The 70,600-nt window shown below is 32.5% G+C and overlaps 8 protein-coding genes and 1 pseudogene across 15 annotated transcripts in view; all 9 read left to right on the top strand.

Annotated features, from left to right (window-relative positions):
- The window catches only part of LOC114412687 (60S ribosomal protein L35a-1), a 2,066-nt gene extending 377 nt beyond the window's left edge, over window positions 1–1,689 (top strand). The window contains exons 2-5 of the mRNA XM_028376682.1: window positions 190–225; window positions 381–609; window positions 690–732; window positions 1,472–1,689. Of these exons, the coding sequence (XP_028232483.1) occupies window positions 190–225; window positions 381–609; window positions 690–731 (307 nt within the window). The 3' untranslated portion in view covers window position 732; window positions 1,472–1,689. The remainder of the gene's footprint in view (window positions 1–189; window positions 226–380; window positions 610–689; window positions 733–1,471) is intronic.
- Window positions 1,690–7,664: 5,975 nt separating this feature from the next.
- LOC114411336 lies at window positions 7,665–8,606 on the top strand. The gene has a single exon (XM_028375045.1). The coding sequence runs from the start codon at window positions 7,665–7,667 to the stop codon at window positions 8,604–8,606; it is 942 nt and encodes a 313-aa protein (XP_028230846.1).
- A 7,602-nt stretch (window positions 8,607–16,208) lies between these two features.
- On the top strand, window positions 16,209–21,446 carry LOC114411529. The gene is made up of 4 exons (XM_028375178.1): window positions 16,209–16,476; window positions 18,824–18,898; window positions 19,545–19,685; window positions 20,834–21,446. Exons 1-4 carry the CDS (start codon window positions 16,270–16,272, stop codon window positions 21,011–21,013), a joined length of 603 nt encoding a protein of 200 aa, XP_028230979.1. The 5' UTR covers window positions 16,209–16,269; the 3' UTR covers window positions 21,014–21,446.
- A 4,127-nt stretch (window positions 21,447–25,573) lies between these two features.
- Window positions 25,574–30,358, top strand: LOC114412686 (SAL1 phosphatase-like). Of its 2 annotated transcripts, none has more exons than XM_028376681.1 (8): window positions 25,574–25,816; window positions 26,099–26,174; window positions 27,335–27,408; window positions 27,502–27,707; window positions 28,547–28,757; window positions 28,847–28,945; window positions 29,065–29,218; window positions 29,902–30,358. In XM_028376681.1, exons 1-8 carry the CDS (start codon window positions 25,619–25,621, stop codon window positions 30,063–30,065), a joined length of 1,182 nt encoding a protein of 393 aa, XP_028232482.1. In that variant the 5' UTR covers window positions 25,574–25,618; the 3' UTR covers window positions 30,066–30,358. The 2 variants fall into 2 exon arrangements, with proteins under 2 accessions (XP_028232482.1, XP_028232481.1); XM_028376680.1 differs by having other exon boundaries at window positions 28,847–28,948.
- Window positions 30,359–32,409: 2,051 nt separating this feature from the next.
- LOC114412685 (UDP-N-acetylglucosamine diphosphorylase 1-like) lies at window positions 32,410–41,443 on the top strand. 2 transcript variants are annotated; one of them, XM_028376678.1, is made up of 15 exons: window positions 32,410–32,785; window positions 32,968–33,022; window positions 33,150–33,301; window positions 35,510–35,549; window positions 36,782–36,874; window positions 36,948–37,060; window positions 37,145–37,219; window positions 38,186–38,225; window positions 38,363–38,445; window positions 38,545–38,622; window positions 38,980–39,123; window positions 39,903–39,970; window positions 40,399–40,513; window positions 40,728–40,884; window positions 41,077–41,443. In XM_028376678.1, exons 1-15 carry the CDS (start codon window positions 32,624–32,626, stop codon window positions 41,172–41,174), a joined length of 1,473 nt encoding a protein of 490 aa, XP_028232479.1. In that variant the 5' UTR covers window positions 32,410–32,623; the 3' UTR covers window positions 41,175–41,443. The 2 variants fall into 2 exon arrangements, with proteins under 2 accessions (XP_028232479.1, XP_028232480.1); XM_028376679.1 differs by lacking the exons at window positions 38,186–38,225; window positions 38,363–38,445.
- Window positions 41,444–43,305: 1,862 nt separating this feature from the next.
- Window positions 43,306–46,851, top strand: LOC114412684 (ATP-dependent zinc metalloprotease FTSH 2, chloroplastic-like). 2 transcript variants are annotated; one of them, XM_028376677.1, is made up of 5 exons: window positions 43,306–43,461; window positions 43,831–45,021; window positions 45,093–45,406; window positions 45,621–45,861; window positions 46,321–46,851. In XM_028376677.1, the coding sequence occupies exons 2-5, from the start codon at window positions 43,831–43,833 to the stop codon at window positions 46,660–46,662; spliced, it is 2,088 nt and encodes a 695-aa protein (XP_028232478.1). In that variant the 5' UTR covers window positions 43,306–43,461; the 3' UTR covers window positions 46,663–46,851. The 2 variants fall into 2 exon arrangements, with proteins under 2 accessions (XP_028232478.1, XP_028232477.1); XM_028376676.1 differs by lacking the exon at window positions 43,306–43,461 and having other exon boundaries at window positions 43,814–45,021.
- A 1,113-nt stretch (window positions 46,852–47,964) lies between these two features.
- LOC114412683 lies at window positions 47,965–50,106 on the top strand (annotated as a pseudogene).
- Window positions 50,107–51,521: 1,415 nt separating this feature from the next.
- Window positions 51,522–61,309, top strand: LOC114412682 (potassium transporter 10-like). Of its 5 annotated transcripts, none has more exons than XM_028376671.1 (10): window positions 51,522–51,807; window positions 51,989–52,063; window positions 52,189–52,503; window positions 53,222–53,462; window positions 54,032–54,277; window positions 55,920–55,970; window positions 56,098–56,358; window positions 56,472–56,639; window positions 57,528–57,782; window positions 60,097–61,309. In XM_028376671.1, the coding sequence occupies exons 3-10, from the start codon at window positions 52,378–52,380 to the stop codon at window positions 61,137–61,139; spliced, it is 2,391 nt and encodes a 796-aa protein (XP_028232472.1). In that variant the 5' UTR covers window positions 51,522–51,807; window positions 51,989–52,063; window positions 52,189–52,377; the 3' UTR covers window positions 61,140–61,309. The 5 variants fall into 5 exon arrangements, with proteins under 5 accessions (XP_028232472.1, XP_028232476.1, XP_028232471.1 ...); XM_028376675.1 differs by having other exon boundaries at window positions 51,522–51,823; window positions 53,237–53,462; XM_028376670.1 differs by having other exon boundaries at window positions 51,522–51,823.
- Window positions 61,310–67,248: 5,939 nt separating this feature from the next.
- Window positions 67,249–67,845, top strand: LOC114411528. The gene has a single exon (XM_028375177.1). The coding sequence runs from the start codon at window positions 67,250–67,252 to the stop codon at window positions 67,625–67,627; it is 378 nt and encodes a 125-aa protein (XP_028230978.1). The 5' UTR covers window position 67,249; the 3' UTR covers window positions 67,628–67,845.
- Window positions 67,846–70,600: the final 2,755 nt, after the last annotated feature.

The following is a 70,600-nucleotide window of genomic DNA, read 5'->3' as shown; positions in this document are numbered from 1 at the left end:
TGTATGATCTAGAGAAATTAATTTACTTTTCACTTACAGCAAAATAAAGTGGTTTCAATACTGGTTTTTTGTAGTTGTAGCATTTTAGATTTTAGGGTTTTAGGGAATATATTAATTTGGGTTTGGTTGATCTTATTTTATTTTTAGTTGAAATTAGGCTAACACTGTACTTTTTTGCCTTTGCTTCAGACTCTACGTGAGGGGTACAATCCTTGGATACAAAAGGTAAAAACTTCTTGTTGCCCTGCTAGTTTTATCAAGATTTTGCTTTCCCTTTTTTTATGTTTAGTTGTTTGTAAATGAAATGTCTGGTTTGAAGATGCTTAGTTGCATTAGTTTGGAAGGTGTCTGGTTTGTGATAAGCTGGTGGTGTTTTTCAGGTCCAAGTCAAACCAGTATCCAAATACATCCCTGATCCAAATTGAGGGAGTGAATGCCAAAGAAGAAGTAGCATGGTATGCTGGCAAGAAAATGGCCTATATCTACAAGGCTAAGGTGAAGAAGAATGGAAGCCATTACCGCTGCATATGGGGCAAGGTTACAAGGCCTCATGGTAACAGTGGTATTGTCCGTGCAAAATTCAAGTCGAACCTTCCACCCAAATCAATGGTAATAATTTGACATTGCTTGTATTATTATGTTGGTTTTCTTAATGGTATTTGACCTTTTTGAGTTTGGATGCATTCCAGGGAGCCCGAGTAAGAGTATTCATGTATCCAAGTAACATATGAGGTAATCCCTCCTTTGACTTTAATTAGTTTTGTTTATCTGTTCTATGTAATATTCTTTCGAAATCCTGTGTTTTTTTTCATGTGTTCTGTCTGTGGATGTACTGCATCTTGGATCTCCAAATGTCTATATAACATACATGTTGATTATCCATCTGTTGTACATCGATGCTTGACTTGTTCACTTGTTTTTTCCTTTTATAGATTTATTAACACTCTTATCTGTAACACCGTATGCCAATGTTGCTAGTTTAATAACAGATGTTATAAAACAATATTTTTTACTGTTACATGTTAGCCAAGAGAAGCAACAAATAATGGTAAATATAATATGCATCTTTGGTTTGTGTAACCGTCTATTTTTTGCTTTGAGAATAAATTAGGGCTGGTAAGAAATACTGTTTATTGTTTGCAATGCTACATGAAGCTTATGATTTACACTGTTTATGATAACTGTTTCATGTCCTCCATTGTTTCTTTGATAATGATTTTTTTTGGGTGAATTTTGAAAGGAGGCCTCTGGTTGATACAGTTGTACATTTTATGATGTTATTCATTAGCTATGAAAAATGTATTCCGGATTTAATAAAAAGAGTGAAAAGAAACTCTCCAATTTATCCTTGTGGTCAGATGCTTGTTTGTATGGTATCAGGATTTGTCCATGACCTTGATGTAACTAATTCTACTTATCTTCATGGATTTTGTGTACTTGCCCTAATTTTACATGGAAATTTTTGTTGCAGATTCAGGTGATAAAACGCTCAGTAGAAGTCCCAGCTGATTTGTAGGCACAAGGATTTTTGTTTCATTTTCTATAATTTTGTTGTCGTCTGTCAACTTTTGAGAATTTTTCTTACTGTTTAGACGTTCATGGGACAGAATGGTTTTCTCAGTTATCCTGGTTATTGTCTATGAAGATTATATATTCGTTACTATTAAGTGTGGATTTGGTTAGCTCGTATGTTTGCATTTTTTTAACCGATTATTACATTTGACAAAATACCCACCCGTATCCTTCGTAGTAGTGCGTGTTATATCAGAAATAGTTTTTTGAAGACATGTAATGTCAGATATCCAGCTGGTATGGTATAAATTAGAATTGAAAGGCATAAACTTATGTCTTCGGTATGTTTAAGTGGGATTACGAAATAGTGGTAGTTGATAATTGTATATACCACATTATCTTAAATGAATAATCAATATAAAATCGAATTGTAATTCTAGCAATGGTGTAGATATTCTATCTTATCAAAAGCAACGAAGATTCTGTCGGTAAATAAGTAAAATTGTTATTTATATTGTAATTTAATGGATCACTTAATAATTACTTTTTTGACTCCCGTTGAGGATTGCTGAAAGATCAACTGGGATTCCACCTTGCTTCTGCTCATTCTGCTTTAGTTGCTTGTAGAGAGGTGTGTCGTGATTCAGCTGTAAATATTTTTTTTGGTATTCATATTGCAAAATCCCGTGGATTTAACCAACTACATTTAGAGTCTGATTCCAAAGCAAGAGACATCTCTTTATTGAGGGTTGTTCTCCTATACACCTTGCTTTCCATTTCAATGGTGGTCTTTAACTGATACTGCTAGCAAGTTGAATCATGTCCTAAGAGAAGCAAACCAGCCTCCTGATCTGCTAGTTAAGCACAACTTATCCCTTTCAGTTGGTTGCAAGGCTTATATAATGTTTTGGTCCCTGTAAATGAACTAACGAGCTTATAAATGAAAAAATTAGAATGTTATAAGGATTAACATTAAATAAATACAAATTTATAGACTAAAAATGATTAAAATATTTTTTAAGGATCAAAATTAAAAAAAAAACATCAACAGGAATTAAAATTAAAAAAATAAACTTGTAGAGACCAAAAATAAAAAAGTATTAACTTATTATAACTAAAAATATATTAAGTCTTTATTCTTTTATTCCTGTAATTTTTTTTTCTCCAAAATAGTCATGTAACTTCCAAAGGTTTCATTTTTAATTTTAGCTAGTAAAGTTTATCAAGTCACTGCCAATTTGTTGTTATCAACCCATTCTACAGTAGTATCACATCATCGGTATTGTAGATGGACTAAAAATTAAAAAATTACAAGGACAAAACTATTTTTTTTTTCTTACATGGAGTAAAAGAAAAAGGTGGCAAATTTGCAAGCACAAACAAAATCAAGCGTTAAATATAATGTATAACTTTAATTAAAAATAATATAAAAAATTAATAACAAAAAATATTTGTAATAATCACACGTTTTCTCAACTGTCTTTACTTTGTTTTTTGTTTTTCATCGACCATTTGCAAATTGCACAAACATTCTAAACTTTCACTCACCATACACATTATTCATTCCCTCTCTAACAACACACTTGCAACACCCAAAAAAAAAAAAATACACACTTAGGTACAAAGTTAGGGGATTGTTCTTTCCAAAGATTGATGTAATTAACATTAGTTTTACTCACAATTGCTATTAAAATGAAGCAAATATGATGTTGCGGTTATAAATGTTTTGAAAATTAAAATGCAAGAAAATAATTACAACTATGTTTTTTATTTTTCAAAAAATATTATGAAGATGGTAAGAGTAATTAGGAATTAGATTCCTTTCTGGTCAACCTTTGCATTTAGCGTTGGTCCAACATAATTCAAAAGTGCTTTAAAAGTTTGAGTTGGACCTGATTAGGTACCTCAAATCCAATAATCACTTAACAAGAGAAAAAAAAAATTATAAATATAATACGTAACATGACGTGATAAGAAGAAAATAAGTAAATAAATAATAAAACATCAATAGATTATTTGTAAAGGAGAGATGTTGATGAATCACCATTTGCTATTAAGTTTGGCTTCAATTATTATTACGCATATGATACATATTTGGATTAAAGTTTACAAACATAAATTTAAATAAAAATATGTTGTTAATTTAAGTTTGATAAAAATAAGTTTACTCCAATGTGATTTACATTTAGATTTTTTTTTCAAAAGTATGTTGACAAAATCAAATTTGTTTAAATAATATCAACCAATAGTTCAATACTACTTTTACTTTATATTTTTATTGTAAATATAAAAATTAAAAATACTTTTTTTGCAACAACAACTCATGTCTATTAAAATCTCAAAAGTTACAAAGTACTAACAGCCATAAAAAAACAATTAACACCCCTAAAGTATTGCAATGAACCCAAAACCAATTATTTTCCCAGATAGAGTCACAGAAACCAACTTCTCAAGAAAATGGCATGAAATCAACAACAACAACAACAACAACAACAACGCCTTATCCCACTAGGTGGGGTCGGCTACATGGATCAACTTCCGCCATAATGTTCTATCAAGTACCATACTTCTATCCAAATCATTAAGTTCGAGATCCTTCTTGATAACCTCTCTTATAGTCTTTTTGGGTCTTCCTCTGCCTCGAATTGTTTGTCTTCTCTCCATTTGGTCTACTCTCCTCACTACAGAGTCTACCGATCTTCTCTCTATATGCCCAAGCCACCTAAGTCTATTTTCCACCATCTTCTCTACAGTAGGCGCTACTCCAACCCTCTCTCTAATAGCTCCGTTTCTAATTTTATCCTGTCGAGTCTTACCACACATCCACTACAACATCCTCATCTCCGCTACACCTACTTTAGTCTCATGTTGGCTCTTGACCGCCCAACATTCTGTTCCGTACAAAATCGCCGGTCTTACCGCAGTCCGATAAAACTTTCCCTTTAGCTTGATCGGTACCTTTGCATCACATAACACCCCCGATGCTTTTCTCCATTTCATCCATCCTGCTTGAATGTGATGATTCACATCCCCTTCAATTTCTCCATCATCCTGTATTACAGACCCAAGATATTTAAACCGTGTGACTTGAGGGATAATATGGTCTCCTATTTTTACCTCTGAGTTAGATATCCTCCTACTCTTGCTGAACTTACATTCCATATACTCCGATTTGCTTCTGCTTAGGCGAAAGCCATGTGTTTCTAGAGCTCGTCTCCAAGTTTCCAACCTCTCATTCAACTCCTCCCTCGACTCTCCAATGAGGACTATGTCATCTGCAAATAGCATGCATCTCGGCGCTATCTCTTGGATTTGTTCCGTGAGGACATCCAGAATTAAGGTAAAAAGGTAGGGGCTAAGGGTTGACCCTTGATGCAAACCAATTGTGATGGGAAAATCGTCTGACTCTCCACCCTGTGTCCTAACACTAGTCGATACCCTATCATACATATCTTGGATAGCTCGAATATATGCAACCCTAACCCCTTTCTTCTCTAGAGCTTTCCACAAAATCTCTCTAGGCACTCTATCATACGCTTTCTCCAAGTCAATAAAAATCAAGTGCAAGTCTTGTTGGTCCATGCGATATTGCTCCATCACCCGCCGTAATAAATAAATCGCTTCCATGGTCGACCTTCCCGGCATGAAACCAAATTGATTCTCAGTAACTTGAGTCTCTTTTCTTAATCTCCGTTCGATCACTCTTTCCCATAATTTCATGGTATGACTCATGAGCTTGATTCCCCTATAATTTGCACAATTTTGTATATCCCCCTTGTTCTTATAGATTGGCACTAACGTGCTTCTCCTCCATTCCTCCGGCATGCGTTTTGACCTCATAATTTCATTAAAGAGTTTGGTGAGCCACTCAAGACCTCTATCTCCAAGATTTTTCCACACTTCAATAGGTATGTTGTCTGGCCCCACCACCTTACTGTTACTCATTCTTTTCAACGCTTCCTTTACTTCCTGTTTCTGAATCCGACGATAATACTTATAGTTCCGGTCCTCTTCTCTTGTGTCTAGACTGCTAGAGTCGTATCCATATCCATCATTAAATAAGTTGTGGAAATACACCTTCCACCTTTCCTTGATATCTTTTTCATGCACTAAGACTTTGCCTTCTTCATCCTTAACACACTTTACGTGATCCAAATCTCTAGTCTTCCTCTCTCTACCCTTAGCAAGCCTATATATAGATCTTTCTCCGTCCCTGGTTCCTAGAGCTTGGTATAGTCCGTCAAAAGCTTGGGCTCTTGCCTCACTCACCGCCTTTTTGGTTTCATTTCTAGCTATCTTATACTTATCCCAAGTTTCAGAATTTCTACACCTAGACCACTCCTTGAAACACTCATTTTTTACTCTAACTTTGCTCTGAACACTTTCATTCCACCACCACGATTCTTTACCCCTAGGTCCAAAACCTCTAGATTCACCCAACGTCTCTTTAGCCACTTTAATAATCTCTTGGGACGTCTTGTTCCACATATCATTTGCACTTCCTTGTGATTGTCCACACCATCCCTCCCATATCTTTTGTTGGAAGATTCCTTGTTTCTCACCCTTCAAGTGCCACCATTTGATCCTTGGTGCTACCATAGGACTTCTTCTCTTTGCCCTATCTCTAATTCTTACATCCATAACCAAAACTCTATGTTGGGTAGTCAAGCTCTCTCCCGGGATAACTTTACAGTTCAAGCAATACTTCCTATCAGACTTCCTGATAAGGAAGAAATCTATCTGAGAACATGTCCCTCCACTTTTGTAAGTGATAAGATGTTCCTCTTTTTTCTTAAACCATGTATTGGCTATAGAAAGATCCAAAGCCTCCGAAAACTCCAAGATGGATTTACCCTCCCCATTCATCTCCCCTAGGCCAAAACCCCCATGCACCCCTTCAAAACCTCTATCCACGCTACCTACATGTCCATTGAGATCCCCTCCTAGGAAAACTTTCTCTCCTTGGGGTATATCCTGAAGTACCCCTTCTAGATCCTCCCAAAATTTTACCTTAAAGTGTTCTGCTAACCCAACCTGAGGTGCGTACCCACTAATAACATTAAAGGTGTCCTGTCCCACTACCAATTTTAAGGCTATGATACGATCTCCTACTCTTCTTACATCTACGACATCCTTCTTCCACTCCTTGTCCACAATAATCCCTACCCCATTTCTTGATCTGATTTTTCCTGTATACCACAGCTTAAATCCCGAGTTGTCTAATTCTTTCGCTTTTTCACCTGTCCACTTAGTTTCTTGTAGGCACATAAAATTGATCTTCCTCCTCACCATAACATCCACTATTTCCATAGATTTTCCAGTAAGTGTGCCTATATTCCATGTACCAAAGCGAATCCTCCTGTCATGAACTAGCTTCTTTACCCACACCCGTTCACGAAAATGTGGGAACCCTTGCTTACTTTTCACTACATCCGGGCGGCGATGCAGCGGCCCTTGCTCTTTTGACACTGTACTCGAGCCATACAGCGCGTTGCTTCCGGGCAACGACCTAACATTCACATTATTACGTAACTGATCCATGTCATAGAGATTCGACAAAGTTTTACGTTGGCTGTCAAAAGCCTAACACAACCCTCTCCTTTTATCCGGGCTTGGGACCGGCTAAGAATAGCAAAGCTAACCTAGGCAGGATTAAGAAAATGGCATGAAATCATAAACATAAAATAAAAACCATGATAATTGATTTCCAAATCACATCCCGCTATCTGACCATGATCATTATAAAATACATGAACTGTGAGAGTTTAATTCTGTTTTGTGTGGTGTAGATTTGTTTGTACTTTGAATATAAGAGAGAGTAACAAAATTTTAAAATTCTGTTATAAGTGCTAGCCTAAGTGTGAAGGGTTGTTACTTTGTTTTGCTTGTATAAAAGGACATACATACATTTTAATAAAGAGGATTATTCATTCTATCATTTTCTCAGTCTCTAATGCTATTTCTAGTGTGTAGGTGTGCAATTCTTTGCTTGAAAATAGTGAGTGATACACGAGTGAATGTGAGAGGGAGTGAATTGCATCTCTTGCAATTGAGTGAGGAACAGTGTGTGTTCCAACAATTGGTATCTAGAGCATTGGTTTCGATAGAAGGGGCAAGAATCGCTAAAGAAAGGTTCTTGGAGGTGTTCTTTGATGGCTGTAGTATTTGGCTCAATTCCTGCAAATCTACCAGTTCTCACAGGAAAGAACTATGAAAATTGGAAGATTCAGATCAGGGTGGTGATGCGATTCCAAGGGGTTTGGGAGTTCGTAGAAGAAGGTTATATACCTGTGGGAGAGAGAGCAAGAGATCAACAAAAGGATGTTGATAGAGAAAAAGAAAAGAAAGATTGCAAGGCACTTTTTATTTTGCACCAAAGTGTAGATGCTGCTAACTTTGAAAAGATAGCAATGGCTCAAACCTCCAAAGAAGCATGGGACATTCTACAAAAATCTCATGAAGGAGCCACAAAAACCAAGAAGATCAAGCTGCAAACTCTAAGGAGACAATATGAACTACTACAAATGGAAAAGAATGAATCAGTTGCTGAGTACATCACAAAAGTGCAGACAGTGGTGAATTCAATGAAGGGCTATGGAGAAAAGATAACTGTGCAATCAGTTGTAGAGAAGGTGCTTAGAACCATGCCACCTAAGTTCGACCATATTGTGGTAGCCATCGAGGAATCCAAAAATCTTGAAGAGCTTAGCCTAGAGGAATTGCAAGGATCTTTGGAATCTCATGAACAGAGAATGAATGAAAGGATAAATGAGAAGAAAAGTGAACAAGCCTTGCAAGCACGGTCTAATCCAAATAAGCATGGTGATAGATGGAAGAAAGAGAAAACTGAAGCAAAGAGCAATAAATGGAGGGGAAATGTGATAAGGACCACAAGAAAGGAGGGGGATCCAATTCCCAAAACTCTTCAAATAGAAAGAAGATCGACAAAAGAAGTATTCAATGCTTTAACTGTCAAAAGTTTGGGCATTTTGCCGATGAGTGTTATAGCAAACCCAATAACAAAAGAGAACCTAAAGGTGATGATGCAAAATTGGCTCAAGAAGAAGATGATGACACTGAACAGGTACTGCTAATGGTAACTACTCAAATTGAAGGGGCAAGTGATAATTGTTGGTACCTAGACACAGGTTGCTCCACTCATATGATAGGAAGAAGAGAGTGGTTTCTCAACCTTGATCAATCTGTGAAGAGCCAAGTCAAATTTGCTGATGATAGAATCTTGACTGCTGAAGGAATTGGGAAGGTCCTTATCAAAACAAAGGATGGAGGTCATTCTTGCATCACTGATGTACTTTTTGTACCACGTATGAAAAGTAATCTCCTCAGCTTAGGTCAATTATTAGAAAAGGGCTTTATGACTAAGCTTGAAAACAAGATGTTGAGAGTGTTTGACAGAAATCACAAGCTCATTTTGAAGTCCCCTCTTTCAAAAAATAGAACATTTAAAATTGAGATTGATGTGATAGAACAGAAGTGTTTTACCACTACAGTAAACAGTGAAGAGTGGTTATGGCATTACAGATTTGGCCATTTAAATTTTAGAGATTTGATTAAGCTAAACTCAAGAGAAATGGTGTTGGGTTTGCCTCAGATCAAGTCTCCTAGTGAAGTATGTGATGACTGTTTACAGTGTAAGCAATCAAGAAGCACTTTCAAACAAAATGTACCAATCAGGGCAAAGGAGAAACTTGAAGTGATTTACTCTGATGTGTGTGGCCATATGCAGACTGAATCTCTTGGTGGAAACAAATACTTCATATCCTTTATTGATGAGTTGACCAGGAAAGTATGGGTTTACCTAATAAGAAGGAAGAGTGATGTCTTTGAAGTCTTTGAGAAGTTCAAAAATATGGCAGAAAAGCAAAGTGGCTCATTGATCAAGATATTGAGAATAGATGGTGGTGGTGAATATGTTTCTGCAGAATTTCAAAAATTTTGTGATCAAAAAGGCATAATTCATGAAGTAACTCCTCCCTACACAACTCAACATAATGGAGCTGTAGAAAGAAAAAACATAACCATAATGAATATGGTAAGGAGCATGTTGAAAGGCAAGAGTCTGCCCAAGTACTTGTGGGGAGAGGCAGTGTCTACAGCTGTCTTCATCTTGAATAGGAGCCCTTCAAAGAGATTGGAAGGAATAACACCTGAAGAAGCTTGGAGTGGTGCTAAACCAAATGTGAGCCATTTCAGAATCTTTGGATCACTTTGTTTTAGGCATATCCCAAATTAGTTAAGAAGGAAGCTAGATGATAAAGGTGAACAAATGATCTTACTCAGATATCACTCAACTGGAGGCTATAAGCTGTTTGATCTGAAGAGTAAGCAGATAATAATCAGTAGGGATGTGGTATTTGATGAATCTAGAAGCTGGGACTGGGAGCAGAATACTGAAATGAAGGGACCTTCAATAATGATAAGGTCAGAAGAGGAAGAAACAAGTGAAGGGAATGGTAAAACCACTCAAAGAGAAGTGAGACCCCAGAGAAATGCACCCAAACCAACTAGATTTCAAGGTTTTGAAATGTTGTCTGATGTTGATGTAAGTGCAGATGGGAATCTTGTACATTTTGCTCTGTTTTCTGAAGCAGAACCAATAAATTTTGAAGATGCTATGACTGATCAGAGGTGGGTTGAAGCTATGACAGAAGAGCTTAAATCTATTGAGAAAAGTCAAGTGTGGGAGCTGGTATCTCAACCAAAATCGAAGAAGCCCATTGATGTGAAGTGGATCTATAAGATTAAGACAAATCCAGAAGGCAAGGTGGTCAAGTATAAAGCTAGACTTGTGGCTGAGAATTTTTACAGAAAGCTGGGATTGACTACAGAGAGGTGTTTGCACCAGTTGCTAGAATTGAGACAATTAGAACAGTAGTGGCAATTGATAGCCTAAAGAATTGGACAATGCACCAACTAGATGTGAAGTGTGCTTTCTTAAATGGTCCTCTTGATGAGGAGGTCTATGTGACTCAGCCACATGGATTCTCTATAGCTGGCCAAGAGTCAAAGGTTCTCAGGTTGAGAAAAGCTCTTTATGGACTTAAGCAAGCCCCAAGAGCTTGGAACAAGAAAATTGACAGTTTTATGATGAAGATTGGCTTTGATAAGTGTAGCTGTGAGTTTGGAGTCTATGTAAGATCCAAATCAGTAGGTAATATCATTATTGTATGCCTCTATGTGGATGATTTGTTGATCACTAGAGGTAATGAAGGTGAAATAGCAGAATTGAAAAGGGAATTGATGAGTGAGTTTGAAATGACTGATATGGGGGTTCTATCCTATTTCCTTGGACTTGAATTCAAGAAGACTGAGAGAGGAATTTTGATGCACCAGAGCAAGTATGCAACAGAAATATTGAAGAGATTCAACATGGTTGAATGTAATTCAGCAGCAACACCAACTGAGGCAGGTCTTGTACTTGAAAAGGAGGGCAAGGAAGACAAAGTCGATGCAACTGAGTTCAAACAGATTGTTGGTTCTCTCAGGTACTTGGGTCATTCAAGACCTGATTTGGAATTTGCTGTTGGACTGGTAAGTAGATATATGAAAGGACCCATAATTCCTCATCTCCTAGCTGCCAAGAGGATTCTAAGGTTCATAAAAGGGACCATCAATACTGGAATTTTATTTCCAAATAAAGACAATAGCAACTCAGAGGAATTGGTGGGATATACTGATGCGGATTGGGGAGGAGACAAAGATGACAAAAAGAGTACTACAGGTTACATATTCATGTATGGTGCAGCACCAATATCGTGGTGTTCTAAGAAGCAATCCATAGTGGCTCTATCAACATGTGAAGCTGAGTATGTTGCAGCTGCAATGAGTACTTGTCAAGCTGTCTGGTTGGACACATTATTACAAGAATTAAAAATCAAGGAGAGTGATGGAGTGAAGCTTTTTGTGGATAATAAGTCAGCTATAAGCCTGTCAAAGAATCCAACCTCTCATGGTAGAAGCAAACACATAGAAACAAGATTTCACTATCTTAGGGATCAAGTGAACAAAGAGAAATTGAAAGTGGAGTACTGTTGCACATTTGATCAACTTGCTGATATTTTAACCAAACCCCTCAAAGGGGAGAGGTTTAAAATGTTAAGGGAGAGAATTGGCTTGATGAACTTAGGAGATCAGAATTAAGGAAGGGTGTGAGAGTTTAATTCTGTTTTGTGTGATGTAAATTTGTTTGTACTTTGAATATAAGAGAGAGTAACAGAATTTTAAAATTCTGTTATAAGTGCTAGCCTAAGTGTGAAGGGTTGTTACTCTGTTTTTCTTGTATAAAAAGACATACATACATCTTAATAAAGAGGATTATTCATTCTATCATTTTCTCAGTCTCTAATGCTATTTCTAGTGTGTAGGTGTGCAATTCTTTGCTTGAAAACAGTGAGTGATACACGAGTGAATGTGAGAGGGAGTAAATTGCATCTCTTGCAATTGAGTGAGGAACAGTGTGTGTTCCAACATGAACTTGTGTCACCACACCAACATGAGAAAGGGTACGAAAACTGCAACTTATCTGAAGCCCATTTCCACGAAAAAAGCAGAATAGGTTGAAACATCTCAGCTGCATCTTGCTTTTTGTTTGAGAAGATAATTTGGTTTCTATTCTCCCACAGAACCCAAATAACAGCATACCAAACCGAACACCCCAGACATTTATATTTTTCCGATTGCATACCATCAAGCACCAAAATATTGTAGAAAGTGAGACCTTGTAAGAGTGCATGTACCCCCATCACTTCAAACAAAAACGCCACATGCAAAAATGTGATCCTTAGATTCCACTCCATTTCTACACATAGCACATTCAAATTTTGCTTTGAGGGAATACGGACAAAGCTCTGCACCTTTAGGGGAACCCCTTCTGCCAAATCCACTTATAAATTCCATCATGTTGTACTAATCAAGTAAGTAGAGATACATCTCACACCCATCTGTCCCACCCTAAACCAATTTTCAAACTTCATTAACTTTTGTTATAATTATTACCACCTTGTGCATTAGTTTAAAAAATGTTTTCCATCTGAGTCTCCTGTCCTATACTTCTTTATTATAAGACATAATTAATAAATATTTTTATCCCTTATTATAAGATTTTATTTTATTTCTCGTGTATTAATTATTTTTTAACTAAAATATCCTCAATTATCTTTTTCTCTCTTCTATGGAGATTGAAGAAAATCAATAAGTTCCTAATTAAATAAAAGATAAATTTAGAAAATTATTATAATTATAAACTTATTTAATGTTAATAACTAAATTAATTAACTTTCTTAGTAAATTATAAATTAGTCAACTATATTTTATAGTCAAGGATGAAGAAGGTAATAGTATGATTTTACAAAATGCCAGCGGTATTATGATGAATTTGAAAATTAAAAAATAAAATAGAGTGACACACCGTCCAAAATTAGTAGACAGCAACACTGGGTGTTTGCAGTCATTCAATAAATAGAATATATCTCATTTTAGAGTTTCATCGAATTTAAAGAATAAAAATAGTTGACACGGTCGAAGCATTTGATAGTGTACGTGTCTTCTCTAAAGAATTTTTTTTTCATATACAGTGTATATAGAAAGAAAAAAAATGGAGCAGGAATAGGCCATACATGTTGCGTACGATTATTATAGATACATACGAATAGAAAGAGATTTAATAAGAGAGGTTCAGTACACTACTATTGATGTATACATAATAATCCACGTACTCGTGGGTTTATATAGTCTCGTGTAATATCAAGAGTTTTTGTTTATAAATATAAGTTTAGCCGTACGTTTAGGGATTGCCTTATCTAAAAGTTAAATGCAATAAAATAAATTAAAATGATAGTGTAGTGATCATACGTATTACATTCTAAAGAAGATTGTCGAAATACTTCAGTGTTATTAGTTGAGTTATCTCCAATTTACATAATATTGAGAATTTTTTAGGTTTAGAAACTAAAAAAAGTACTTTTATCTTTATCAGTTGAATTACCTTCATAAGGTCGCATAATATCAAGAATTTTAATGTGGGACATGCAAATGCGGTTTCAGCATCGTCCTAGTCATCTCTGATTATTTTTTTTTACCCAAAGTCTGAGATTTCTCTTCTCTCCTTGTTCCATGCACTGAGATCAATAATTGATTTGTTTGAGAGACTTTCAGTCCAGTTTTATTCCGCGGCATGCTATGCAATTACTAACATCATATATATCGAAATAAGTTATACTTAATCATCATTTTGTTAAAAATGTTGTTTCAAATGAGTTTGTATATATACACTGGGTTCTTGATTTTTATGGTAATTGTTGCATAAGGTAATGAATTTGTGTCCGACATATATTTATGGACCATGACAGTATAATAATAATAATAATAATTTTTAGTTGATGCGACACAAAAAGTACATTATTTTTAGTGGCAACGATTCAACTTCAATTAAGTTTTTAAGTAGAGATTCGGACCCCCCCCCCCCCCCCCCCCCTACACAAATAATGTCAAGAATATAACTTTTATGATTTTAACAATAAATTGAAATAACAAGTTAAATAAATAATTGAAAATCAAATCAAATTCTTTTTATATCGCAAATCAAATATTTTTAACAACCTGTCTCCATTATTTTGAATGATTGACTGCAAAGTTATTGTAGAATGAAACGTCCTTTATATCAATAATGTGAAGTTCTGACGCATTGAAGAAAACAAATATATATAATTTGACCACCATGATTGATTCGACGGTACAAATCATATTTTGTTAGACATACGATAATCACGTAGAGCAATGCTAGTTAAAATTTTTGTTATGTATAAAAGTTTCGCATTCTTCAAGACTCAATGTAGATAATGTCGGTATATTTATACATGTACGTAATTTGTTCGTATATTACTAAATTCTCAAGTAAAAAAACTCTTAACAACAACTCTAATATTGTAAGCTATATATTTAAAGAGGAATTCTAATAATGCTCTTTTTCAAATATTTATTTTATTGACTTAAATTTTTTAAAATTATTAATTTTGATGAATCTTATATCTAAATCAAGATACATAATTATTAAATGATAAGTGTGATTCATTAAAATTAATAATTTTTAATAAAATAAAAAGTTAAAAAGAAAGTGTGTTAAAAATATGGTTAACATTTCTCATATTTAAAAATAAGCAACTGCATATTTTACGATTAATAATGTTGTTAAAATGGAAGAGAGAGGAGGATTGCATATACGAGAGAAGTTTACTTATATAAAGAACTATTTATTAAGTGAAAGAGTTTATGTAACTCTTTTTGGATTCCACTAATAAAGTTGACCTGGTATCAAGTAGTACAATATATATACCTTGGTTTCGAAGTCCACTAATAAAGAATGAGAAAAGGTAAGGCTTCATTTTTTTTTTAAAACCATCCAAAAGGTGCTGAATCTAATTTTATTTATCCATAATTTTATCGCCTGGCGATTTTTTTAATACATTAAGGTAGTTGGTTAAGGTTATTTACTAAATAACTCTAATTAAGATTTTAAATTCTAAAATAATATTAATTAAAAAAGATTAAACTCTGGCTACTTTTTTTAATTAAAAAAATCTAACAACTTTCTAAGGTGAAGATAGGTAGTTTTTGTGTCTTAGATAAAAAAAATATACTGAATTGTATAATTATTTTGTTTTCAGAATAAAAAATCTTAATATAAATCACTTCACTTCGAAACATTGATTTTAATCTTACACTGATTTAAATTTATATTAAATTTCAGTAAAAAATGATTTAAAATATTACTCATGAAAGACGTGTGAGGTAGAGCATGAGACAGAAAACCAAACATACAAAAAATAATAAATTGCTTTGGAAAGCACTCATAACATGCATGGATTTGTAGGTAAGATATGCATAACCTTGTATTTTCACGTTAATTTCGTTAAAGACATAGAAGCTTCCACGATTTGCACTTCTACTTTGACATGGATAAACACATTGTATAATTGAAATCAAACATTGTACATAGAGTGTGTTTGATTTTATGGTGGAAATAACAATAACTAATTTTAACTGCTCTTGAACTTGATTTTATAACAAGAATTGAAACGACAATCAACGAAGAGCTAAAAGAACTAATTAAAATAATTAAAAAAAACTTGCCTCAGTTTGACTAGAAGTAATAAAACCTAAAAAGTAACTTTTACGTTATTTCAACCCAACATAGTCCTAATTTTTATTCCAATCTTTTTTTTAAGACAAAAACATCCCAACATAAATAATTTTTCTTGAAAATCAATTTTATTACAAAACAATTTTATAATGGTTCATCTAAAACACATTCAAATTAAAATGAAAGGCTGAAAATTAGGTAGATATCACCGGATTCAATTCATGCAAAAGTATAATATAATATTTAATTTATCGGTTCTTAAAAGTCTCATCTAATTTCTTGTTGTGATCCCATTTGTCAATTTTGTTGATGCTAGTGAGAACCTATTTAAAATTTTAAATTGGCAAGTAATTAAGCCACACACAGTGAAGGATGGTAGGAATATATATATATATATATATATATATATATATATATATATATATATATATATATATTATGTTGTACTCCAAAAGAGACATGGCACAAATTTAAAATTACTATCCTTGACTGAATTAAAACAACATGTATATAGAGGATTGGTAATTGATGGGTAGTGTTAAGTGTTAAGAGTTGAGAGTGGCTGAGCAGAGAGAGAGAGGGTTTGGGATCAAAGATCAATGAATTGCAGTGAGGCAGCATCAGGAGGAGACATGAGTGTGAAACCTGCTGCATGGCTTGAGAGGCTTATGGCTGAGACATTCTTTGGTGGTTGTGGGGTCCATCAGAATCACAAGAAGAACGAGAAGAACGTCTTTTGCTTGCACTGTTGCCTTAGCATCTGCCCCCACTGCCTCCCTTCTCACCGCTCCCATTCCCTTCTCCAGGTATATCACTATTCCACCCATTCCTCCTATATATTCAATTCATATACTACTCCACTTTTATAAGTATACATACCCACATCTATATATATAAAGTATTCATTCTTCTACCTTTTCTTTGATACCTTTCTTTTGTCTGCCTTTCATTCAGCTAATTGCATTCTTTCCATATATTTTCACATATTATGATCATGTAATGATATTTGCAAATTCATGGACTAATTTAAAAATTTGTTGGTCACCCTCTTCCTTGTCATTTTTCTACTCATTAGCTGGTTGATTTGCATGTGTTGGTTATTTTCAACTTATCATCATGATTTTGGGCCCATCTGAATCAATTTTTGTAAGTATCCAAACATGCTATACATTCGTCGATTCATCTATATTTGATATTTTCCTTGGATCTTAAATGGTCGATCCCTCAAAATTCTCATTCTGCGATTTTCTTTGAGATTATGTTTTCTTGACATGCAACTTTGGAGGATTTGTCACAGCTTCAAAATTTCTAATAGAATTTAAAAGTAATTTTGTACCAAATGGTTATATAATATTAATGATTTCCAGCGTTTTTGGATATCCTCTTATAGGCAAGTTCGACATCAATTTTTAGGGTGTGTAATTCGGAAACCAGTTTACTATAAGGGAGAATCAACACTTTCCAGTTTCCAAAACATGAAATTAGAAAGCAAGATTTTGTCTCATTGAAATATACATTTAGCCTATATATTCTAATTGTTAATCAAACACACACTACATCTTACCAGAGATATTAGTTCTATTTTATACATTTTTAACCATTGCACGTGATTAATCATGTTGCTAATGCTAACTTATTTCCAATTAATTAAACATGAGCTTGATCTCGATGTCTTTTGTTTTTCCACGAGAAAAGCAAGTGCTGTTACGTTAAAATTTTATTTTCCATGAATGAGGCTGAGTGCGAACAGGAATATAATGTTTCATTTTTATTTTCTTTTTTAAAAAGGAGTTACCAAATTGAAATTCTCGGTTCAACTTCTTTTATTAATTACTAGCGGGAGATACATATTTTAAATAAAAATAAAAGAAAAAGGAAAAACGATTTAAAAGTTAAACAATAAAAAATAATTAACTAGTTAGTAGTTATCAAAGGAGAATAGTAGAAGTTTAAAAACTGAAAAAATATAAAATTATCTAAAATTTGTGGATATTTCTTTTATTAATAGTATAGATTAATTCTGTCTGCAAGACTTGTTATGTTATGTTAAAGAATTTTTTTTACCCATAGAATTCCAGTTTCTCTTTAAATGTTTTCCGAAATTGAAGGCACTGCCCTTCTTGTTGATTAATTGAAGTCACCACCTGTATTGTCTCGTTGTATTTGTTGTTTCCACTTATACATGGTTTCCCAGAAGGGTTCACCATGTCTGGTTTGATTTTCACTTTTTGGCTTTGGTTTCTTTCTTAAGAATGGAAGATCTTTTTTTTTTTTTATCCATTTTCCCCTGCAAAGATTACTCAGCTGTTCCTTTCATGGAAAGCGAAAGGTTTGACCAAATGGTTCCCAATTCACGTTGTGTCTCTTTAGTTTATTATTATTTGTATAGGAACCCAAAATTTCTTTTAAATTATACTGTTCCCCGCAATAAGTCTCCTAGTCAAATTGAGTTTAAATTCTTTAATTGAATTTGAATCTTATGATTAATGACAAAGATTAAGTATTAATAAGATTAATTGGTATTTCATACTAATAATAATATGATTATAAAAAAAAGTTACTATTGTCCATACACTCCCTCATTTCTTATGGTCATACACAAAAGTAATTTAAAAACTTGTTAGAAATGATTCTAAGAAGTTAGAATTTGGTTTCCAAAACTTGTGTGGAGATGAGAAATGGATACTTTTCACTAAAAATTAACAAGAGAGAGTAAAGTTTTATCGTCTCATCCATTCATATATTTTAGCACAACTTTATAATATATTTTTATAAATAAATTAAATGGCTAAGATCACATGCAGTGAAAATGTCACAACAGAGAATCCCAACCCATGGGAGATGAGATTTATAACATACTAATTAATAAAGATAAAAGAAGGAAGATTAAAAGAGACAAATAATTAAGAAAATCAATTATACATATAAAGATAAAAGGAGCATAATTTGATATGATTGGGCGTGTTTCTTTTAATTTGTTAATTGCAGTAAATATAAGAAGAAATAGAATATTACAAATATCTAGTTAAAAAAAAGAAGAATGAAAATCTCACTTTCTAAATTATATATTTAAATTTGATATCCTTAAACAAGTAGACATATGACTAATAATGGTATACACTAACGGAGGTTTTGGATGCCATTCTTGTACAGGTGAGAAGGTATGTTTACCATGACGTGGTTCGATTGGGTGATCTGGAAAACCTCGTCGATTGTTCCAATATTCAGGTCGGACAAACGTTACTAGCTAATTTCAAGAAATTACAAAAACTTTTGTTTATCTCCCCAAAAATAAAATAAAAATACTACTACTATTACATGAATAAAGGTTCAGTAATTGTTAGGATAGAAAATATATGTTGCTTTTATGTTTCTAATTAATACTATCTCCGTTTATATATAGTAAAATAAAAATATTACTACTACCTGAATGAAGGTTCACTAATTGTTAGGATAGAAAATAGATTTTGTTAGTATTTTTCTAATTTTTAATTTTATTATTTGTCTCTTTTTATAAAATTTTATTTTAATTGTTTGGCATGTTGATTATTTATTTTCTATAATATTTTTAATTAATTATATTTTCCTCTTATTTGGATGAGAGAATAGAGGAAGTCATACTAATTAATTAGGTAAAAAATAATTAAGAGGAGAAAGAAATGAAAGATAATCTTAAAATAATAATATAAATTATTGATAAATTAATTAAAACAATCTTATATAAGATGAAAAAACAGTAATAAAATAATTCGAGCAATAATAACAGAATGCCATTTGGTAAAAGTGAAAACGTAATCATCATAATTACTGTATATAATAATAGTAAGAATTAGTTAATTACAGTGAGTTTAACATGCGTTTGAATGGGTGGCAGCCATATACCATTAACGGTGCGAAAGTGATATTCTTAAATCAGAGGCCACAATCAAGGTCATGCAAAGGCACTGCCAATTCTTGCTGCACTTGTGACAGGATTCTTCAGGAGCCCTTTCGCTTCTGTTCTCTGTCATGCAAGGTTTTTGTCTCATGTCACTGTTTCTCTCTCTCTCACTCACTTTTTTATTTGGCTATTAACTCTTAAAAACAAATTACTGGTCAAGATCCACGTTTTTAAACCTTGTCAACATTTGATTTGTTTTATAGCATGTTCTTGCTAATCAATTAAAAAGTGCCTTTGTGATGCCCATATGAAAAATATTGGCGTAAAGGGAACTTTCTTCTTTTAGTAAAATTAATTACTATGTCTATTAAGAAACTGGGAAAGTATATAGTATTCTTTAAACGCATTGATGTCACTTTCTAGTTCAAGAAGACGACCTTTTGTGTTCCCAACTACATAAATTTATCAAGAATAAAAAAAAAACACTTTTTAAGATAAATTGAATTTTCTATCTGTAAAAAAAGATAAATTGAATTTATATTTATAATTATATTTTTTAAATTACTCTACGTATCACTTGTATATTATTTACAGACATTGAAAAATTAATATAGAATCTACTTTGTCCCCATTATAAGTATTTTTTTATATACATTTTAATCCTTATGTTTTAATTTTGTGATAGGTTTACAGTCAGAAAATCAATAACAAAGACTAGATTAAAGCATAAAAAAATTGCTTACATAAGAATTGAAATGTAGAGGTTTTAAGCATAGGAACTAATACACTACCATTTTGTCCAACTAACTATATGGACTAAATAATTAAGTAAGCCGGAACTAATTAGCTACTAGCTAGTATGTTTTCTTTGAAAATTTCAAATGTGATGGCAGACAAATAAATAACGGTGGAATGTTGCAGCTTTATTTTTGTAACACTATGTTTTTTAACCAAAAATAATTGACACAGTAATAATAATTTATATTCATTAATCAAGTGATCTAAAATTTAAATCTTGATTGATGTTTAAATATGAAATATATCTTATTGGAAGAATAATATTTATATTGTGTATACTTTGACAAAAAGCAATCATTACTCTCAACAAAAACAAAGACTATTTCATATCAACATTATCATAAAAACATACTTTGAAGATGAAAATTAACATTGTACCCCCACAATAAAAAATTACTATGTAAAAGCAGGTTGATCACATGGTATGTGAGTGTGAAGGTCAAGGCTTGTCAAGCATTATTGAATCTGATTTTACATTTTTGCAGTTGGAGGGTCAAATAAGAGTTGATTGCTATACCCAATTTGTCCCCACTTCCTCCTGCTCGAATACTGAGGCTACCAGTAGCAGCATTGCCAACAACAACAACAACAACAAGACCAATGGCTTCTTCCTCTCTCTTGGAAGCAGGAGAAAGGGGGCTCCCCATAGAGCTCCACTCTCCTAGCGAAACGTTGAACAAATAAATATGGGTACATTTTATTATTTGACATTGACTTATGACCTAATAAATGAGTTTATAGGTTTTAGTTATGTCACCTTTGCAGTGTGTATTTTCTCTCTCTCTCTCTCTTACACACAAGTATCTTCCTTTGGAGGATCTTATTTGAGGCATAGTGCTCACTCACTATGTGTTTATGTGCTTGAGTTACAGTGTCTGTATTAATCTCCAACACAACAAACTACTAGAGTAGGCATAGTGATATTGTGATGGGAAGATTTGGATAATATGTAGGAGATAATAGATTTTAATTTTAGTGTGATTGCTGTACACCGGAAAAAAAATATTATGCTTGTATTGATTTGAAGAATTTTTCATTACCATCTAAGGTGGTTATTGAAGCCGCCAATTTTGCTTTGATGGAATGGAAATTTTTAGTGTGTGGTGTTTATGAAATATACTGTTGTATGAATAGGAACTTTATAGCTTGTCCTTTCTTACTGTGTGACCTTTTTCTTTTCCACATGTTGGTATTCTCAATCAAAAGGATTTTAACTACTAGTGATCAAGATTGAAATTTATATATAGCTGCATCTATCAATTACTCAGAAACAGAGTTTGGCTATTCATATAGACTTGATCACTCATAAAAAAAATTTAGATTTGATCAAGATTATGTCTCCGAACTATATTGTCTGTTAATAAAAATTAAAATTATATTGTCTGTTAATAAAAATTATTATTAGTTAGATTTTTAAAATAATATTATAAAACTTAAAGAACTTATCATATATAATAATTTATAATTAAATAATAATATAAAAAATCTTAAACATGTTCTATTCACTCAAATTTATTTATGGGCGAATCTCTGTGAGTTTGCCAGTACAATCATAGACAGGTACTTGTATTATATCGTAAAGGACTGACAGATTTTTTCGGGCATTATATATAGCCAGTACAGGGGTATGTAAAAAAGAAATGTACATTTTTTTTAAAGGTTGAAATGTATATATTATATACTTGATTTTACATGTTTTTTTTTACATATTGGTTTTTTACATTATGAATCTACAACAAATAAATATATGATTTATAAATAATATAAGACATAAATATTTTTTTTTTAGTTTAGATGTAAATATTTTTTAAGTAAAATTTATATTTTCATGTTAAGCAAGTATTTCTGTAATTTAGATACTAATATGCATTCATATGAATTTTTTATTAAAATGTAATTTAATCTCTTAATTTATATATACATGTTTTTACAGACAAAATTTTCATCTCATATAATGTAAATATTTACCTATGATTAAGATTTATGGTTTTCTTTTTTTACAAGATATATTTTTAAGGTTATCATCATTGGAAGGGTAAATATTTATTCTTACAATTTCGGCATAAAAAAAATTAAATATTTACTCTTATATCATGTTTATTTTGAATTGTCTCCTTATAAAAAATGACTTAGGTTATTGAATTGTTGGTTATTCCATTCTTACTACGTTAGAACTTTATATTTTTTTTACGAAAATAAATAGTAAAAGGTATAGCATGTACATCTGCTAATAACAAAGAAGTAATTTGGTGAGATGGTCCTCCATCCAATATGCTCAGTACCTAGATCAAAATCAAGACGAGCTGGTGCATGTTTAATTTGCACTTCTTTTCATTAGCAACGGATCCAAGGAATGAGAGTGGCTATGGCAAGTAATAAGCCACAGTCATATATGAGATGAAAGCCAAATACTTTCCATACTTTGGGTATGTTTGAGTAAATTTTGATAGAAATATTTTTATGAAAAGAAAATAAGAGAAAAAATGAGATGAATTTCTTTATGATTAGTTAAGATAATTTTTTCATTAGTTAATTTATAGATGTATATATTCTCATTTTTAAAGAAATTATATGAGATAATTTCTAGAAATTAACTAATGGTTGACTCATTTTAGCTTAAGGAAAAATTTATCTCATTTTTTTTATTTTCTTCTCCTAGAATTGGTTCTATAGAAATTTATCCAAACAAGTTAAAATAAGTTATGTGTCACAGTTTTAAAATGTAAATTTTAGTGGTTAAAAAAAAGTAATTTATGCAGGAGCTAGAAAAAGTAATTTGTCAAAATTCAAGCACTAAAAAATACTTTTTAGATTTCAATGACTATTAAAAGCATGCACCAAAATTTAGGGACTAAAATAATAATTAACTCATTAATAAATTAATTTGTATATAAAAAAATATGAAATTGACACCTAAGTAAAAAAAAAGAAAGAAAACCTTTTGTTTTATATAAAAAATGTTAGTGATACTTTTTTTAGTATTTTCTTTCTAACAATTTTCTTGAATTAGTTAAAATTGATTGAAAATCAACAATTTTATAGAACTTATTTCTAAATCAAGTGAGATAATCATTAAATAAATAATTAGTCTAATCGAAATGAATAATTTTTAATAAATTTCAGTCAATCATAAATATATTACTTACAATTTTTTTATTAGGGTAAAATTATAATAAATAACCAATGTGGTCATTCAAAGTGTGAGATATTGTCGTTTTAGTTAAAAAAAAATAATACAACTAAATCAGATTAATTTAAAGTGTAATTTGTCACTTTTTTAGTTTAAAATTCAAAAACTTTTGTAACCAGTGATAATATTAATATATTTTTAAAACTAAATGATAATAAATAGTTAAATTTATGGATTAAAGTGACCACATTAACATTTTTTTTTTTTACTTTAAAAGACTAGTGTGGCAATATTTTATATTTTCCGGAACTAAATGTATATATGTATATATATATATATATATATATATATATATATAGGTAAGAAAAATTCAACACCTTCACTGATCCGCGGATGAACCTTATCTAGCTGACTATGCCTTCAGCGGAGTTCCACGTTCTAATTATATTTTTTTTTTCATTCAATAAATTTAAACTGGAAACTTTAGTTAAAGAAGCAAGAGACATGTTGGCATTCTCAATAATTATGCGAGGATTCAAAACAGTGGTGGAAACAAGTAGAGCTCTCAAAACGGGTCAGTCTGGGTTACGTGGATTGGTCCACAACGGGTTGAGCTAAAAGTGAGTTAGTTCAGTTCGATCCACTTTTGTGTGGACTAACAAAATGCCAGTCAGGCCCGACCCATCACGGATTGGTGGGTTATGCGGGCTGACCCACTTTTCTGCCTTTTTTTTTTGTAAAAAAAATAAAATTATTTCAAACAACTTAAAATAAAATCCAATATAAAAACCAAATAAAATCAAATTCAAACATTTAATATTAAAGTGATTGAAGTCTTCAAAATAAACATTCAACATTAAGATAATTGAAATTTAAATATTATCAAAAATAAACTTCTAAACTAATGAAATTAAACATTAGAATCTGTGAAATCCAAAACAACTTCTTCTTCTTTTTTCAACATCACCATTAATTTCATCTACAATGACAAAAAAAATAAATAATATCATTAATAAGTCAAATAAATAAAATAACACACATTATTGTTATGATTATTTCAAGAACAATTATTGTTATGCTTTTACCCATTATTTCATATTGATTATGTGAGTGAGAAATTATATAAATGTAAAATTTACTCATATTATTGTTATAATTATTTTAAGAACAATTATTATGATTATATACTATAAAACTATACTCATATCTTTGATGATTTCAAAGTTAAGTTAATTATTTTATATTTTAATCTTTTTATTTATTTAAATATTAATAAATATGAAATATACAAGTTATAAGAAAATATATGATAAGTTACTTTAATAAATCATAATATTTGATATATTGTATTTTATGATGATAATCCCATGAAAAGATTGATCATCAATATGTTTAATTTTAAAAGATATTCATAATACTTACAAATTTTTTTTATAATGAATTATTTATAATAAATTATAAAATAATAAAAAATTTATTTTATAAATATTTTATAATGCAAAAGTTTAATGAATTTAAATTTAAATAATTATAAATTTATATTTACTATTTTCTTTTTAATTCATACACATAACGAGCAAATTATGGAAATTTTCAATAGATTTAAACATGGTTGAAGATTATACCTGCTTAATTAAAAATATAATTAAATTTTTTACTCAATTTTAATGTAATTATATTTAATATGATACTAAATATTTAGAAAAAGATAAATTTATTAATATATATATTAAATAATATTAAATACCAATAAAATATTAAGAAATTATATTTTTAAGGCTCTGTGTATTTGAGTTGCGTGCGGACCATTAACAATCGGGCTTTGTTATTGTTTGGTCTTGTTCTAATGTAAATTGCCAATTGGGTTGCTAGATACAAAATAAAAATTTAATTTCTTAACAATTATAAATTTATAATAATAATAAAATAAAATAATACATTATTTAAATTTAGTGGATTGACGAACTGACCCACCAATCCACAGGTTGAACTCACCTAACCCACGAATTAGGTGGGTAGACTAAAAAATTGCTCGACCCACCTCTAACCCGTAATAGATGCCCACAGGTCATGGCTCTAGTGGGAAGGGTAGTGTAGCAAATAATTCAGAATTAATAATAATAAGAGAGTAAGGAAAAAAATGGGCACTCCAAGACTTTGGTGGAGAGCAAGAGCTATAAGTGTGAGAAGTGATTGGAAATTGTTGGAACCCACCCTATCAACAAGGAGAAGCTGTTTTCGTTCGTCGCCACTAACACTAATCGTTTCTTCAATGCCTTACGAGAAGGAACTCGCCGCTGCAAAGAAAGCAGTCACTCTCGCTGCTCGTCTCTGCCAGGCACCCCTTCCCCTTTCTCATCTCAATTGCTACCATAATTTTTTTTATTTTATTTTTAGAAAACCCCTTTATTTTGCATGTGGGTCTGCGATGTGTTATGTTGAAATTTTAGACTAGTTTTTGCGCAATTCCATAACCCGGTTATTAAAATTATTCGAATTGCTGATTTTTATATTTTTTTTCTTTTTTTCTAAGTGCTGCAACGATCAATGCCTGAAGAATTGAATGAAGAAAAAAATGCTTATGGGTACTGATTGATTCTTCGTTGTGTGGTTTGTGCAGAAAGTTCAGAAGGCTCTTCTGCAATCCGATGTGCACTCAAAGTCAGACAAAAGTCCTGTCACAGTGGCTGATTATGGTTGAGTTATCTTTTCAAATACTTGCCATGTTATATTTTGATGAATAATGCAGGGTTTCTGATCTGATCACAACATTTCCGGCATGTTTTTAGTTTATTAGCTTGACATATGCTATCAAAAGAGTCATACTTTAATTTCAAGGTACTTTGTTGTTCCAGTCCTTTCACTCCTTTGAAGAAATTCATGTTCCTCTTCCTCATTGTATAGTGCAGATGAAGTCCAGTCCTATGATGTTTCACATTCTTGAATTTTAAATTGTAGATGATGCGTTCCATTAATATTTGACGAATTCAGTTAACAAGAATGAGCCAACAAATTTTAACAGTTTACACTATCATTGTAGTTTGAAATCTATTGCATTCCTTCAATGAGAGTAAGGCTTAAGATTTTAGGAGAGTTGTTCTTTAATAATATTGTTATAAATACAATCTCTGTACCAATTATTCATAAGTCCTAGCATACTAGTACTAGTTTTAAACCATATTGAAAATCTCTTTTAGTTGAAAAATTCTGATGATTAGCTAGTATAAGCCTATTGTTGTAAATTGTGTTTGATGGTTTACTATGTATAAGCCAAGGTTGGCTTGTATAAAGCATTTTGTCTTACAGGACAGAGATGAGGAAAGACCTTCCACTTCTAGTTCTATGTTATAACATGCAACTATACCAAATGCTTTGTCCGCCTTCCCTCACTAATTTATTTATTACTATCATACTTTGTATTGTTCTGCAATGTGTCCCCATTTTTTATTTGTTTTGTAAATACGAAAACAGGACCTAATTACATTTAGCTCAGCCAGCAAGTTCTTGGGGCAAATTTCTCTTGAGCATAATAAACTAGTCATCATGCGTATTAGTGGATATTCCTTTTTCTACCACCTCCCCAATAAAAAGTGGATGTTCCCTATTTCCTTTGTAAAGTAGCAATTTGAATTGCTTCTGGAAAGTCTTTTTTTGTTTTTGTTTTGTAAGATAATGTAAATTTTGAGCTCGTACTTCATTGCCTATAATATGAGTCACTTGTAAAAAAAAAAATATTTACATTTTTTGCTACAATTTTCCAATTTATATTTTTCTAGTTGTTACACTCATTCATTGAGGTTTAACTGTAGTGCTGATTCACTTCGTATAAATTGTGTTGCTTCCATGTGGTTTGCAGGTTCACAAGCATTGGTCAGCTTTATACTTGAGAGAGAACTTCCTTCTGAATCATTTTCATTAGTAGCCGAGGAGGTGAAATTGTAAACTCTTACAGATTTCTTGGACATGCAAAAACTCTGCTTTATTTTCCATGCTTGAGTATAAAGTCCAATTTTAAAACTTTAGGATTCAGGTGATCTTCGTAAGGAAAGTGGCCAGGATACTCTGAATCGCATTACAGAACTTGTCAATGATACTCTTGCTAGTGAAGGATCAAATAGCTTTTCTACTTTAACAACAGATGATGTGCTTGTGGCCATCGACAGTGGTAAATCTGAAGGTGGTTCAGTTGGACGGCACTGGGTTTTGGATCCGATAGATGGTACTAAAGGGTGAGTATCTTTTTTTTTTTTCTCTCAAAAAATTCAATATCCTATGAATTCTATCTTCTGTGTGTTGAAGTTTCATTAGTTTCTCTTCCTAAAAAATTGGAATCTTCTTGCAGCATGAAGTTGTTTGTAATATCTCGTGTCATAAATACATGAAATTTTTCTAGTATTATTAATCTTGATTATTTTCTAAGATTGCAGTTGCCATTCAATATCTTATTTTGATTAGGAAGTAAGGACAAAAATAGTGGTTGAAATCCGTTTACTATCATTTCAAACATACATATAACTATAAAGATGATTTTTAATTTTGAAAGACATTATCTATTAACAGGCATGGTGAAATTGATTATCTAAAGGACCACTTGGTTTGAGAAACGTTTTCTGTTTTCATTTTTTTTTTACTTTTAATTAAAAAAAAATGTCACCTTGTTTTTATTTTATTTCTTATTTTCAAAGGTTTGTACAGTAAATAGGGAAAACAATTTTTTATTATTTTCTGCTTTCATTTTCTACCAGGAAACCAAGTGAAAACATAAAATGAAAATAGAAAATGTTTTCTCAAAGCAAAGGCCCTTAATTTGTCTAGAGCAGTTCAGGTTTATGAAAATTGGAATATCTGTTTCATGCTAAATGAAAATTGTTAATCTATATTTTTGAAGCCACAAAAATTTGATAACATAAAATACTAGTATACTCATCAAAATAATTAAACATTTGATTAAATATTGAATTTCCTAATTTACAGTCTATAGTATAGTTTTTGTTTCACTTGCATGGTCACCGTGCTATCATTTTGTATGTGTCATTGAGTAGCTCATGGTTGTGAGAGGACATTATAGGTTTGTAAGAGGAGATCAATATGCTATAGCATTAGCTTTGTTACATGAAGGCAAAATTGTATTGGGTGTCTTGGCTTGTCCAAATCTTCCACTGGCATCCATTGGCTCTAATCAGCAGCATTCTTCTTCAAATGAAGTTGGTTGTCTCTTCTTTGCTAAAGTTGGTGATGGAACATATATGCAAGCACTGGGCGGTTCTACACAAACTAGGGTTGGTGCTTATAAAATGTTGTCTTACTTGAAACTTTACACTTTTGGTAATGTCCTTGACAATTGTCCTATGACCAAATGATCATCCAGGTGCATGTCTGTGATATTGATAATCCAGAGGAAGCATCATTTTTCGAATCTTTTGAAGCAGCACACTCCTTGCATGACTTATCTAGCTCAATCGCAGAAGTAGTACTGTTTCTATAGTTAACACATTTTTCCTTATTCATATATTTTTTTAGTTTTTCATTTAGCTCTTTTAGATTTAATCTGCAGACATTTCTTGACCATTATTACTTCATGAACAGAAACTTGGTGTCAAAGCACCACCAGTCAGAATTGATAGCCAAGCAAAATATGGAGCTTTGTCAAGAGGAGATGGGGCTATATATTTGCGTTTCCCTCACAGAGGATACCGTGAAAAAATATGGGATCATGCTGCTGGCAGCATTGTTGTGACTGGTGTGTATTTTTCATTATTATGAATTATTTCCTTTGTTGTACGATGTTTCTTCAGTCTTCACATATTTTAAGGTGCTGCTGAATAGTTATATTTAACTCACTGATTATGTTTGACTTGTCATTATCATGTTCTTTAGCATTGATCTTTGTTTGGTGTAATGGATGAAAACATAAATTGAATGCACTACTTTTTTTGTTGCCTGTGGAAGGTTGGGTTGGGGGACATGGAGGTTGAATTTTTTATATACTCCTTTCTCTTCAAAGTAAGACATCTGACATGTATGGTTGTTTTTCCTTAAATTTAATTTTTGTTTCTAAAATAAAAACAAGAAAAAAAACTGCTAAATAAAGAAAAATAGTTGTAAGGGAGTAGGTGCTACAAGAATACCGGATATTTGCTGGTTGGGAGGAGTGGGGTATTGAATATATTTTAGTGGTTACAATTTATTTGCCCACACAACTCCTCAAGAGTCAATACAATGATATGATATTATCTTCTCATGGATGAGTTATATACTGCTTTCTTATTTTAAAGGGCATATGTACTCATAATTGAGAATGAAACATGCCAAAAGTTATGCCTTTTATAGACAATTAACATGTATAGGTTCCTGCATAGATTAGATGTTGTGAATGTGTCTTTCTGCTTCTAATCTTCTATACATGTAACTGGACTTCTGTAGAAGCTGGAGGTATTGCCATGGATGCTGCGGGGAACCCTTTGGACTTTTCAAAAGGAAAGTTTCTTGATGTTGTATCTGGTATTATTGTTACAAACCAGAAATTGATGCCATCACTTCTGACAGCAGTTAAAGAAGCACTCAATGAGAAAGCATCATCCTTGTGATTTCCATTTAAGCGAATGATTCTACAAATGAGCTTGCTAACGTTGTTGTCGGCTCGTGTTATATGGGGCCTTCCCCTCAATTGTGCTATATTTCATTCTGATGAAGTTAAACAAATGATGGGACTTCCTCTGATACTTCCTTTGTAGCAGCAGATTTGTGCTCTGGTTTTTTGCAGCTGCTATTTTCTTCTTCTATATACCTGTCCTTTTCTCTCCTTTTCTATTAATAAACAGAGATGAGAGATCTTATTTTAAACTTGTTTGATAATTAATTCTTCTAGATTAACTTGTCAGAGGTGATGTTATTTCAAATTTTCAATATATATTGATCCAAAAATAACCTGAAATTTAGTAATCGAATATCAGGATAATAAGGAAAGGATGGCAAGTAGTGACCTCATATATCAAAATCTGAGTTTGTTTCGCAGAAAATATGAACTTTGAAACATGCAATTGTCAAAAAATATATATATATATAGAGAGAGAGAGAGCTAGCAATACACTTATAAATGAAATGGAAGTAATATATGTATGCATAAGGAATTGAATTACTTTACCAAATATAATATTACACCAATATACTTTAACATGATCTAAACATCATGAATCAACCCGCGTGCAGTTATTCAAAATTTTCAGTTTAACATATAGTCTTGAATTCGACCTCCAGATATTCAATGATATTAGATATTCAAAGAGAATTTTATGGTTCATAATAGTTTGAATAAAATAAATCAAATATTAAATTATTGTTTATTTTTTTTTTTAAAAAAAATCATAATGATTCACAGGTGAACCCATTAACCTGTGAAATAAAAACCGCTAATTCTATAAGTTACATGGACTGAACTGAAAGAAACCTGCGTATTTTTTGCACTGCAGAAACCTACGTTTATTAACATGTGAAATGACAACCGCTAATTCCGTGTGTTTGGATTTAAGTTAAAAATATGGTGTGCGTGGTTCTATACAAATTCAATGGATAAAAATAAGTTGAAAGTAAAAATAAGGGTGATGATATTTCTCTTAACGTACATTTATCTCAAATATACCTTTGCAACTTTCTACTCATACACAAACTCTATAAGTTACATGGACTGGACTAAAGAAACCTAAGTTTTAAAATGAACTTTTTTTAATAAAGCCCATGTGCGAATTACAGATTAAATAAACTCTGTATGCTACAGCTCATATACCCAGCAATACATGTATGTATGAATTGTTTGCGTCTTTGCGATGTTATGCATATATGCACAGTGTGTCACTTTCTGCTATGCATGAATTGTTTGCAATGTTATATGCATGTAAAATTTCTAGATGTGCAATTTTTTTTTCTTCAGTTTTTCATTTAATAACTAAATTATGATTTAGCAGTGCAACACGAGTATCTTACGTGTGCTACGTAAAAAATATGAAAATATGCAATGATAGGAGAATATGAGGGTGGAGGGGGTAATCGGAATTTCACATCAGAGAGGTTCATGACATGACAAGATACGTTTATGATATTTGATAGAATCAAGAGCATATCCGTGTATATTAAGTTGACATATGCTCTTACCTAACTCGAAGCTGTTGCTTTCCATTCTAATATGCTATAGTCGGTTGGGTGTGTTATGGTAATCTGTCAAAATTAAATTATTGAAATGTGCTTGCTTAAACAAAAATTATCAACTTTAGGTCTTTCCCAATCAATCTTATCTTAACAAATAAAATGTGTCCTTGTGGACTTTGGTGGTGGTGGATACTTGAATTCTAAATATTTTGGGTGACTGTTCGTGACTTCAACCAGCTAAATGGAAATGATTATTTGGTAGTTAGGAGAATCTGTTTGTCATAGAACACCTCCCCAAAAAAGAATATGCAAGATAAGTACTATTGGTCTTCATGAATATCAGAACAAGAAACATATGTCAACGTTAATAAAAAATTTAAGACTTCGAAAGTTTAATTTATATATATTATTGATGTGAAATTATATGAACATGTAATATAAATGTACTTTATCATTATATTATTCTTAAAATATATTAATGGTTTAGATGATGTGATAAAATAATTACATGTACCCTTAATAACAACAAATAATTTCTTGTTTGGCTAATCTGTTACAAGATGCCCTGGGTGTAAGAATATCATATGTTAGGTTCACTTTGGGTTTAATGAATGTGACAAATCTTGACTTAAGAATCACTTTAGTAAAGTGCTATTGAAGAAAGAAAAAAAAAGACAAATTTCTCCAAACTTTTTTTAATTTTAATTTTTTATATTTTGGTTTGGTGAGTGAAATTACTAGATTAGCAGCGAAATTGATAATGACGGCAGCATAATCCAGATGTGAAAGAGGGAGGGGTATTTAGGTCATTGTGAGAGTGACCGAAGGAGGGTGGTTACCGATTTGATTCTTGTCTTCCTCGCCACTGTTCCCCTGTCTCCATAACCAACCAACCATACATTAACACCAACACTCAACCTCACTCAGTCGCTCGCTCGCTCTCTTCACAATTTCGAGATCTGAAATCGAAATCGAAACCGAAACCGAAGAGAGAGACAAAAAAATGAGGGAGCCATCGTCGGTGGGATTCGAAGGCAACGGCGCCGTTTCTTCGCCGCCGCAAGCTCTCCTCGAGAGACTGAAAGACTACGGTCAAGAAGACGCTTTCGCCCTCTGGTACGAGCTCTCTTACGAGGAACGCGAGTTTCTCATCAAGGACATTGAGGTAAGTTTTATTCCTTCCTATCCAATTCCCTCTCTTCTCCTCCAAATTCGCCTCCGATTCGAGTTCGGAACTTCAGATTTGCGAATCGTATTCGTCTCATTTTCCAATTTCGGATCGTTTTGACCTCCTTATTGCGTGATTTTTGTTTCTGTTTTGTTTAATTAATCTGTTGCATGTTGCAGAGTTTAGATCTTTCGAGAATTGACCGGATTATTCGGTGCTCGCTGCGATCTCAAGGTCTGGATGTTAATTAGTGATTACGTGTTTGTTAATTGATCGAATCGAATTCTTCTCTTTACGTGCATGTATGTTGATTAACGATTGCGTGTTTTGCCGCGTGTAACTAAATTGCGATTGCTTTCAGGACTGCCGGCGGCGGCCATTGAGCCTGTGCCGGAGAGCAGTGTGTCGACGGTGGAGGAGAGAAGCCAAGAGGATCGAGAGAGATGGTGGAAAATGGGATTGAAGGCCATTTCTGATGGCAAATTAGCTGTGTTGCTTTTATCAGGTGGCCAGGTATATTTTAATCTGTTTTTGATGAACATATACATATTCTTTTTTGTTTTTTAAAAAAGAAATTTAGTGATTAGAAGATGATGAATGATAATAATGATGTGTTATTTCAATATTGTTTGATGCCAGCGACATGTGTTAAGAATCTTTGAATGCATGCCGTAATGGTGTCTTTCAGTTATGTTTTATGCTAACTTTATTACACCGAGAGTGCATTATTGATGTGATGACTATGATAATAAAGATAACAAGTAGTATGATTTCTCTTTTTCTATTAGAATTATTTTGTTATAATGCCTACCCTTTTGGTGAACCTTCTCCGTTTGAGACAAAGTAGAAATGTAGAATTCGGGGGTCTTCCGTTTTGATTGTCCCTAAAAAGCAACATCATTGGCTGCAAAGGTTGATAGTGTAGTAAGAGCGGATGCTCTTTTGTTTATTCTTTTTTAACTTTACTAATCTGCTTTGATGTGTTATGGTGTATAATTGATTTCTTAGGGTGTAAAAAGCAGTGGCTTTAACTTGGTTTATTGTAATCATTAAGCACAATAAAGTTGCTTTATGTTATGGGGTTGCCCTCGTGTCTCTCATCTCATCGGATTCCGTCAAAATGAATACATAGCATATGGTTAGCGGCATCAACATTAAAACATGATACTTCCGCTTATTAAAACTCTAATGTTTTTCCCTATTTTAAAAGAAAAAATAATTCCTGATTTTTAATATTTCTTTATTAGTTTATTTGTGACGTAGCCTCATAGCTCGAATAACTAATGGAATTTCTAAATGCTCATCTTATTAAAATACAGCCTAAATATTCAGATATTATTAATTGTTAGTAACTTTTACATGAACCCAATCATTTCTGTTGATATTGTTATTATTTATCTATTCCTATTGGCTATTATTAAATTTGATGCCTCATTTTTTATTCTTATAAAGTGATATCATACTCCCTTTTTTTTTCATGAAATGTGTATTTCTTTTTTTATTTTATGTGCATGCGTCCTGAGAATTATTCATTTTTTTTCTCTTTTTCATGAAACCTTGTCTCATATTAAATCTAATAAAATCAATGTTTTTTTTAATTACTCAATTAAAATTTAATTTTACTTTTCTTAATTTATTTAATAAATATTTAAATTTCGTCAATCAACATTAAATATAACAGTATTTGTAAATTGTCAATAAAATATAATTATAACAATGATTTTTAAAATGAAAATTGTGAATATTTATACTTTTTACGTTACCATTAAAATAAATTTTATTCATTAAATTAATTTCTAAATACCATCTATAACAATGTAAAAAGATTAAAGACTATACCAATTTCTAAATATTATCTTGATGTGTATTGACTACTTCTATTTTAAGAAATACTAGTATCATTATTTTCAACACCCTATTATTAGATGAATTTAGCATGAGTTCCATTAAAAAGAGAGTGTGATTTTTTAATGATACCCGCATGAAATAAAATCAATAGCAATGTGTTAAAAAAATGTGTTTGAATAAAATGTTGTTTTTTATTAATATATAACAGATCATTTAACTTGAAGGCTTGAAAAACCACCTGCACTAGCAAATTTGAAAGACTCCTTTTTCTGCTTCTTAGTTGGCATTGTTTGTCTAATCATGAGACTAAGTATAATATCACGAACAAAGTATTATTTTTTGCTATAAAAATGTGACTAATTTTGGTGATGGTTATGCATTTGCATAAGAGTTCAATGCTGATCCAATTCTTAGTTCATCTTCAATTTTAGAAATTATGGATTTGTTTGTTTTTTTCCTCAATACTTATTGCAGCATGAAGTCTGGAAATGTTAGCCCGATGAATTATCTTATGGTTTTCTTGATAATTCAATCAAAATCTTCTTGGTAATTTTTACACTGAACATTTACTGTGAATGACTTTCAAGCACCTTCAGTAAATCTGGAGAAACATTTACTTGTATCGTGAAAGATGTTACAACTTACAAATGATATATGAGAGGAAAGAATCTTTTTGCCGTGATTTCTTTTGATGCTTACTGTGTTCAGCCTCAGAATATTAGTTATGTATCACTATTATATTTTTAGTGGACCTGATGCACCTGGACCTTTTTTAAGTAGTATTCAGTCTTCATTCTTTACGGTTAAATTTCAAATTGTCTATCACTCTATCTGTTTGGCTGACTTAAGAATGTCCCAAAACTTTAAATGCAGGGGACTCGACTTGGAAGTTCAGATCCAAAAGGATGTTTCAGTGAGTATTCTCACTTGATATTGAAAGCAAATTATTGAAGCTCAAATTTCTTTAGTTGGCGTGTTGGACCAGTTTGATAGAAACAGAGGCACAATGCTACTGAAATGCTTCTTTTATATATGTATAAGAGATTCCACACAAACAGTATATATCTTTTGGATAAGTAGGGAAAACAAGTAGAAAAAATGGGAATAAAATATAAGAAAGTTCGCAGTTTCTGTAGTTGAGAGTCCAAGCTACAGAGGCTGAAATTTACCCAAAATATATTCTCTCTCCCCCGTTGTCTCTCTTCCCATCCCTCTATAACTAACTTTGCCAACTCACCCCATTGTACCTCACATCCCTTCCCATCCCTGGTTCCCTTCTCATGTTCCTTTTCTCTTCCTAATGTAAACCTTCCAAGTTTTAGGCATATTACAAACTTGATCAGTTGATCTATCGATTGGCCTTTATCCTCTTCAACTCTTCACTATAGGGAAGTTTCCTATCAGTTTATAGCTATAACAATATTGTTGGACCGGGAAATTTATAAAATTCCATATAATGTTAAAATCATTGTACCAATGGTTCCCTATTTGTCTTTTCTTTCAGTTCATTTTTCATTTGTTGTGACTTTTAATGATGTTTATAATATACACACTACATATTGATGTACTCAGCCTTATATTTCATGGTAAATCATTCTAATTAGAACCAATTGTAGAAACTTCCTTTAGACAAACAAGTTTGGGAAGATAATAAACTTCTTCGGATGAAATGAAAGCCAGGAAGCTTCTATTTATATATAGATTCTTTAGTTAAAATCCTTCTGGTAAGAAAGAATGCAAAATATATTTGGCATGGATAGCAGAAAGGCAGTTGTTGAATGTTGAGCATGGATGGGTTACAAGCAAGTTGATATTTACATGTAAAGTAGAAGGTATCTAATAATTTCTGATTCCGGGATTACTAACTTTTTTACTGGGTATAAATAGGAATTCTGAGTGCATTTCCTATCTTCTCAACTTCCGATCCCCTTTTATCTTGCCAAAATTCCTGCCAAGCTCGACTCCTAATTGTATCAAAGTAGCTGCAGTCCACATTTTTTATAAGCTTTCCTTTATTTATTTTCCCATTAACTATTGTATTTATGTCTAAGTAAGTTGTGGTATTTTTGTCATTTTAATGTGCTTTGAGGGTAAATCATGAAATACATCTTTTTTATTGTATTATTATATTATATTATATTTTAGATATTGGACTTCCATCTGGAAAATCACTTTTTCAACTTCAAGCTGAGAGGATTTTGTGTGCACAGAGACTAGCTGCTCAAGCTACAAATGAGAGTAAGTTTCATTTGTCTTGGTTCAGTTTTTCTTGCATTATTCGGTTACATCCTCATCAGTTTATGTATTGCAGATTCTGCTTCTTCAGTGCAAATACACTGGTACATCATGACCAGTCCATTCACTGATGAGGCAACACGCAAATTCTTTGAAAGTCATAAATTTTTTGGTCTCGAGGCAGAACAGGTAAGATGTCTAAATCTTTTTCATGTACTATTAGTACTCGTTTTACTATTGTTTACTTACCATGGACTCACCTCTTTGATATAGGTTACCTTTTTCCAGCAAGGAACAATCCCTTGTGTTTCCAAGGATGGTAGATTTATTATGGAGACTCCATACAGGGTATACTCTCATTCTTTACTGAGCTGTAAATATATTTTCTTCTCTTTTTTGCTTTCTTAAATTTATGTAAACTAAAAACATAGAAAAATGAGGGTACCAAGAACTTAGCATTCAACCTATTATTGTTGATAAACGGTTTATTTATTTGATCATGTCATAAATTGGAACAATTGCTGCATCTTTTTAAGTATTCAAAATTTGAATTTGACTGCTGCTGCACCTTGGTGTGTGCCAATTTTTCTAGATGAAGTGTCTTGTAAAATAAATCCTGGGGATATACATATTAATAAAAACTTGGAGTTCCTGTGCAATATGGCCATAGGGAGGTCGGATTGAGTTACAACATTTTTCAAGCTCAAATTTAAAATGCTGTATATGCATTGCCTCAAGTTTTGTCCTATTTATAGGTCTTGAATCTATTCCTTGAACAATTTTCATTAAGCTTATTGACAAGTCTGCATTTTCTCATTTTAGAGGAGCTGGATCCTTCTCTTTGTGCTGAATTGTGTAAATAATTTGGTGTCAAATGACAGACTATTTAAAATTGAGGATTGCTAGTTGGAAAGACAAATTTATTCACCAATATGTTGAAATAGTTAGGGAGTACTCAGGGCTCCTTATGGCATGACATTTTTAAAATTTTAACATATGCCAATGATTAAGACATTTAAGTAACAAAATTAATAGAAGACTAAACTATTAAAAAAAAGCCTTTATTTTCTCACTCATCCTTTTTCAAAATTTCAAGGTCAGTGAAATGTTAAAGTATCTAATTAGGGAATGAAAACATGAAGGGACGATTCTTTTTCACAACTTTTGGTTTTGTTTTACTTATCTAATTTTAGTTCTATCTTGCTACTTTTGAACTCTAGCTCTTATTTTTTATGACCCTATTTTGAATTGTGTTTTTATTTTATTTTTTGGTTACATGTCTGGTGGTTTAATATTTGAAACTTTTAAAGCCAGGTAGCAAAGGCTCCTGATGGGAATGGTGGAGTGTATTCAGGTACCTTGTGGGGTTTATATACACGAGTTCTTTTTTCATATTCCAGTTTGAAATGCTGACATAGACTGCATTTTTCAATTACAATTTACATATTGGTTAGTCAAAATTAAATATATTGGAATCTTTTTTTTATTCAGCTCTGAAATCTACCAAATTATTGGAGGATATGGCCTCAAAAGGAATTAAGTATATTGATTGCTATGGAGTTGACAATGCACTAGTAATTTATTTTCTTGCTTCCTATTTATCTCTCAATCAGTTTTCCTTGTCAGTTATCACTTCTTATTTAAAGAAATATTGATTAGGATTTGTGAAACAGGTTCGAGTTGCCGATCCAACTTTTTTAGGTTACTTCATTGATAAAGGTGTTGCTGCTGCTGCAAAAGTTGTCCGCAAGGTAACAGATCAATTAAGTAATTCATATTGAGGTAATCTGTAGAATAATTTCTGAATTTGAGAGGTCAAGTTATTTATTGCTTATGTTTGCCATCTCTGTGCGGAGAAATAAAACCAATCTGTTTAAGAAATGATAGCCTAGGAAAAGAGTGGAGGCATGCATTAAATATATATACCTATGGTATAGTTCAATTCTAATATGTTTAGAGTTCTATATCTCGTTGGTAATATTCAGAATCAGTAATTTATGAAAATTGCACGAGGCATATGATAAGTAGTTTTTTTTTTATAAAAATAATAATTCAATTAATTTTGTTTGCATATTATATGCATATTAAATTTTTTCATTATATGACAGGCATATCCACAAGAAAAGGTTGGTGTGTTTGTAAGACGAGGTAAAGGTGGTCCTCTTACCGTAGTGGAATACAGTGAGTTGGACCAGTCACTAGCTTCTGCAGTCAATCAAGCAACTGGCCGTCTTCGTTTTTGTTGGAGTAATGTTAGTCTATTCTTCCTATATATAATCTCATTATTCTTCCTATATATAATCTCATTGTTTCTCCTCTCTGCACTCAGTTTGCCATAAGCTTTGAGGATCATTGCCCTTGAAATTTGGTTATGATCTTCTAGAATGGAAAGCTAGGGGCTGAAGAGTTCTTGCCCTACATGTTAGGAACCTAGAAATGAGTTGAGGTTTCAGTAAAAAAGAGATGAGAAAAAAAGAGAAAAGAAAGGAAGAGAGAATACTTTCGCTGTGTTTATTTCCAAAGGTTTCCCTTCACAAAGGGTTTTTCCTTTTTCCAAGAAAGCTAATGCTCAGATCCCTAATGGTAATGTCAGAATGCCCACTCCTCTATACCTTCTACTGTTTCAGCTCATTCCCTACCTCTACATCTTCAACTGCCTAACTGTTCCTACTAACTACATCTACTCCCTGGCCCAATCACTACACTTCCTAACTAAGTGGAAACCAAAAGTATCAAATTTTGATAATGGCTTGGTGAGATTCAGACAGGAGCTTTTGCTCTTTGATATGATCATATATTATCTCTTACCAAATAGGCATACACCGTTAGAGACTATGGGAGTGTTTCGATGATGAAAATTATCATCCAGTTTTGTTTCTTACTATCTTATATACCTTATGCTTTCAGGTTCTGTATTAAAATATTTCAGAAAGATATAATTACTCCTTCAGGTCTTCTTTCTTATGCATCCATGTGGTTGCCATCATAGTGGCTTGTTACTCATGCTTCATTATTAACCTTGTGATTTCAGGTCTGCTTACACATGTTCACTCTGGATTTTCTGAATCAAGTGGCAAATGGCCTTGAAAAAGACAGCATGTATGTGTGTTGCCTTCTTCACTCCAACCTCCCTGCCCCCATTATTCATCCTCCATCTTGCTTCTTATTGTTTTCTGAATTCCAACTGTGAAGACATTTACTTATTGCTAGACATGCAGCCTTGTAGTCTTAATGTATACCGTCATATACCATATCGAATTAAAAATGTTACATTGCTGTGGTACCAATTTGATGGTAGAGAAAAGATCATCCACTTCACTAGTTTAATCAAATCGCATGGATTACTCAGGAAAATTAATCACTATTCTTCTGAGGCCTGATTTATCAGTAGTTGATAATTAATGAGGTTTAATTCTCTATGAAGTCAAAAAGGGTGTTGATACCACTTTGGACTTATTTGTATCATATAATCTGCAATCTTTTAGCTGTTTTATGAATATTGATCTGTGGATTGATTTTATATGCAGTTATCATCTTGCAGAGAAGAAAATACCTTCCATACATGGATATACAATGGGATTAAAACTTGAACAGTTTATATTTGATGCATTTCCATATGCTCCTACAACTGCACTTTTTGAGGTGAATATAATTCTAAATTGTATTAAATATCTTTTTGGTCCTCCAAATTTGGACCAAGTTTGCTTTAGGTCCCTCAAATTTTAAAGTGATTTTCTTAGTCTCCTAATTTGGAAACAGTCAACACTTGATCATTAATTTGTGATCTCTTGAGTCCCTAATAAAGAGCAAAAGTGAGCTACTCTTATTATTGCATATTTTATGCATCCATTTTCAGGTGTTACGGGAGGAGGAATTTGCACCAGTGAAAAATGCAAATGGATCCAATGTTGACACTCCAGACAGTGCGAAACTACTTGTTCTTCGACTCCATACTCGTTGGGTAGTTGCTGCAGGTGGCTTCTTAACACATTCAGTGCCCTTATATGCAACAGGTAGGTTATTTACTCTTTATTTCCAAGGAGAAGAAATATAGTTGCGGCCGGACTCTTACCCAGACATATGTATACACACATGGAGAGAATATGTGACATAAATAGATGGAGAGATAGTATATTTTTTGTTAGAAAAATGATGGTCTTATCTAACTCTTTTTCTTTTCATGAAATGTCCCTGCCCTTATTCAGGTGTTGAAGTGTCACCACTCTGTTCGTATGCTGGTGAAAACCTGGAACCTATATGTCGAGGAAGAACATTTCATGCACCTTGTGAGATCTCATTTTAGTTCCACCCTGTTTCTGCAGCTTTTTTGAGGGAGATCTCAGTCCCATACATGTTGCCAGATTAATTTGTGTATCCCATGATTCACATGTATCAATGTATATTATCTTCTCCAATCTGTTTCTGATTGGCTTTTGGTTTTTGGTTTTTCTTTTTTGGCCACTGATTTGTTTTAGTGTTGCTGAGGAATGTACATGTATCATAATTTTACTGAGCATTTATTTGCCCATGCAGACTCCAATATATCGCCCCATTTTCCTTTTTCCTTACCTATTTAACAAATTAATTAGCGCCATGGTCCATAATTTTTTCTATTGTAATTTCACCCTTTATTTGAGGTAGTTGGGGAAGTAGAGGTGGTGAGGAAATGGCACAGGAGGATGTAAATCCCTGCCCATTAAGCAAATTCACTATCCATGTAAGATTTGGATTAAGTGCTTTATTATATGTTTGGAAAATTAAATTTTACATATTTCATTAACTACTAATTCTTTTGTTGAAAGTCATATTCTACATATCCACGTATTGTAAAATTAATTTCATTATCACTTGGGTTGCAACAATAAGATGAGAAATATCCAAAATTTCATATTTGGTTATACAATTTACTGAGTGCAAGTCCTATGTGAATCACCAACCACTCATGTTTCTGTTGATTAACAAATGTACTATTATGACTGACATATGCTTTTATGAAATTTTATGTAATTTTCAAATTTGACCTTAAAACTTGCTTTATATGAATTAACTTTTTAAATTTTAATCCATTAGAATCCACTTATTGGTGAAAAGTTTAAATATTTTGTATAGGGACTTAAATTCTAAGCTTATTATTACTATTGTACAAAAAAAAAATATGTATTACACTTTTTTACTTTTACCTTTTTCTTTTTGATGTACAATAAATATAAAATTTTCTAAACAATGTCACAGAAGATACTTTAAAACATTATCCAAATGTCAATGAGCACCCTATTATTTATTCTTATTTAGGATTGGAATTTGACTCTTAAAAAAGAAACATGTAGTAAAAGTAAAGGCAAAAAAAAAAAAAAAAGTCCTGGGACAAACTTTAACTGTAACATTAATCATTGTTAGTGAATATAATTTTATGATTTATCTTCAAAAATTGTAACTCACAGCCATAAAATAATTCCAGTATATTGTCTAATTTGACGAAATCTTGATAAAAATAATAAAAAAAATACAAAATATGCAAATATCATCTTATCACTAGAATGCGTGTTAAAATTAAGGTTAAATTAGTTTATTTTTCCTCTAATTTATTAATTTAGTTTGATATGATTCTCTAATTTTTTTTTTGTTGGATTCAATTTGATTCTTTATTATTTTAAAAAAGTTCAAAGGGATAATTAGGTCAAAATTGAACTATTTATAAAAATTAGAGAATAAAATTAAATTTGAAGAAAAATTAAAAGAACAAACCGAATGAAAATAATAAATAATAAATTAAAGCATCAACAAAACTAATTAAAATTAAACAAGCCATGGAAATTTAGCTACGTGTCATCATGAAATGACAATCAAAGTTGAAACCACATTCGTTAATTGTCAAAGATTTTTGAATGTTTATATGGCCAAATATTAACCAAATTCCGTGTGGATGACGTTGGACATTTCTTTAACGCGAACGTGCCTTTCTTCGGTGTAAACGCTTCTAATTATATTTTCCTTTGTTTTTTTATTTTTATTTTAAAAACTTGACAAAGTGATATAAAAAACTTATGTGATTTTTTCATAATCAATTGGATGCGATGTATAGACTCCGTGCACTGCTTCAATACTTGATTTATTAAATTTTAAATTTGAAGGTATACATATATATTTTAAACTAGTTGTGGGTCCATGCTAACAAGACGGATTATAAAAAAATAATGTGAAATTTTTATAAAAACAAAATTTTAAAAAATGACATTTCACTGTCTAGCACCCAGGAGCCAACACCTGAGCTGGACAGATTTTATAAATATATAGCCTAGTATTAAAATTAACTAATAACTAACCAAAGTTAGACAGTGTTGATTTTTTATTTATTTTTGTAGAGAAGCAGTTAAACAGTGTTGATGAAAACTGAAAACCCAAGAATATCTCTTCATGTGAACTTGAGGGATGAATCAAACGTTAGGAAAACGCCACGTATGAGTCTCCCGAGCCAGAGCCACTCCTTCTAAAACCACACATTAACATCACCTTCCTATGCACCACCAATAAGCTCCAGACCTTCTAATTCTCTACTCTCTCACTTCTTTCTATCACATTTTACTTGCAAGGTATGTATGTGCATTTTTCTTTTTCTTTTTCTTTTTTGTTGCATTTTTTCATGTCTTTAATGTTATGTCTATTCCTTGATTATTGTTTTAGTAACTTGATTGTTGGAGATGTTAATGTTGGACCCTTCAATCTAAAAGGCTAATATTTTAAGCATTATATATTTCCATCAATTGAATTGAGGCTTCCTAGTTCCTTCCGATTAGAGAAATTGTCGGCTTGATGCTTTTCAATCTAGAATTTTTCAAATGTTTAGAGTGTGTTTTCTCTGTTGATTTTTGTAATAAGAACTAAGAAATTACCTTACATTCACAACAACAGTATTTAAGAGCCCATGTTTTGGATTGGATTGGATACTCTTGTTGATGCAGATGGCAGCGTCATCAGCATGCCTTGTAGGGAATGGTTTATCTACACGGGGTAATAGAATAACTCTCAAGAAGGACTTCAATGGAAGATATCTCTACTCACCTTGGAGACTTTCATCATTGAACAATAAGGCATCAGAAGCATTTTCCATAAAGTCTTCCTTGGAGCAAAGGCAACAACAAGAAGGGAGAAGGGGGTTTCTGAAACTGTTGCTTGGAAATGTGGGAGTTGGTTTGCCTGCACTATTGGCAAGTGGCAAAGCTTATGCTGATGAACAAGGGGTTTCCTCCTCCAGAATGTCTTACTCCAGGTTTCTGGAGTATTTGGACAAGGACAGAGTTAAAAAAGTGGATCTGTATGACAATGGAAACACTGCTGTTGTTGAGGCTGTTTCCCCCGAGTTGGGGAATCGGTTGCAGTATGTTAGAGTTCAACTCCCTGGACTTAACCAAGAGCTCCTTCAGAAATTCAGGGAAAAGAATATTGACTTTGCAGCTCATAGTCCCCAAGAAGAGTCAGGTTCTCTTTTAGCTAACCTGATTGGGAATCTGGCTTTCCCTTTGATCTTGATTGGAGGATTGTTCCTTCTCTCGAGACGATCCGGAGGGATGGGAGGTCCTGGTGGGCCCGGATTTCCTCTTGCTTTTGGTCAATCCAAAGCCAAGTTTCAAATGGAACCGAACACCGGAGTGACATTTGATGATGTTGCTGGGGTGGATGAAGCCAAGCAGGACTTTATGGAGGTTGTGGAGTTTCTAAAGAAGCCTGAGAGGTTCACTGCTGTTGGGGCTCGCATACCGAAAGGAGTTCTTCTTGTTGGTCCTCCAGGAACTGGGAAGACACTGTTAGCCAAGGCTATTGCTGGTGAAGCTGGTGTTCCATTTTTCTCAATATCAGGTTCTGAGTTTGTTGAGATGTTTGTTGGTGTTGGTGCTTCTCGTGTTCGTGATTTGTTCAAGAAGGCCAAAGAGAATGCCCCTTGCATTGTCTTTGTTGATGAAATTGATGCTGTTGGAAGACAAAGAGGGACTGGAATTGGTGGTGGGAATGATGAAAGAGAGCAGACCCTCAACCAACTTTTGACAGAAATGGATGGGTTTGAGGGTAACACTGGTATCATTGTCGTTGCAGCAACTAACAGGGCTGACATTCTTGACTCTGCCTTATTGAGACCGGGTCGGTTTGATAGACAGGTATGATTATATTATGAAATGCCTCATGCTTTTGTGAATGAGTAAATTACTAAACATCATTGCTTTTTCAGGTGACAGTTGATGTTCCAGATATAAGGGGAAGGACTGAAATCCTAAAGGTTCATGCTAGCAACAAAAAGTTTGATGCTGATGTTTCTCTTGAAGTGATTGCGATGAGAACGCCTGGCTTTAGTGGAGCTGATCTTGCGAATCTCTTGAATGAAGCTGCTATATTAGCTGGTCGCCGGGGAAAGACAGGTATTTCATCTAAAGAAATCGATGATTCTATTGATAGGATTGTGGCTGGAATGGAAGGAACAGTTATGACAGATGGGAAGAGCAAAAGCTTAGTGGCATATCATGAAGTTGGGCATGCTATTTGTGGGTAAGAAATTTGGCTGTTGTTTTTGTGTTTAAGTAAATGTTTCAAGATTGCAATGGAAGCAATGTGTTTTGTCTTTATGGCTAATTATGTAACACTTAATATATGAGCTTAAGCAAGCAAAAGTACCACTGTTAAGTGGTAAAATTTAAAAAGCCGTTTCAGTAAACAATTCTCAAAAAGTTGTTCTAAAACATCTGTTTTTACTTGCTTGCAGAACTTTGACTCCTGGTCATGATGCTGTGCAAAAGGTAACACTAGTTCCTCGTGGTCAAGCTCGGGGTCTTACATGGTTCATTCCTAATGATGATCCAACTCTGATCTCCAAACAACAACTCTTTGCAAGAATTGTTGGAGGACTAGGTGGAAGGGCTGCAGAAGAAATTATTTTTGGTGAGCCTGAAGTTACAACTGGAGCAGCTGGTGATTTGCAGCAAATCACCGGTTTGGCAAAACAGGTATTGGTTAATTATGTGCTTTTGTGTTACAAAATATCTCCTTTTTCTTTATTTTATTTTTGTGTGGTGGAAAATGCCTAATATTTATGGTAATATTGTTGACTTATGTAATAATTACTTTAAATGTTATACCTATGATACTTTCAACAGTATAGAAATCTTCACTCTAACCATGCATTCAAATAAAGTGTATAGCAAAATTAATTTAAAAACTGATTTCATTTGGCAATATTTTGTCAGAACAATGGGAGTTATGTTGTTAGCTACTATTAATTGGTGAAACCTGCAAATAATACCGTCAGATGATTGATTTCTTGAATGCGTGAAACTTAAAACTTTGGCTTTAATTGAAAGAATGGTAATGTTCACTCTGAAGGATGAACTTTTAATTTTTCTTATAAAAAAATCTTTCCATTTAGCCTATGTTTCTTCAATAATTGTTAAATGATTCTCTTGCAGATGGTAACCACATTTGGAATGTCTGATATTGGTCCTTGGTCACTTATGGAAGCATCAGCACAAAGTGGGGATGTCATCATGAGAATGATGGCAAGGAACTCAATGTCAGAGAGACTTGCAGAAGACATCGATGCTGCCATCAAGAGGATCTCAGATGAAGCATATGAAATTGCACTAGACCATATAAGGAACAACCGTGAGGCGATTGACAAGATTGTGGAAGTCCTTCTGGAGAAGGAGACACTGACCGGAGATGAATTCCGTGCTATATTGTCTGAGTTTGCTGAAATTCCAGTTGAAAACCGTGTCCCTCCTTCAACTCCAGTACCAGCCACTGTTTGAATAGCCTATATGTAACATCTTTAATATGTATTATCTTAGAATACAGAATGCCCTCTACAGCCTGCTCCATATTTGTGAATGATTAAAGTTTCTACCTTACTTTTTCATTTTTGTAGTGTTGACAAATGACAACAGAGAGTATATATAAAAGAGAATTAAGTGTAAAAATTACTAGTTTCTTTACGTCTATAATACAGTGTAACTTTAATAAACCTTTAATTTTATGAGATGCATCGATTAATATTTTTTTTTATCTGTAAGAATAAAAAATAAGTATTTGAGAGCTAGACCCCTTGGTAGATGCAATGTTTAGTTTAGAGTATGTGAAATGTGACCTTAGAGAAACTTCATCTGTAATATTAAGGATTTAAATCTTTAGTTGTCACTCTGAAGCCGGTTTGGTTACCTTTGCATCCATTTAACAGAATTCGTTAGAGTATTACCTTAGATTGGTTACATTTTGGAAAAATGTAAATTATATTAAACTCAAAATGATACAACAATAAACGGGGCATACCCAGCCGTTAGAGAAAATCAAAAGCCTCCCTAGTACAAGAAGGCTTATATCAAGATGCTAAAACAAATGCAACAGGTGCGCTTGTCAATACATAAAAAACTTAATCTTGCTAATAACCTCTATTATAGAAAATTGATAATCTTTAAAAATCAACAAAAATTGATAATCTTCAAAAATCAACTTATTCCTAAAAAGATGCAGTAGACCTTAATTGCTACAACCAGAATAATTTTCCTTGAACACCTGATGTGGATCTGCCCCTAATTAAAGAGTCAGTGCGCTGTAAATCACAAATGTGAACCCAAACTTGAAAAGATTGGTTACATTTTATTCTTATGTGTGCTGGTTATCATTACCTTAATCCATTTAGAAGGCATGTTCGGATCGAGTTTGTATGTTGCTTAAAGTACCAGCGGAATAGGAGAAAAATAGAATATGTACCAAAAGAAATAAATATTATTTGTACAAAAAATTTGAAATAGAATATATTCATACATATTTCCATACACATAATTTCTATACCAATATAAATCCATTTACAAATTGTACTACTACCACCATACATACGTGAGGAGAGAAAGTGACGGGAAAAAATACTTTCCAATTGAAGACAAATGCTTTGAGTACTCACCAAAAATAAAAGTTACTTCTTTTATACCGACAATAAAAAGAATAAATAGTCAAATTTATTATTAAATATGTGAAAAGCTATTAAATTGATTTTTAAAAGATAAAAAAATTAAAATTTAATTTTAAATGTAAAAAAGTGTAACAAATTATTCTGTTAAACCGAACTCAACCCCATAAACACCCATTAGCTCATGTTTCATGCATGGGTAGGTTTGGTCTTTTTTCTGATGGCAAAGAAAAATTTGCCATCTTGTGTTCCAATGGGCACTTAAGAGAAGCGTTTGAAAGCTTTTTATCTGAGATATGGGCAAAACCCCGTTTGTTCTCAAACCTCCTCCAAGCATGCATTCCGTTAAAGTATGTTTCTTTGGGGAAACAGCTTCATTCCTTGATATTAACTTCTGGGTGTTCCTCAGACAAGTTCATTTCCAACCACCTCCTCAACCTCTACTCAAAATTTGGGGAACTTCGAGCCGCTGTTGCATTGTTTGATCGAATGCCAAGGAGGAACATTATGATCAAGGCCTGTCTTGAAATGGGAAATCTTCAGAGTGCCAAGCACCTGTTTGAGGAAATGCCCGAGAGAAATGTTGCCACATGGAATGCAATGGTCACGGAGTTGACCAAGTTTGAAATGAATGAGGAGTCTTTGCTCTTGTTTTCGAGAATGAACGAGCTGGGTTTCATGCCGGATGAGTACTCAATAGGTTGCGTGCTCAGGGGATATGCACATTTGGGAGCTTTGTTGACAGGGCAACAGGTTCATGCCTATGTTATGAAATGTGGGTTTGAGTGTAATTTGGTTGTTGGATGCTCTTTAGCTCATATGTATATGAAAGCTGGAAGCATGCATGATGGGAAGAGAGATATCAATTGGATGCCAGATTGTAATTTGGTTGCTTGGAATACACTTATGGTTGGAAAAGCTCAAAAAGGGTACTTTAAGGGAGTTATGGATAAATACTGTATGACGAAAATGGAAGGTTTTAGACCAGATAAGATTACTTTCGTGAGTGTGATCAGCTGATGTTCGGAGTTAGCCTTCCTTGGTCAAGGGAAGCAAATTCATGCTGAAGCAGTCAAAGCAGGAGCTATTTCTGAAGTTTCTGTAATTAGTTCATTGGTTAGTATGTACTCTAGATGTGGATGTTTGCAAGACTCTATCAAAGCATTTCTGGAATGCAAAGAGCGAGATGTTGTGTTGTGGAGCTCAATGATTGCTGCTTATGGGTTTCACGGTCAAGGAGAGGAAGCAATCAAGCTTTTTAATCAGATGGAACGAGAAAATCTGCCTGGAAATGAGGTCACATTCTTGAGCTTGCTATATGCTTGTAGTAATTGTGGATTGAAGGACAAAGGACTCGATTTCTTTGATATGATGGTGAAAAAGTAATGGACTCAAGGCCAGACTAGAACATTACACTTGTGTGGTTGACCTACTAAGCAGGTCTGGTTGTTTGGAGGAGGCAGAGGCAATGATACGATCCATGCCTGTAAAAGCAGATGCAATTATATGGAAAACATTATTATCTGCATGTAAAATCCACAAGAATGCCGACATTGCAAGAAGGGTTGCTGAAGAAGTTCTTAGGATTGATCCTCAAGACTCGGTTACGTATGTTCTACTTGCCAACATTTATTCTTCAGCTAACAGATGGCAAAATGTTTCTGAGGTGAGGAGAGCCATGAAAGACAAGATGGTGAAGAAAGAACCAGGCATAAGTTGGGTAGAAGTAAGGAATCAGGTTCACCAGTTCCATATAGGTGATGAATGCCACCCAAAACACGTCGAGATTAATCAGTATCTGGAAGAATTAACTTCAGAAATGAAGAAGCGGGGCTATGTACCTGATACTAGCTACGTTTTGCATGACATGGACAATGAGGAAAAAGAACACAACTTGAGGCACCATAGCGAGAAATTGGCAATTGCTTTTGCTTTAATGAACACCCCAGAGGGAGTGCCAATAAGGGTGATGAAAAACTTGCGGGTTTGCAGTGACTGTCATGCTGCCATCAAGTACATATCAGAGATAAAAAATTTAGAAATTATTGTGCGAGATTCTAGCAGGTTTCACCATTTCGAAGGAAGATAAAAATAAAAATATAACTGAGTGATATGCACTAGAGATAATCTTTTTCCTCTGGAGAATTTCTTGCAAATTGGGTCAATCTAAGATGCAACTTTAATTGCAGCAGCATGTGCGTGGGAATTATTTGCATTAAGCCCACGGAGCATATTTAGCCTATCATTATATTTATTCTTGCCTACTCAATTATTTAAGGGCAATTACTTCCTGGCTTCTTGCACCTCCCTACTTGTTTCCTACTCTTATTTTGGAATGTAAAATTAGATTCTTCAATAGTCTTTTCAGAATGTAAAAATAGCCTCTCTCTCTCTCTCTCTCTCTCTCTTTTAATACACAACTTATTTAAGTTACTCATTTTTTTGGGAGTGGTTTGTTTTGTAAGCACTCTTTACTACAGTAAAATTGGAAAAAAAAATTATTTCCTCTTAAGTCATACAATGTGTACGGCACATTTAAACTTAGTTATGGATATATGTCTTTGTCATATGGCACGGGTAAAAAAGTAGTTGCGTCCACGTTAGCCATTGCTTTGATAAATTTCACTTTTTTTTTTATCAGTTATATTGATACTACGAAGCATTTTTACTTTATTTTTCTCTTCATAATTTGGCCATTAAATTGAGAGATGTGGTTTGAAAGGTGTGAAAGTTAAATCGGAAATATGTTATTCTAGTGCAAGGTTTATAAATTCTAGAAGTTTTCAACTATAACAGCTAAACTTTTGTGGTGTGATTTTAAAAAAAATCAGAACTTTGTTTAATTATCTAATGGATACAATAAAGTGATATTTCGTGTTAAGGATGAATTCAAACTACATTTTAGGTTGCTCCAACCTAATTTAATCTCCTTTTTTTTAATAAAAAAACTATACATATTATTAATTACAAGACTACTTCTCTTAATAAATAACAGAACATATGTCATGTTTATATTAATACCATTTATTTAAAATATCATCAACTTTAGTTTTATATTTTAATTGTATGATTTACCTTATATTATATTATGTTTGTAAATCAGTTCCATTCCTACTTCATGTATTATTAAGTTATAGACTGAATTAAATTAAAAAAAGTAAATGTGCATTATTAAATTGTTGCTTGAATAAAAACCCAACTGAATGCGCCTTTTCAACACCCTTAATAAAAAAAAATGCATCAATAAATGTTCTGCATATGGTCCCTCCCTGCTTCTAGGGTGACGTTGCACATGATTAGACACCTATTATAAAAAGTTCCATTAGCAGTTACGATAAATTATGTATTGGATTCTAAGAATGATATGTATTGTAAAATATGTAACACGAGTAGTGTACTGTGGTTACATATACAACTCCACAACATGAAAATAGGTAGGAAATCTTTTCATCCAGCTTGGCCAATTATAGAACTTTTTTTTTTCCAATGTGTACCACAAATCTAATGGTTAATTTAATAACAGCATGGAGGACCCCCTAAAAAATAAAATAAACACTAAAATAAAATACTATACTAATAAGAAAATCGTGATAATAAAAGTAATACAAAAATAATAACTGAAAAAAAATAAAAAGTTACTCTTTGGGTCCCACATCCACATCTCTCTCCCTAGATTATAGTTTGGTTCTTCTCGATTTGTCCCTCTCTCTCTCTATCGCTCTGAGATTTTTTGTCTGCTAGCTTCCAAGAGAAAATAGTGCTCACATTCTTCTCATCTGTGTTTCAGTTCTGTTACGTTCTTCGTTTCCTGTGAAAACCTTGCATGTGTTCTTCTCATCTCTTAGTTTTCAACACTGAGCCTAGTTATGTGAAAATTCAGATGGGTTCTGGTTTTTAACCCCTGACTTGGAAGGAACCCAAAAAAAAAACGATTTTTTTGAGAACTCACTTTGGAACTTTCAGTGGCAAGTAGCAGATTATGCTACAAGAGGTGAGGCTTGCTTCAGGTAACACCTTCAAGCAAGAATTTTTCCTGTTTTTAATTAAGGGGTATGGTTGCATGGATTAAATTTGCGTTTTTGTGTTTCAAATTTGAGTGTTTTTTATTAGGGTATTTGGATGCTCAATATATATCTCTATTAATTTATGTTGTACTATGATTATCTATGTAGGCCTGGCAAAGTTTGACTCTTTTTATCCTAGTTTCTGATGATGTTTTTTGAGAGTGAGGCTGGATCAATATAAGGGTATAGATTTTGTGTTGATTTTTTGAAATTCGGTTGGACGAATTTTATTTTTTCTTTCTAATTATTATTTTTTTCATAGATAGCATGGACCTCAGTGAAATATTCAATTTTGCTTTCTTTTCCAGATATTTTTGGGTAGTTGGGATCCGTGGTTGCAATAGGCATGGATTTCAAGTGAGTTCAGATTGAAGGCCTGAAGGTTTTGCTTTGCTGTGTGTTTTTCTTAAGGGGTGGAGGAACTCTTGAAAAGGGAGATTATAAGGCTGCATAGCTGTTACTGCTTGGAACTTGCAAGTTATTGAACTAAGCTCAAAATGGGTTCGAGAGTAGATACTGATGAAGATAGTGATAACAGAGGTAGTATGTGGGATTTGGATCAGAAGCTTGACCAGCCTATGGATGAAGAGGCAGGAAGGCTCAGAAATATGTACAGAGAAAAAGTATGATGCCTCATCGCAACTTGGTTTTACAGTCTTTCTCTTTTTCTTGCTGAATTTGTTTTGTCATTACTGTTACTATTGAGGGAAAAAATGCAATTCATTAATTCTAATTATGGTTCTTAATTTGTACATAGATTAATTAATGTAGCTACTGTCAAATGTCACTCACTATTCGAAAAGATACTTGAAATTCAAGTTATGTAATCTATAGTTTTGATTTGCCTCTTCTTGTTTTTAATTTCAGCCCACTTAATTTGTATTCTTAGTTGCTAGCAGTGTCAAGGACTTCATTAGAACACAAATTGAACAAAAAGTAGGGCTTTCCTTTGAATCAAGAAAGATTCCCTGCTTTTAAATGCATTGTGGAGCATAGATTTGAAACAGCACAGGATTTAAAAAACAGTCTGCGACCGCAATTTCGACCTCAACATCAAGGTTTTTGGACTCTATACGGCCGCAATTGGGGCTGCACCGGCCACATTTGTCTGCAACATCAAGGATTGCGATAAAACTGCAACTGCAGCCACAACTGCAACTTGATACCTTATTAGTCTCATTTAAAAGATAAAAATACTTAAAGCAACTTGATACATAACTAGATGTCAATTTGACCAAGAAATTCAGCTCTTTCTGTGTTATACAAATTACAGAATATGGATGCATTAATAAGCTATTATGTAAGCTAAGGGATTTGGTATGTAATTCCTTGTTAATGCAGTTTTTACTTGTTCAGAAATCTTCAGCATTGTTGCTTCTGCGGCTAGCATTTCAGAGTCTTGGTGTGGTTTATGGAGACTTGGGCACTTCACCCTTGTATGTTTTCTACAATACATTTCCTAATGGAGTGAAAGATGAGGAGGATGTAATTGGAGCGCTTTCTTTGATTATCTACTCTCTTACCTTGGTGCCACTCCTCAAATATGTTTTTGTTGTATTAAGAGCAAATGACAATGGCCAAGGTATAGATTGTTTTTGTTAATTTTTGGTGTATATGTTTGAGATAGTTAACGTTGTACAAGGAAATACTTAGTACCATGTTGTAACTTTTCTAAGGGACAATCAGCTCCTTTAATCTGGTTTTAATGATATTTTCTGTCAATAAGATACCTACAGGATCCATTCTGTGTAGTAAATATTTGCATCCCATAATATTTGAGACATACAAATCTGAAATGAGACAGATATCTTAATACCAGAAAATATGCCCCTCTCTTCCTTTCCTGGGATATCTGCAGTATATTAGCATTCATAATTAAAATTCCTTATGAGTATATCAAATAAACAGTTTAGTACTGTAGAATGACAGTGTCTGATTTTTCACCATGTTTCTTGTTAATGATAAACTATCCAGTTTCCTTTCATAACTGTAAGTAAAATTCACAAGTTTATATATATATATATATATATATATATATATATATATATATATATATATATATATATATATATAGGTTGTATTAGATAGATATACTAGCTTCAGACTGCTGAGCTGCAATGAAGTTTTATCAAACTAACATTTCTGGAACAGGTGGAACATTTGCGCTTTATTCCTTGCTTTGCCGGCATGCAAAGATAAAAACCATTCCTAACCAGCATCGAACCGATGAAGACCTAACGACATATAGTCGGTCTACCTTCCATGAAAAATCTTTTGCTGCAAAAACCAAAAGATGGTTAGAGGAACAAGAATCTGCGAAAAGAGCCATTCTTATTCTTGTCCTTGTTGGCACCTGTATGGTTATTGGAGATGGGATTCTTACCCCGGCTATATCTGGTATGCCTTCTTTCTCAATCTGATCTTGTTTCCATTTTCTTAAAAATATTTTTATAAATTTTAACTTGCTTGCTGTTTACCAAACAAGTTATCTATCAATGCATGTGCTTCCGTATTATGTGTGCATATTTGTGCTGATTTACCAAACTGTGAAAGGTAATTACTAATTCATTTTATGGGATGATAGAAAAACACAATGATGAGGATATAAATTATTGGTAGATCGTAGAATGACCTTATATGCTACTTGTACCAACAGAGTCAGCAACAAAGATGTATTTAAAAATGAAGCTTGAGAGGGGCAAGGAATTCATGATATTAGTACACTACTTAGAAAACTTGTGTACTTTGTTACTTGGTTCATTACATCTTAGGAGTATGCCTTCCTTTTTGTTAGATGTATTGCTGATTGGCATGTGCCTAATCCAGTTTCCATGTAAGCTACAGCCATTCTAATATGTTTCCTGTATATTGTAATGTGCACAGAGTACTCTGCTCTATTCATCACTTTGGAGAACCATTTGTCATCTGTTTCTCACACCATATGTATACTTTAGAAAGGTCCTGGGAAAACTTAAATGGGTCTTTTATATGGATACAAATTCACTCAAAACCTGTAAGGTTGCGGACTTGCAGTATTTATTTTCTCTTGAAATACCATGCTGCAGCACAATGTTGTTAAACATGAGATTCTACCTAGGATCTGGAGGGGGTGTTGAAAACTTGTAACTCAGGGGTCATAATTGGGATCCTATGTTCCTACCTCCAAAGAAAATAACCTCTAAATCACAACATTAAACAAACTTAAATTGATAAATTATAGCAAAGTTATAAGATCCAAATAGTCAAATGCTATACATAACAAAACACACAATTCATAACACAACAGCTGTGAGTGAACAATCTAACTCACAAGGGAACAATCCGTTGCACTGAAATCATAGAACAATCCAAATCAGAAATGAGAGAACAAATTAAATCCCAAAGACTGAGCATGAGACTGTGAGAAGCAGTAGACTAGAGAGTGAGAATGACCTTCAGTTTACATGTTGCTACATCCAAAGGGAGGCACAATCGATGGCACAAGTGGCAGCATGGAGTGGAGGTCTGGTGGTTGTGAACAAAGGAGAGGTCCGGCAGTGCAGGATGAAAAGATTTGCAAATGGGTAGGGAACAAAGAAAGTCACAAATGGGTAGGAAAGGGCTTCATGAATGAGAAGAAAGGGACTCTGGAACTGGGTCATACAGATCCAACCTGGTTTTTTCAGCTTGCTCTGCCTTGCCGAGGATCGACTATCTCACAATTGCACGTGGAAGATCTCAATCCCACTCTGATCCTACCCACCGGCGATCCAGGCACGATTCAGCTTGCCCGGGTGTATTCGACTCATAGGATGTACGATCCTATGAGGTAAATCACAATTGTAATGCTGCAGGGCATTAGTCAGTCACTATTCATATTCCTATTTTTCTCAAACCAAATAAGCCCTAATTATTTCTTGGATCTTTTTCTGCTTATATTTTATGCATGTTGTTTGCTAAAGGCTGAGTTATTGTCTTTAACACACCTTTTTTCTTGAGTATTGTCTTTAACACATCTCCAGTTATTTCAAGAGATTCATAACCATATATTCTGTTGTAGTTTTATCAGCTGTTGGTGGCATCAAGGTAAATCAGCCTCGGATGAGTAGTGGTATGTTCCTACACTTGTAATAAGACATTTTTCTTCAATTTCTTCTGCTATGTGTGGAAGTATTTACTGTTTTAATTAATTTTAGGTTCATAGGTCTTGAAAAAGCTTCTTTCTTTCTGGGATACAGGTGTAGTAGTGCTGGTTGCTGTGGTAATATTAGTTGGGTTCTTCAGCATGCAACATTATGGCACAGATAGAGTTAGTTGGCTCTTTGCTCCAATTGTCCTTCTTTGGTTTCTCCTAATTGGAGGTATAGGTATATTTAACATCTGGAAGTATGGAAGCGGTGTTCTAAAAGCTTTTTCTCCGGTGTATATATATCGCTATTTTAGAAGAGGAGGAAAGGAAGGATGGACTTCCCTTGGTGGGATCATGCTCAGCATAACTGGTAAAATTTCTTATTGCTGTTGATTTCCTTCTTGTATTTCATAATCATTTGCAAATGAAGTGAATAGTTATTATTATTTTGTACTTGACATGTCTTGTAATGATTTTTTTCAGGGACAGAAGCTCTTTTTGCTGACCTAGCCCATTTTCCAGTCTCAGCTGTACAGCTTGCATTTACTCTAGTTGTGTTTCCTTGCCTTCTTTTAGCCTATTCTGGTCAAGCTGCTTACCTTATGAATAACTTGACCCATTCACAAGATGCTTTTTATCGTTCAATTCCAGGTCATTCATATTTTTCACTCTCTATTGAAATTGATTATGAAATTGTGGTTATTATTTGTGCAGATATGTAATTATTAGGAGAATATTTGTATTTTAGATAGTGATCTGTTTATTGGCCAAAATTTAGGAGTTCATTCCTTTTTAGTTTCTATTTTCTAGATTGACAGCTAGCTCTTTTGTATGTATATATTTTGATTGTTGATGATGGAATGAGGGTGTGATAGAAAATTATCCCGGAAAACCTCCGTTTCAAGAATATATTCTGATAGTCAGCAAGTATATTGCCACATTAAGAATAGAAAACGTGATGAATGTTTCTCTCTGTTTGTTTTTATTGATGCAATGTTTCTCTCTGTTCTTTTTCCCCCTCCTATTGTCAAATTTATGTTAACTAATTTATTATAATTCTCTTTCTATTCTTTACAATGCAATCATCCTTGCATTTTGCTAGACTGCATAATATATTTATCACTCCTTACCAGCTCAAATGAATTGAAGCTGATAATTCACATCCCTAAATGATAAATTCAAGCCTTAGTTATTGTGTGTGTACTGTGTATGTGTGTCATAAATAATGTTTTGGGCCTTTTTGTTCAAGTTAAGCTTTGGGATATACAGCCTAGTTCTCTCTGTGTTCTATCTCAAAGTGCACCCTCATTTACATATTTGCCTGAACTTCCATGGTATCTGTTTCTCTATGTTAAAGCCTGCATCCAGTTTGTTTGAATACTATCATTTTGACTTGTTTGTCTTACTGGTTAATTTTACATTTTATCCTTGGAGATAAACCTATTACAAGAATTGTCTATTTTTTTTGTTTGAATGATGCTGATTTGTTTCTTCATGTATTAGTTTATCATTAGATATTGATTCTCTATGGTTCTGCAGATAGAATATATTGGCCAGTATTTATTGTTGCAACATTGGCAGCCGTAGTTGCAAGCCAGGCTACAATAACTGCAACTTTTTCAATTATTAAGCAAGCCCTTGCTCTTGGATCTTTCCCTAGAGTTAAAGTTGTGTATACATCAAAGAAATTTCTTGGCCAGATATATGTTCCAGATATTAATTGGATCCTTATGATTCTTTGCATTGCTGTTACGGCTGGGTTCGAAAATCAAAACCAGATTGGAAATGCATATGGTAGGTTTTTCCCTTGTTGAATGTTAAGATAAATATTTCTTGCTTTTAAATATGCACATGATGTCATTTTTATTTTTTTTTAATTTTAGGCTTGATAAGAAGACAACTGAGAAACAATGATCTTAATGCCAAAATATCATGTGCAGTGTAAAACATCCTGCCTTCATCTGCATCTTTGCACTTTTGTAATAATTATAATAAAAGATTAAAACAAAAGTATTTTGTGATGATCCACATCATGCCATGTCTGAGGAAAGCACTCGATAAGCCTAGCTAAGTAAATTAGTTCTCTTTTTATTTGGTGAAAGTATTAGAAAGCAATTTCCTTTAGTAGCTTGCATCAACTAATAAGCACTAAACCTTGACCCTAACATTATATCCTACAACATCTATGCAGCTGCACATCCCATTTAAACATCTTGATATTGTCCAGCTGCCATGTATGTTTATTCATACACAAATGTCTAGCATACTATTTATGCTATGTTGCATCCCATTTAAATATCTTGATGTTTTTTGGTCCTATATGCATCCAATTTAAATATGCAAGATGGATAATGAGGGTGAGCCTTGGAGCAACAGAAAGGTTGCTGCATTGTGACCTGGAGGTCACAGGTTTAAGTCCTGGAAACAATCCTTCTGCTTTGTGTGGGGGGTTAAGGCTGCGTACATTTGCCCTCTCATACTAGGTGAGAGCCTTGTGCACTGGACTGCCCTTTATGTCTATTTGTTTGAAAATGTTAAATGCACAACAAACAATATGTTAGAGAAACAATTGAAAGAGAGAGAACTGTAAAATAGCCTATACTAAGATAAGGTCAAAGACACTGGTTATCATATTCATAAATTCCCTTGCAGCAGGTTCTTTGTAGCTCCTTTCTTAAGATGATTTCCGCTTTCTAGGGTCAAAACAAGCACAGAAATAAGCTTGATGTGTGCTCCCTATGCATGCTACGAACCATGATATGTTACTCACTGGGTCATACAAATTACAAACAGCTATCAAGAAATAGAGAATTGATAAGGCCAAAGGGAATTGACCACACCCACACAGAAAGAGTTAATTCATTCAGTTTTTTAAATTTGTTTTGTGATAAAGGGAATTACCAAATTAGAAATCTAAGGGTTCCATGTGGTGCTAGATCAAGATCTCATACCATGTTGGAGGGTATCAGAAGAGAGGGAGAATTGTAAAATGGAATTCATTATCACATATTGTCTCTCCGTGTTTATATTATATATGCATGGATTAGGATACATATATACTTGTACTTGATCCACCCTGTATCAAGATAATCCCCCAGTCAGTTTATTTTTCGTTAAATAGTAAAGGAAAATCTATTAGACAGAAAGAAAGGGAGACCACATGTAAAAGGAGGATAAGAAGTCCTATAAAACTATGTATGTAAAATACAGCAGATAAAAATAACAAAAACATGTAGCAAAATTGCTCAATCTCCATGTCTTAACTCAACAAGTATACACACGCACACACATGTATATAGAGAAGGGGGGGGGGGGGGTATGTGAATATGGGGGCTAAATCTTAACCATTAGATCTATTTATCAGCATTTAAGATTAAAATAATCATGAACTTTTCTAAATGATCATGTGACTATTAAACAACTTTTAATCTTAACAATTCACATTGGGTTGTATGGTCAAGATTTACTCTTCTTATTTTCATATAAATAAACCTCTCACTAGATACATCATACATCCCTTGTATCTTTAGGGATTAGGTACCCACTTGGGTTTTAGAAGTATGTTAGCAAGTTATAACTTTGATTTTCTTAAAATACATCAAAGGTGTAATTTGCTAACATACTCCTAAAAAACAAGCAGTGTATGTTAGCACCCATGATTTCTAATATGCATCCACATGTTTTGTATATTAATTGGTTATAATTTTGATTTTCTTAAATACAGGTATAGCTTACTAACAAAAGTTGGATAGTAATCTTGAAACTTCTATAACAAAAGCTGAATAGTAATCTGGATGGTGGCAGCCTTATTTCAATGTTAAGAGAACATAAGCAACAAAATATTTTCCAATGAACAAATATGAGCTCTTAACAGATCGTTATGTTTGAGTAAATGCTTCAAAATAGCCCTATAACTATAATGTTCATTCCCCACCTTTTACATTTATATGTTTAAGCAGTACTACATTTGCATTTGTGTTTCAAAACAATACGTGGTTTAGGAAACTTTGTAATGCTCTTGGACATGTTTATTACTTCTGTTTTACAATGTCATCACAGCCTTTGTTTAAGCAGGTACTCAATTGTATGTTTATCGTTTTCATAACAGGTACTGCAGTTGTTATAGTCATGCTGGTTACAACGATCCTTATGATTTTAATCATGATACTAGTGTGGCGCTGCCATTGGATTCTCGTCCTCGTCTTCACTGGCTTATCATTGATTGTGGAATGCACATACTTCTCCTCAGTACTCTTCAAAGTTGATCAAGGTGGGTGGGTTCCACTTGCCATTGCTGGAGCATTTCTTATTATTATGTCTGTTTGGCATTACGGCACCGTGAAACGGTATGAGTTTGAAATGCATAGTAAGGTCTCAATGGCATGGATTCTTGGTCTTGGCCCAAGTTTAGGACTTGTTCGTGTCCCCGGAATTGGACTAGTCTACACAGAACTTGCAAGTGGAGTGCCCCACATTTTTTCTCATTTCATCACCAACCTACCAGCCATTCATTCCGTTGTTGTTTTTGTATGTGTGAAGTACCTTCCTGTCTACACAGTCCCAGAAGAAGAACGATTCCTTGTCAAGAGGATTGGACCTAAGAATTTCCACATCTTTCGATGTGTGGCACGGTATGGCTATAAAGATCTGCACAAGAAAGATGATGATTTTGAGAAAAAACTCTTTGAGAACCTTTTCACATTCGTTCGGCTTGAGTCTATGATGGAAGGATGTTCAGATTCAGATGAATACAGCTTATATGGACAGAAAATAGAGCATCCAAGAGATGGCCTTTTGCATAACAATGGAAGCACAGTTTCTTCCAATATGGATTTAACAATGTCCTCAGTAGATTCAATAGTACCAGTTAGATCACCGCATCACATGAATATTACTGTCAGGTCTTCTGGTCAAACAAGCAGCCAGACCGAAGTTGACGAATTTGAATTTTTGAATACCTGCAGGGATGCTGGGGTGGTTCACATACTAGGAAACACAGTTGTGAGGGCAAGGAGAGAATCAAGGTTCTACAAGAAAATAGCTGTTGATTATATTTATGCATTTCTTAGGAAGATATGCAGGGAAAATAGTGTAATCTTCAATGTCCCTCATGAGAGTCTCTTAAATGTTGGCCAGATTTTCTATGTATAGATAGCCCCATATCCTTGTGATTGCCATTTTTTGCAAAATGAGCTGAGTGTAGCACATGAACAACACTTAGCTTATGGTAATCAAGTGTTACAATTCGGAGATGTCTTAGAAGAATGGCTTTTTGGCAATTATCTCTTAAAAATTGAAAGTATTGCTCCCATATGGCTAAATAGATTTTCAACTCATCTTTATGTTATACTAAATCGTTTCACTCGTCTCCATTTTATGCTGCCTAGTTACTTAAGGTAAGGAACATGAATTTTTACGTAAACATTTAGCCCACCCATACAATTTTCGGGTTGTAGTGGTACCTCGTGGATTTAGTGAACACATCCCAAATTAGAGGTTAGGTAAGGTGAACAAACTCCAAACTATAGGAAAGTTTGGTATAAATTATAATAATTTTCCTAGTACAAACATGGGGTATAGTTTGTGGGGAATATAGGTATGCTTTTTGAAGTAGAGGGGGACAAGTTGAACAAACTCAAAACTATAGGTGAGTTAGGCACCAACCAACCTTTATTTTTTTTGTGTGGAATCTAAGTTGTTTCATGTGATGGGACAGTGGAGTGTATACTCTGATTTCTATTTTCTTTTTTCGTTTGAAATATTAAACCTATATTAGGGCACAGGGCATCACAAATGTTTGTGCATAACAAAATACCAAAGAGAAATTCAATTTTCAGTTTTCACTTTCAGTGGTTGTAATTGCACGCGTAAACATTTGCAAATTTCCGGTAATAAAATGTATAATAAAAGTGGGTCTGTTTGAGTTTTAAAAGGAATAATTAATTCAGGGGTAACACAACCAGTTTATTTATTTTTATCAGCCAAAACAATATATTAATCATAAAGGGTATAAGATGTTCCCAAAGTTTACAAACAACAGAACAAGAAAAAGAATGCGCCTATGCAGCAGTAGTGGTTAAGTATTTGATCAATACCCTATAACCACGAATTAAACACAACCCAAATCAGTGGGGGTGTTGCTAAGTACATCATGTAAATACAAATTGTTGTACACCCAGCATAACTTGCACAACTAGTGGGGCGGATTCAAAAGCCCAGTTCTTATTTTCTTCTCTTCTCTTTGACTTTTCAGAATAAAAGAGGATTCTATTGACCCAAACAAAAAGGGATTTTAGTCTTTTAGATCCCTCCCCACCCTACCAAAAAAAAAAAATAAACATGATGTGAACAAGTGAATGGAAGACTAAAGTTAAAGGGACAAATATATTAAATTCCCTTTTTTTGAGGTGTATGGTATGTTTGGGAGTAGAGTTTCAAAGGAAAAGGGTGGGCCGGGGTGGGTAAAATTTTCATTTTTAAATTATATAAGTTATATATATATATATAAACCAAATATTAAGATATTAAGTTATGTTAATCTATCCTTTTTTGTTGAAAAAATATTAAATTAGGGAATGCTTATTAAACATAAAAATGCTGTCCTTCTTTTTCTTTTAAAATCTAATTTCCAACACACCATAAAGCAACTCTGAACATGAGCTAAAGCTCGTGAACATTCTGGCCATTTTCATGAATAAGAAAAATATGTAATTTGAAGGGTTCTTTTTATTGATAAATATTAATCGATAGTTTATTAGTTTTTGTTAAGACATTATAAGTTTAAATATTAACTTATCACCAGCAATAATTGGGTTATAAATGTTTTAACAAATTTTGAAATTAATACTATCAAAATCTTAGCAGGAATTTTTTTTTTTTTATAGAGGAGGAGTTAGTCTCTGAGAAATATTAAATTATCTCACAGGCATAGTTTTTTAATTAATTTATTGGTGACTAAAATTTGACCTGAAAGACTTAATTTAAAAGAGTCCAATTTAAAGTGACTTAAAATTTTTGGAGGAATTCCACTATTTAGATTTTCATTAAAATCTTCTAATCAAGTATTATTCTAATAATTCGAATTTGGTGTCAAAATTGTTTGAACCATAATAAATCAATCCTCGTTAGTGCACGTCTGCACCGTGCATGTTTGGTTTAACGCAAAAGAAAAGGTGTAAATAGTTTTGCAAACGTCATTTTGTTACAAAAGTCCGCATGAAACCCATACACAAAGATGCTCTTCATGTCATCTATGCTATTCCTTCAACTTTTTTTTCTCTTTCAAGTGATGAGTGTAGTATCTGACCCAAGTACGTGGGCATTGACGTTGAGGAAATGGACAAGTAGTGCCCTGCCCAGTTCTCTTTGTACTATTTTTTTTTTATAACCGTTATAAAGAGGACCTCTAGTCCATTTCTCACAACAGTCAACTCAAGGATGATCTAGTTTGTGCATGAACTGCTAGGGATCAATTTAAAATAACATGAATCATATATATTCAATCTTAAATATCTTTTCACACAAAGAGTCTATCTTAATCGCTAAAGTATAGAGTCAAGCTTAAATACATATACATGGACCATAAAGATTTAAATTTAGTTATAAGGTTATTCTGTTACAAGTGCATCTTCTTACCTATCATGAACCATTAGGTTCATGCTTACATACCATGAATTATAAAGATTCAAGCTTAAATACCATGAATCACTAGAATTCAAACTTAAGTACCAAGCTTAGGTAATAGGTAGTTCTTAGAATAATTTTATATGCATGCATATTATAAATGCCCAAACATGTCATGAATCGTGACATTTTGTCATTTACATGTATATTTAATACTAGTCACACATTACATAACAGCTAGAGTCATTTACTCCATCTAAATTTTGTTGCAGACAATGTCTGATATGTATATGTACCGTACCATAGGCTGTGAAAGCCAAAAACTTCAAGGATGGCTATTATGTATGTACCGTACCATAGGCTATGAACTAAACAATGCAACCCTTTCAAACATGACTCAAAATTATGCACAGGATAAAAAAAAACTTCTTTACATAGCCACTAGACATGGAATTTAATTAGTAAAGTAAAAATGGGATTTTCTTTCTCAATTCAAACAAAACATCTTATAAGTACTCCCTCTATTCCTAATTATAAGATTCTTTCAATTAATTCACATCTTTTAAAAAAAGTAATTAATTTCATTAATCACATTAAATCTATCAATTATTTGTTTCTCATTAATATTTAGAAAGAGAATAATTAAATAATGATATGTAGGAAAAAAAATAACTAATGCATGCATCTAAAAATTAGAAAAAAAATCTTATAAAAAGAGATACAAATTTCTGAAAAGTGTCATATAATTAAGGAAGGAGGGAGTAGATGAAAGCAAGAAGAAGATGGTTTTTCTAACTATCACCTTAATCAAGTTAATGATCTTAATTATGTGAGCTTGGTAAGAAGAATGATGATGAGAAGAACCAAGTATTTGGAAGATTGAAAAGAAGAATTTTAGAAGCCTAGATAACACCAAGAATCCTAAGGATGACATTGTCAAATTCATAATTTATAGTATGAATTTTTGTATAGTTATTATAAAAATAATAAACTTTACATATTTACTGCTTACATTCCACCTAAGGATCCAATTCAGTTGATTGGTTGATTAGAATGTGAATTATTATAAATTTTTACTACTTATTTTTAATTCTTACGAATAAAAATAAACTATTATCGTTCTTATATATAGGATCTTTTTAAATAATTTACATTTTTTAAGAAAATTAGTTAATTTAATTTATTGATAACATTAAATTTATCAATAATTTATATTATTTTTAGAATTATTTTTCATTTTTCTTTCACTTAATTACTTTTCACCTAATTAATTAATACTTGGAAAGAAAATACTGTACATTCACTGTTCCTTTTTAATTGTGAAAATTTTGGAATATTTATATTTATATATGTCATTTTCAAATTTAAAATAACATTAAGTACTTTTTTATTAATTATGTCCTCAATTTCTATCTAATTAATTTACACTATCACATTTGTGAATAGAACTGGAAAAAAAAGTTTTTTAAAAAAAACTCCATAGTTATTTTATTAGAATAAAAGAATTTGTTGTATCTCTCGGTATTGAAACCTTAAAATACAAATACAAAGGGTCTTATAAAAAAAATCCAACAATAAAATAAAAAATATTTTATAAATAAAAAGAAAGGTAGTAATTGTTTATAATTAAATTATAGTGTAAAACATAATTATGCTATTATATTTATATATGTAATATTTATATGTATTTTTTTATCCTTATTATATGTAATTATTTATTCTTAATAATAGCGTTCAAATCTGCAATTTAATATGATCGTAGATATGGAGGGTTATTTAGCATTTTAAAAACCCATGCTCTAATCATTAACATCATTTAACTTTTTGGCTGCACATGCAATAATGATACACTGATCATAAAAGAGTAGAGTTGTCAAAGCTTGACCCTCCTATTAACAAAATAAATGTGCCCTGTAATGTAAATTAATGTTACCAAAACTGAATCTAAGACGCGAAAGGTCAAAAGAAAGATCTTCTATTATTTTAATACTCCGGTTTATTAAAAAATATTAATCCAAAACTTGGCAAAAAATAACTAAAACCTGGAAAAAAAATTGATTTCGCCAAAGAAACTCAGCAAAAGAAAAGTTAAGGCGAAGAGTGGGACCCACTTCTATAGTTTTGCCTTCACGAGGCACTGTACTGACTGCAGTCAAATTGTCTCTGTACATTAACTAATAACCAAACTCACTGACTCGTATTAGGTTGATTGGAGTGTAACTGAGTTCATATATCCTAAATAAATTATCGAGTTTAAGTTTTCCAAATAAAAATACATAATTTAAAAAAATCACTAAATATAGTTAATAATGCTTGATACTTATAACTAGATTTGAAAGAGAAAAAAAACTACGTAGTACGAGGCTTTGGACCTGAAGGTGAACAAATAGCAAGGCTTAGAGTCTAGAGGAAAAATTGTTAAACATGCCAACTTAGTGCATGTTTGTTTTTTAGTTTAGAGGTCTAAAAGTAAAATTGAAAAATATCTTGCTTAATTTTCAGTTGAACCTGATTTAAAACTGAGTTTTATTGTAATTATATTTTGAAACTTAGTTTGAAATTAATAGAAGTAAGAGGAGAGTTTTTATCCAAACGTTAGTTCCTAAACTGTAGTCCAAACATAGCCTTACCAAGGGAGTGGCCATGCTTCTCAGTTCTCACAACAAGGACTGCAAATTGCAATGCAATCACCACAACCAGGTTGTATAGCAAAGCACGTTTGGAGTTCGTTTCTAGGAACTGAATATCACGCCAGACATAGGACACACAAATCACATCAAATGTCAACATGTCAGTGTGTATATATATATATATATATATATATATATATATATATATATATATATATATATATATATATAAAGTCAGACTAGAGAAGGAATTTTTCTAATTTATGTAAGAAATAACTATAATTAGGTTGTCCGGTTTGATATGATTTTTCTCTTCATCAACTTGTTAGTATTTTGTTAATGAAAAAAAAAAAATTCATCCACAAATCAATCTTATATTTCTAATATATTTACTAGTATCGCATTCATTTTTATAAAAAATAAGTACAATCATTAATATGTCTTACAAGTAATTAAAAATAGAAAATTTTAATAAGAAAATAATAATTCTATATTTTTTATAATTAACAAAAAAGATATATTTTTTTACTTTTTTATAGACCGGGGTAATATGATTTTTTTTATAACAAAATCATCAAACGCTACAATTTTTGTATAGTAAATCTATCCTAATTATAGTGATCACATGGTTGATGCAGACTGCAGTCAAGCAGTCGAGCCAACTTGTATATATAGTGATATTATTATTGTTGCTGCTATTACTTTTTATATTTTAGTTCACATCTATTAAAAGATTTCCACCAACATTATATATACATAAAATATTTTATGTAATCTTATTTTTTAATTTTTTTTCTATATATATATGTAGGGTGAATATTTGTTAAGGTATATATATAAAGAATATTTTAAAATATAATATAATCATAAAAAAAGCGAATATCTAAGTTAATAAATTATATATATATATATATATATATATATATATATATATATATATATATATATATATATATATATATATATATATATATATATATTCCTTTGCCATAAGTTACAAATGTGGCCATGACAAAAATGTGGCCTCTAAGGTCTCAAAAGAACAGCACCACCACAGTGAAGATGCAACATGAATCTGCCACCACCAATACCGTGGCAACAAAATCTCTGATCTCAACATGCCACTGTTGTTGTTTGGTGACAAAACTGATGACAAAGCTCAAGAGACGTGGCCGAACACTGCGACCAAAAAGTGCAAGTCGACAGGGTTCATTCCAATGCCGCTATGATCCATTGAGCTATTCCTTGAACTTTGACACCACTGGATGTGGCAGCTTAATGGATGAAGATTACTATAAGTTCTATGCTTTTTCTTCGAGGTTTCTGGCAAATCCAAGAACTCCATGCCCCATTGTTCAAGTACAAGGAACTCCCATTAACCAATAGCTAGCTAGAATCTCTTGTTTTTCTTTATTAAACAGTACTAGTTTCTTTTTTCTCGTTTTTTCCACAAAAATATTTGTGGGTTTCCCCTTCTACAAAGATGGGTATGAGGGAATCATCGATCTGCAAATTTTCATAGTGGAGGAATCTAATGTTTAAGAGCTTGTTGTACTGTATAACATATATGATGAATGATCCATTGTTAATTTTGTTTAGTTCTATATATACGAAGCAGCTTAGGTTTTGTAACTTTAAATATATTCACCAATTAATGATCAACAAGTTGTTAGTAATAATGTGTAAATCTGAATTTGGCCTGTTTCGTTAAGCAAGGACTTTAGATCAAGTCTTATAATAAAAAAAAAGTGATTACAAAAAAAATCTAATAAAAGTAATTAGTTAATATTTTTTAATAAAAATAATTATCAGTCAAATTAATGAATACTTTACATCAATATTTTAAGTATCCAAAAAAAATATTCACATGTAGTGTAGTCTTTTGACAAGCCTCATTTCAAGTGTTAATTTTCAAATTCGCAGTGTCGTCAAGATGGGCATGTTACTTATTCTCGTAAATCAATTAAAATGCACACAAATAAGTTAATGAATCTTTCTTTTTTAACAATGTTTAAAGGAGAAAAATTAAAAAAAAACTAGTCAAAGAACAAGGCCTAGGACCTTGCGCCAAAAGATTATTTTAAATAGGATAAAAATATTAATAATATATTATGGATTTATTCGATTTGTAAGTTTGGAATAAAGTCAAACGATGTTAACGATTTTTGTCGTCAGTCAATATCTCAGAAAGCTTTTAATTTGCATAGAGCTCGTAATTAATTGATATAATTTTCTTATCAGCAAATTAATTTATATAATGTTGGCTAGCTCGGAGGATGATTTTTTCATATATAGTTACAATGTACCATTCTATATATTTAAAATGATACCATTCTATATATTGAGATGTTATACATAATATTATGTAACAAAAAATCGTGTTTTAATCATTGATTTACTCCTCTCGTGTATGTAAATATCTCATTTAAATTCTTCCACGGTTAACCAAATATTGGAATTCGTATCATTGGCTTGAAATGAAATACAAATAGCACTACTACTAGTCTACTACTATGCACAAGGTAAAATGGAAATGAGTCAAAAAGAAAGTCGCCAACGTCCAGTATAGGGATGTTCTACTAGGTTGAATGTGTGCACGGTAATGAATGTTATGTTACTACAGAAAGTAATATATTTGTCTACGTTAATATAAGATGTTTTAGAAAAAAAAATATTTATTTTAAAATATATGATTTTATAAAATTAATGTTGCATTAAATTTTTTTTTCTAAGGTTAGTACATAAAAAGGATAAACTAATAAGAAAGATAAAAGATATATTTGAAAATTATCTAATTTTTCTTTAAAATTCAAATAAATTAATTATATTTTTTTGTGTAAAAATCTATAACATTATATATTTTGGAACGGAACGAGTGTTAAGTATTAGTAATTATTTTAAAACGAAAGTGTGAGAAAGTGCGATGAAGAGATGCTGTTTCTTGAAATGTAAGCAGCCATGTGCAGGTCAGCTACTTTCTCCGAGCATGCATAGGTTATTAGGGAAGTTATCAAACAAAATTCCGAAAATAATGGTCAACAAAATTAGCACCAGCAGACAAAGTCTGGGTTTAGCTAGCTATAAGACAGTTGTTAACTTCAATTGTTTTTTTTTTCTTCTTCTATATATATAATAGTACTACTACTCTAAAATTGATACAAATACAATAAAAAAAAATTTATACTAGTAACATAGTATTTTAGAGCAAAAGAAAAAGATAGGTAAAGAAGAGAAAAAATAAATCATAAATGATATAGTAGAAAGAGATTTATAAAAATGAAAAAATAAATTGCAAATATAACATTATTCTTTTTTTATATATCATGCATATTTTACGTAAGATTAATTGTAAGTCAAGGTCAACAAGATGAACATTAACACCTATGGTTTAAGAGATACTCATTAATTATATAATTTGTATGTCTATTTAGTTTTCTAATCTTAATGATTCCATGCACAAAGATATAGGTGTGACAGCAAAATCCATAAGCTTCCAAACAATTACTTTAAAACTATTTTGAAGTTACGTATTGATCGTCGATCTGTTAATAAGTCCGTTCCTTAGATTTTAGAGCCGAGTTGGGGTGTATTTGATAAGTGTGCCTAATCCCATCACTGATATTTTTATACATGATTCACAGAAACTGGTAATTAGATTATTAGAAGTAGCACTTGACCACTTGCTTGTGCACTCCTTTAATTTCACTCTTCTGTGGCACTCAAAAAGATGGTTTTGCACAATGTGTTTGCTAGCTAATGGTGTCTGAAACGACAATAATAAATTGTCTGACAATTAGCTCTTCTCCACATTATCTCTTCTCAAGTGCTCAAAGTTCAAATCATATTCACATGCTATATGGCTAGCTTTTACATTGAGTTTGTATAGTAAATTGTCTTTCTTTATAAAAGTTAAAAATCTTTTTTTTTTCTAGCAATTAGCTAGGGAGATCGTTAGTGGATGACGATATAAAATACAATTAATATGATTCTATTAGTTTCTATTTTTTATATCACTTCTGTGGCAAGTTGGAATTGGAAGAAAAGTTCATATCAATATATTCAATCAGTACAATGCATGGGTACGTAAAATTAGACGCCGATAGTTAATCACACTCAACTCGGAGGGAAAAGTGTACCCAATTGCTTTACATTTGTAAATTTGAACCAAAATTCTCCACATATTGGTAAACCATCACAATTTATATTTTATACCTGAATATGAAAGGAAGTCTAAACTAATGGTAAATCTTTCTAAGGATTTCATCAATCCATCTGAAAGCTCCTTCAGTGAGAATCCAACGACAACCCACCATCTCCAATGGTAGATTTTTTTTCGTGGGAACAATTTTTATCTGAAAA

This window comes from Glycine soja, chromosome 5 (assembly GCF_004193775.1).
Source record: "Glycine soja cultivar W05 chromosome 5, ASM419377v2, whole genome shotgun sequence".
Classification (NCBI taxonomy): Eukaryota; Viridiplantae; Streptophyta; class Magnoliopsida; order Fabales; family Fabaceae; genus Glycine; species Glycine soja.
Note: the sequence above shows the minus strand (reverse complement) of the source record. Positions and strands in the feature narration are given on the sequence as shown.

Bases quoted from the DNA above. Each gene is read 5' to 3' on its own strand.
- LOC114411336 (XM_028375045.1), top strand. From the start codon at position 7,665: ATGGCTGTAGTATTTGGCTCAATTCCTGCAAATCTACCAGTTCTCACA.
- LOC114411529 (XM_028375178.1), top strand. From the start codon at position 16,270: ATGAATTGCAGTGAGGCAGCATCAGGAGGAGACATGAGTGTGAAACCT. The intron at 18,899-19,544 runs GTCGGACAAACG...AATGGGTGGCAG, and splicing joins TCGATTGTTCCAATATTCAG to CCATATACCATTAACGGTGC. The intron at 19,686-20,833 runs GTTTTTGTCTCA...ACATTTTTGCAG, and splicing joins TCTGTTCTCTGTCATGCAAG to TTGGAGGGTCAAATAAGAGT.
- LOC114412686 (XM_028376680.1), top strand. From the start codon at position 25,619: ATGGGCACTCCAAGACTTTGGTGGAGAGCAAGAGCTATAAGTGTGAGA. The intron at 26,175-27,334 runs GTTGAGTTATCT...TGTGGTTTGCAG, and splicing joins TGTCACAGTGGCTGATTATG to GTTCACAAGCATTGGTCAGC. The intron at 27,708-28,546 runs GTGAGTATCTTT...AGGACATTATAG, and splicing joins CCGATAGATGGTACTAAAGG to GTTTGTAAGAGGAGATCAAT.
- LOC114412685 (XM_028376678.1), top strand. From the start codon at position 32,624: ATGAGGGAGCCATCGTCGGTGGGATTCGAAGGCAACGGCGCCGTTTCT. The intron at 38,623-38,979 runs GTAACAGATCAA...ATTATATGACAG, and splicing joins CTGCAAAAGTTGTCCGCAAG to GCATATCCACAAGAAAAGGT. The intron at 40,514-40,727 runs GTGAATATAATT...ATCCATTTTCAG, and splicing joins CTACAACTGCACTTTTTGAG to GTGTTACGGGAGGAGGAATT.
- LOC114412684 (XM_028376676.1), top strand. From the start codon at position 43,825: ATGCAGATGGCAGCGTCATCAGCATGCCTTGTAGGGAATGGTTTATCT. The intron at 45,022-45,092 runs GTATGATTATAT...TTGCTTTTTCAG, and splicing joins CGGGTCGGTTTGATAGACAG to GTGACAGTTGATGTTCCAGA. The intron at 45,862-46,320 runs GTATTGGTTAAT...ATTCTCTTGCAG, and splicing joins TCACCGGTTTGGCAAAACAG to ATGGTAACCACATTTGGAAT.
- LOC114412682 (XM_028376673.1), top strand. From the start codon at position 52,378: ATGGGTTCGAGAGTAGATACTGATGAAGATAGTGATAACAGAGGTAGT. The intron at 53,463-54,031 runs GTATAGATTGTT...TTTCTGGAACAG, and splicing joins AGCAAATGACAATGGCCAAG to GTGGAACATTTGCGCTTTAT. The intron at 56,359-56,471 runs GTAAAATTTCTT...GATTTTTTTCAG, and splicing joins GATCATGCTCAGCATAACTG to GGACAGAAGCTCTTTTTGCT.
- LOC114411528 (XM_028375177.1), top strand. From the start codon at position 67,250: ATGACAAAAATGTGGCCTCTAAGGTCTCAAAAGAACAGCACCACCACA.